Below are 72089 nucleotides of genomic sequence, written 5' to 3'. Positions count from 1 at the left end.
TTTTAATGGAAAAATACCCTTTTCACTAACTCAATAACTAAAACATATTTTACTATTCTATGTGGTTATTAATTTTTTATTGTAATGTGATTTTTCAGTGTATAGGTGCACATTTTTAATTTTTTTTTTAATGACTCTTAGGCCATCACCGAAGCCTTAGCCAAAGAGGGCATTCAAACTCAATACATCAGAAACCTCTGTGAGCTGTATTACAGATTCACTACCAGGATCTCACCATTCTACAAGGAAGTGATCATCCATGTCAAGAGAGGGGTTCAGCAGGGTGATACCATTTCATCTAAACTCTTCAGTGCCACCCTCAAGAACGTCATGCAATGACTGTAATGGGAAGGAATGGGAGTGAAGATAGACGGTCAGCAACTACACCACCTCCCCTTTGCTGATGACATTGTTCTAATAACACCAAACATTAGCCAAGCAGCACAAATGCTGGCCGACATGGACCGTGAGTGTGGAAAGGTCGACTGCAGCTGAATCTCATGAAGAAAATGTTTATGAGAAATGGTCTCATTCCTGACATTCCATTTGCTCTCAATGGAACAAACATCTCCAAATGCAACAGTTATGTGTTCCTAGGTCGAGAACTCAACATGATGAATGACCCGGCACCTGAGTTATGCAGGAGAAAGAAAGCGGCTTGGAACGCCTTCAAGAACATCAAAGAAATAGCTCAGAGGATGAAGAACCTCCGGCTCCAGGCACATCTCTTCGATTCCACTGAGACCTGGGCCTATGAAAATAGGATGAGAATGCTATTCAAGTCTCCCAAGAGGAATCGAAAGAGCTATGCTTGAAGTAACCCGCTTCACTCGGGTGAGAGAAGGAATCTGGAGTTCCGACCTCCATCGATGATTTAGAATCAGGGATACTGTCTCATTTGCCAAGATGTCGAAAATCAGATGCATTGGACTTGTAATGTGATTTGGAGACGACTGCTAGACTAGAGCCGTTACTGACTGGATTCCAAGGGATGTGAAAAGATCCCATGTCCTCCCACCAACGAGATGGTCAGACTTCCCTGTCAAGAGCCTGAATGATCGGTTTGAGGCTCTTTGTGTTCCTGGAGCAAGCAGACATCATTGGGCTACACTAGTACGCCACAGGGATGAATGGAGACGTTACTGGCACCTACTTTAGCAAATCGGTGAGTAAGGGATGTCAACTGATCAAGTGACCAAGTAATCAAGTTCTGTTTTCTTGTTATGTTTTCCTTCTCTAAGTAACGGTGTAATCTGCATGTAAATACTACCTGCCTAATTCTTTTAATCTCCATTATAATTTTTAATTATGACTATAAAATCCCGTTTATTTACTTATATTTTGGGGTTTTTGTTCACACTCAGCAATGCCCAGGGACTACTTATGACTCTTTGCTCAGGGATCACTCCTGGTAGGACTCGGGACCGTCTCATATGCTGAGTATTAAACACTGCTAGACCAAATCCAAGGGTTACCTACTACACTATCTTCCCAGGCCTTTAAAGCTTCACTTATCGTAAGTTATTTGTCATGTTTAATTGTCTGTGTTTTTCGTCTAATTTAGTCAGTATGCCTGTAATGATTGTCTTTTTTTCATAATTTTTTCTGGAGTTCTTATATTTCGCCTTTTTCTCATAATTTTAATATATGAGTATGTATCAGTTCTGTTCTGGGATTTGTCTTCTCAGTTATCTTGCTTTAAGATGTTGTTATAAGTTGTCTTATTGGCAGTTTTTCTCAGGCACATGCTTCTTGTAAAAAAAGACAATCTTTAAAAAATATTGATACTGTATGAATTTTGTCTTCATCATTTTTTTGTCATTGTTATGTGAACTTATTTTCCAAGAAATTTTTAAAAATGCATTTTCAATACCTTGGCTGGAGCAATAGCACAGCGGTAGGGCATTCGCCTTACAAGTGGCCAACATGGCCGACCCGAGTTCAATTCCTCCGCCCCTCTCGGAGAGCCCGGCAAGCTACCGAGAGTATTCGATATGCTAGACACAGTAACAACAAAGTCTCCAATAGAGACGTTACTGGGCCCGCTCGAGCAAATCGACGATCAACGGGAGGGCCTTTACCTTTACCTTTACCTTTTCTAAAGTTGTTAAGGTATCCATACCCTTTTGTGCCTTTTATTACATAATACACAAAATTTTTTTGAGACTTCCTGAATATTTTAATATAACAAGTTTTAATTAATATAACAAGTTTTAATTCAGACCAATTGTTTATTTTGTCTTTATTTTTTCTGTGTCTTGTGTTAGTTCTGATCTTGCTTAGTTGTTATTCTTCACTCAGCAGATTTTCCTCCCAGTGGGATGATCTCCTAGGAAGAAGCCACAACTGACATATTTTTGTGATTGTATTAAAGCTAGGTATTTGGTATTTACTTGCTACTTAAAAGATGCAAACCTTTTTCAGTTTTACCTGCTGTTCTCAAATTGTCTGCTAAATTCTCTAATAAATATTGAACTCATTGCTTTTTAGGCCATCTTCCCAGCATCTGCATAAACAAAACAAAATGTTTACTTAATAACTGTATTGAAGTATACTTGATATGAAGTAAAGGTGTTGTTTGTTTTTTTAAGTATCTGATTGAAAACTTTTGATAAAGAGGCACAACTGTGAAATCATTACAGGCATCAAATCCAAGTAGCATACTTATTATCTCTGCTTTCTTAGTTTCCTTTAGAAAACGTTCTTTCTCTTTCTTCCCTGATACTATGTTTCCAAGAAACTGTAATTTCCCTGCAGGTCATTTTCAAATATTATGATACAACATGCGTAATATATAATTTACAATGGTATTCATTTAAGCATGATTAAGTGGCTTTAAGTGTGTTCACATTGTTGAAGGAGCCATTCACACCTACATCTCTAAAACTTTTCACCATGCTAAACGTAAATTCTGTTCTCATTCATCATTGACCCTCTATTTACAGAGTCCAAGAACTGACTGCTTGTCACTCGAAAACTATAGTGTGGGGGTCAAAACCTGGTGTGACAAAAAGACACTTATTCAGGTGTTAAAAACTTTGAAAGATTAGAGGATTTGTTAAAAAAAAATCTAACGCTCAAGAGGGGTTTGAATATTAAATAGAGTTGGTTAAGGAAATAAGATAAATATCAAACTTGAAAACAAGACTTTAGGATGAAGAAGCAGGTAGTTTTTCAGTTGTCCATCTGTTACTCCTGGTGTGTAGTGGTGACTTATTTCTGATTTAAACTTTGAAATAACAACCTCTGCTCCCAGGGGCCTATGTAACAGCCTTTAAAGATTTCTCCCTAGAAGATCCGGTGATTGTTTTCTCTCATTCGTCCATGAGTGACTCCCAGTTTAAGAACATTAAGCACCTGATGCATGAACAATCCTCTGTGTTAAATACCTGGGCCAAGACTGCAGCAGGGAGTAAGACATTTTGAGGAGAACAAGGAAAGTTTCCAGTGTTTGTTCTCTTAGACGGTGTCTAGTTCCTTTCCATCTTGGAAACCACTGTTCTCATTCACGTCTTAATGAACTGGAGTGGGCTAGATTCCCCAGAGCCAGGCAGGATTTATACTTTGGTGTCTGATTTATTTCACAGTGGAATGTTCCAACGTTCATCCAGGATGTATCACATCTGATCAATTTCACTTCTTTTTTAGGTTTGAATAATATGTCTTTGTATGTTTATACCATATTTTCGTCCTTCATTTACCAAGGAGCACTCACTTTTTCCTCAGATTCTATTATAAATAATGAAAAACATCAGTGTGCTAATCACAGAGTCCTGATTTAAAGTTTAGCTATGTCTATAAGGCGGAAGTGCTAGATCATACGATCGATAATACTACATTCAATAGTTGAGAGCTCTAAACTTTTTTTCATAGCAGCAGAACTTTTTATTTTCTACCATCCATGCCCTTGGCATCTGATTTCTTTAGATACAAATAGCACTTGCTATTTTCTTATTTTGAGGGGTAAATGAAGGAATCTTGCTTTATTTGGTAATAGCTATCCTAACAATGGTTTGAATGCTTCTGGTTGGCATTTTATAATAGTTAGTGATGTTTGGCAACTTGATAGTTTTATTTTAGGAACACAAAAATATTACTTGTAGGTTTTCATAGATTAAACATTCCAGCAACACACCCTTCACTGAAGTGTACATTTTTTGATGACCTTAATTGAACACTTTTGATGACTTATTGAACATTTTTGATGATCTTATTGAAAGATGTAAAGATCCTTGCAGATTTTTTTATAAAGTAGATCTATTTTTGGATTTAAATCAAGATAAGGTAGAGAAATGATGTTTTCTGCATGCTCTGGGAAAGTATACATTTCCTGGGCTTATCTAGACTCCATATACAACCTATCTTCCTATGCATGCTTATACTGCTACCAATATCCATAGTCTTACCTCTAGTCCCTGTGTTCAGCTATGTAGAATGGTGGGCCCTGCTCTATCCTCGTATCTTTCTTCCTTTAAACAGTCAGCTCAATCTCCCTGCCATTAAAACTGTGTGTGATTAGATTGGATTTATCTGTGGTAACGCATGAAAACTTTTCCCTTACCTTTAACCAAGTCAGGTAAAAAAAAGTCACTAGTTTAGGACATTAACACATTATATTTAGAAAAGATTCAGCCTTTATTATTATGTAACACTTATTTTCAATGTGGTTTGAGGGAAAATCAGAGGGACAGTTTGAGAACGAACATTATTGGCAAGAAGTTAACAGTTTGGATTATGGAAAAACAATGTCCTTAAGGCACTTTAAATATTAGTGCAAGTTACTCATTTTTTCCTTATATTCTTTAGGTATGTAGATAAGATTGTGTGCTCCAGTGGGCCATTCCACAAGAAAGTACAGACAAAATGGCTGTTTTGAGGACCTTATTCTGCCATTTTTCTATCTACCCACATATGCTAACAAAGCTCTATCAACCCACCACCACTTACATCATTTATTTAATCTTGGAGCAAAATAGTAGCAGGAACTTTTTGGTTCCATCCTTATCTTAAGGATTTGCTTCAAGGACAACTGTCCTTCTCTAGCAGTAATCTTCTGCATTAATTTAAGTAATGCACACTTTCTTATTTCTTTTTATATGACTGAATGCTCATTTTTAAAATACAGATATATCTTAGATCTCAGAGGCTTTTCTTTTACTTACTACTTTTTAAATCATCTGATTAGATAAATTCTATTTACTATAAAATTAAATTATACTATTTTCACCATTCTGCTGGGCCAATATATTTTTGCATATTATTTTTAACTCTAGAAATTGTACTGTCTTCTATATAATAGTTATCATTTTTCTATCTTTATTCTATGTGTTATTTAAAATGTTGTTATGGAGAGATAGCACAGTGGGTAGGGCATTTGTCTTGCACGACGCCAACCAGGATTCGATTCCTCCACCCCTCTCAGAGAGCCTGGCAAGCTAGCGAGAGTATCCTGCCAGCATGGCAGAGCCTGGCAAGCTACCCATGATGTATTCGTATAGTCTCTGGATGGCCATTGATGGGGTTACATGGCAGTTGGTGGGTGTAACTGTCTAGCTACTGGAAGGTGGAGAGAACTGGGTGGAGGAGGCCCAGTCCCGAACCGAGTAGGTGTGGAGATCTCAGTCCAGGTCCCGCACACCTGGGTTACTCTGCTGGTTCCTCATCCAAGTGTGTTGAGAGTGGTCTCAGCATGGCTTTGGCTGGGTGCCAGAGGTCTTCAGCTGTCGGGGCTCTGCTCGGGGCGGCGAGGGAAGCTCAACGCACCCTCCTCCAAGGGGACCCTGTTAGGACAGCCAGGCATGGGGGCAGAAGACTCTGCTTTGTTCTTTTCTGGGAGCTTGGTTTTATAGTATTCATTATTTATATATTATTTATGTATTTATAATTATAAATATATTATTTATTTGAATAAATAAATAAATAACGAAACAGAACAAAACCCAACACCTCCATTTCATATTTTACAATGAGCAAATAAATACTTTGAATAATAAACCTAACACACATTTTTTATATTTACTTCTTTTCACCCATGGGAGATCTTTTGAATGTTTAAATTTGCATTTAGTCAAAAATTGGTGGTGGAAAATGGGCACTGGTGGAGGGATGGGTATTTGATCATTGTATAATCGAAACCCAAGCACAAAACTTTGTAAGTCTACAACTGTACCTCATGGTGTTTCACTAATAAAAATATAAAAAAAATTTTAAAAATGGTGCTAATATTCTCTTATTTTATGATGTATTAAAATATTGAGTTCATGTATATTTTTGCTTTCTCAATGGTACCGAATCTCTGTAGGCTGCAGATAAAATAGGATTTTGTTTCTTAAGGTCTCAGTTGACTCCTTTCATTGGACTATACAAATTTTGTTATAAGATAGCATATCATGATATTAAACAGCATCGGCATTAAATATTTCTGTACTGATTTTGGTATTTTTCATATTTCTAGTTTTCTTTTTTTATATAACAATTAAAACACTGGGATGGAATGATTGAACCACAGGTAAGGCATTTGCTTGCATACAGACAACCTTGGTTCAATCCCAAGAATACTATGTGGTCCCTGAGCACTTTCAGGAATAATCACTGAGCACACACCAGGAGTAAGCCCTGAGTACTACCAGATGTGGTCCTTAATCAAAAAGTAAATAAATAAACATTAAAAAGCTTAAAAGTCTTTGTCTTTTTACAGACTAATTTAAAATGGGAGTCTAAATATTTTTTATAAAATTACTACAACATTAGCATATAATACAACCATTAAATTCTGGCAGCAATAAGTGCCTATAGAGAAAAGTATAAAAATATGTCTCATAAATTATATACAAATTGATCAGAATACCTTCATATAACTTCCCAAAGATCAATAACTCTCTGTGATCTTTAAGAAATATTCTATGCAGAGTTTAAACTATCTCCTTTTATTATCACTGTTATCTCAATGAGATTATTATGAAGTGAAATTTGAAGTACCATTCATATATTAGGTAAATGTACTGTTTGATGTATTTTGATCTTAATTTCAGAATTTTTCCTTAGAGGTATTTTTATTTGGTTATTTGAAAAGTGTCATTGTCCCTTCTTCCTGCCCTGTCTCATTACAACACACACACATACACATCATAATAGAAAAAACAGTAAATTGATATCTGACATATATGAATTCCATTTTTTACATCACTTTATTCACACAAAATTATATGTTGTTAAACCCATTGTCATTATGTTCTATTTTTCTTTATTCTAAAATCCTCGTTATTGCTCTTAACTTTGATTTTTTTACTTAACATTTTATCGAGAAGTCTATCATCTTCATAAACCTAATTCTCACTCTATCCCAATATTTATCTTGTTTTTAAACTTTTTTCTCTAAAAAGTATACTTATTAAAAACTTTATTTCAAATTATAGTCTATTTTATTCTTCCATCATTTATTGAACTTTATTAAGCATAAATCCATGATCTAATAAAATACATGCATTAATTATAACTACTTTTAATATAAGTATACTCAAAAGTAATATTCAAGTTACCTCATGAACTATACATTATCTTATGTCCAAAATAATAACAGTATGAGGTTCGGGTCACCCTGGAGGGGGTTGGGTGAGGCCCCTCCCACCCCAAGGGACCAAGCCTCAGCAAGTGAAAACCTCCAGAACTCAACCACCACCGTGCTCACAGCCAATCTCCACACACTTGGGTTGAACCTCACCCACAAGTATACCTATCCCTGGATTGTGCGATATCTTATACCTCATACCACTCTCACTTCAAGAGTAGTGCACCACATTTTATGGGGTTTAAAGTAGAAGGTAACAAATCTTAGAGGGAAATATATTTCTTCATATATACATATTCTGACACTTATTACTGTGTTTGGCATATATAATACATCATGGGTAGCTTGCCAGGCTTTGCTATGATATATATATATATATATATATATATGCAGAGCCTGGATATATATATATATATATATATATATATAAACACAAGGCTCAATCCTTAAGAACATATTAATAATCTCTTATAGAAGGGCTTAATGCCCCTGGGTTGAAATATAACAATCTTCATACACTCTCCTCTAAGGAAAGTTTTTTGGAACATTTTCAGCAGTTTATTCATAACAAACAATATAAAATAAATTCTCTTGGTTCTGCTTTGGCACAGGGGTTGGGGTTCTGGTGGTGAAAAGGTGTAATGGCAGTGGGATTACTATTCAAATATTAAACGCAATCAAATACCATGAACAACTTTATAAAAATAAAATAAATTAAAATTTTAAAAGCAGTATGAGGTTACAAATAGGACATAGTAAGGTAAAAGGTTGCAATTTTAATCCACTTCAGGTACAATCAAACATTAATTTACATTCTTTCATATTTTTTTAATTTTTATTATTATTTTTTATTGAATCACAATAGATATACAGTTACAAGGATGTTCATGATTGGGTTTTAGTTAGATAATATTACAACACCCATCCCTTCACCAGTGTACATTTCCCACCACCAATGTCCCAGTTCCCAGTTTCCCTCAACCCCACCACTACATTCTTTCTCTCTCTCTCTCTCGCTCGCTCGCTCTCGCTCTCATTCTCGCTCTCGCACTCTCTCTATCTCTCCTTTTGGGCATTATGGCTTGCAATATAGATACTGAAGGATTACCATGTACATCACTTTACCTACTTTCAACACTCAGTTCTCCCCCTATTCCTTTTTTTTTTTAAAGGAGTGAGGTGTGAGGCTGGAGCGATAGCAAAGCAGGTAGTGCATTTCCCTTACACTTGGCCAACCCGGGTTTGATTCCCAGCATCCCATATGTTCCCCCGAGCACCGCCAGGAGTAATTCCTGAGTGCAGAGCCAGGAGTAACCCCTGTGCATCGCCGGATGTGACCCAAAAAGCAAAAACAAGAAGGAGTGAGGTGTTCATAAAACGTGTTTCAAGAAGAATAGAGGTTATCAAGAGGAAGATCCTGTGCTCCAGCTTTCAGAGTTTACTATTGTACGTTTTTGATGAATCTTTCGGATACTGTTTCTTAACGTATGCCTTTAGACATTAGGGAGCTAGATGTGTTGAAAAACCTGCTGCCGTCCTGGGATGAAGTGGTTCATATTGCTTATCAACTAGAACATCTGGAAGCTCTTAATCTCAGGTAGGCACCCTGGTTGGACACGGTCACGAAGATATAACCCCTAAACTCTCCTGGCTCCCTTGCAGCGTCTCTGTGGGAATGAGGAGGAAAAGACGACTGGTTCAATTTACCTGAGCTCTAAGTCTTTCTGTGCTATTATTGGATTATAACAGTTTTTCAAATGGCCTCATGAAGTGAGTCGGTTTTTTTTTATATTTTCTTAGACACTATTTTTAAGGCTGAGGATCTAACAAATACTTATTTTATCAATCAGTTAATATTTATTTAATTTATTAGTTTGTTTCATGTCTTCTTTGTGCCAATCTGCTCTAGGTTGTAACATTACAATTTAACAAAGACAGAATATCTGTCTTTTGTGAAATTTAAATTATATTGTTCTACACACAGAACAACAGATTCACAATAAACACTAGTAATAACACTTATAAATCTGAACGAATAATACAGCAGATATGGTACTTGCCTGAATGCAGTTGATCTAAATTAGATCCCCAGTACCTTATATGGTTTCCTAAGTGCAACAAGGTGTTATTCCTAAACACAGAGCAGAGGTAAAATGATTACCACTGGGCGAGGGCCACCAAATCTATTCTAATATTACATATATATTTTTTCTAGTAGCTTCATAGGTACACCCACAAACTGCCCCCGGTCCATGTAATCCCATCAATGGCCAACATCCAGAGATCTGGATCTTGTTTTATAAAAACAAAGCTCCAGAAAGCACGTGGGTGCTCAACCTCTTATAGTCTAGCCCACTGATGTACCTAAAGCAGCACACATGTGTTTGGTTTTAAGACACTTGCTTGTATTCTCTTATATGCCTTCTCCATTCCTCTTGGAGAGCCCGGCAAGTTGCTGAGAGTATTCTGCCTGCATGGCCCTGGCAAGCTCCCGTAGCATATTTGATATGCCAAAAATAGTAACATTAATGGGCTTCATTCCTCTGACCCTGAAAGAGCCTCCAGTGCATCACCATTGGGAAGGGCGAGTAAGGGGAGGCTTCTAAAATCTCAGGGCTGAGACAAATAGAGACGTTACTGGCACCTGCTCGAGCAAATCAATGAACAATGGGATGACAGTGATACAGTGATATATATATATGTATATATATGTATTATATACACATATGTAATTAATGTTGAATTTATTATTTATAAAAATGAATAAGCAATGTTTTCTTACAACTCAGATTATAAAAATAATCTCATAGAATCCAATATTTTAAAATTGCCATTTTCTTAAACTTAAAATATCAGTTCCATATAAATAAATATTTGCCTATATAATATAAAGCACTTTTACACTTTTTAGAGTAAATATAACTCTTTCTGGCATCTACCTCAAGAGTCCCCAAACACTAATATACAGGATACCTATGTTCCAGGCCTTTAGAAATAATGTTTACATTAGTCATTATTTGAAAATAGCCCGAGTGCCAGAAACAAATGACTTTTCCCAATGATTGGAGGCTCTTTCAAGGTCAGGGGAATGAGACCTGTAGTCGTTACTGTTTTTTTGGCATATCAAGTACGCCACGGGGAGCTTGCCAGGCTCTGCCTGTGCGGGCGGGATATTCTCAGTATCTTGCTGGGCTCTCCGAGAGGCATATATTTATATATTTCTCTCTATGATTTGTTGTCTACCTTTGAACCCCATAAAATACTGCTTTTTAAATTTTAATATAATTTAATTTTTATGAAGTAGTTCACAATATTTAGGAAACCATATAAGGTACTGGGGATCTAAACTAGGTCAATTGCATTCAGGCAAGTACCCTATCTGCTGTATTATGGTAATTTATTTTGGTAATTATGGAAAATAAGTAGAAAGTGTCTTATAATGTGTTGCGTGGCCTGGAGAGTGGCAGCAGTTGGGTAGTGGAGGTCAGCTGCTGGGGATGGGTCCCTTGGGGTGGGAAGGGCTCTCACCCGCCCCTCTCTGGGGTGCCCCAGGTGAAAACAGCCTGGCGCAGAGTCCTTAAAGAATCATAGTAAGGGAGAAACAAAAGGACAACAGCAATAGGATCTGAGAGTAGGTATGCAGAACTGAGTTTACAAAAGTGGTATGCCAAGGAACAGAGAGCAAGGGACCTTCAGACACTCGAAGACAGAAAGGAACATTCTTGTGGTGGACATGGTGTTGCAAAGACCTATTCACAAAACATTATCATCAACAATATTGTAAATCATGATGCCTCAATAAAAATTAAAAAACAAATAAGAGGTTCAATATGTATGACATGATATAGTGTGAAATTACACTCATAGAACAAATTCTTTAGAACAGGGGTAGGGAAATTTTTCTGTCAAGGGCATTAATATATTTATGGTATAATTATGGCACATATAACACAGGCAATCTGCGGACTGTCTATGAGACGTATATGAGACTGTCTCATCATTTTCCAGGGCCAGACCACATAAATATGCGACCTTATATATACATAGTGTGCTGGATGTTTGCTACTCATGTCCTAGGAATGGAGTATACCTAGATTCAAAAGAACTTAATCACAGAAAAATAGCTGTGAAAAATTCTGGTCAATGTAGCAGTGTTGATTTTGGATTTTGGTATTGAAAAATCAATGAATAATTGGTTTCTGTAGAAGTTTTATGAATGTTAAATGTGAAGACATGAGTTTTATAGCTTTAATTTCATGAAACTTCATAAGCCTTTCCATTTTCATGAAATGAGAAGGAGAGTAATAAGGTAGAGAAATCATAACAAATACTAAACTGCTTGATCAGAGAGATTATAGACAATGCCCGGAAATTACTAAGGGGAATGGATAAGTGATAGGTATACTATGCTTAATTCAAGAAGATCTCTCTGCCAAGTCCATTATAGTATTATGCAGAATGGAAAATCCCCTGAATCAATTTACTTAGTTCAAAAACCTGTGTTGTAGGGTTTTGGTATTTGTCACTATGTCTCCATTTTTTTTAATTAGCACAATGTGAGTTCATTACATAGATCAAAAATAAATCAAGAAAATAGAAGTTTTTCTCTTATCTTCATTATTGATTAGAACTTATCAGCCTTTAATTTGCAGTGCAATTAACTCTTTTCTCTTAGAATAGACACAATGCATAAATGAGAAATGATTTAGTTGATTTCTCCTGGGAAATTAAAGTTGCTAACAGACATAAGCACAAAATTGTTTATTTTTAACAAAGGTGTGTGGGTCAGTTGACTGAAAATAAACCTAGCTTCTCCCAAGTAGGAAAATAACATCATCTGATTAGTCTAACAGCACCATCATTATATTAACTTTCAGTTTCACAAACATCTTTACATAAGTGTGTGATAGATATCTTGTTATTTATATAGTGACTTAGCAAGTATTATTACCTTATTGATTATCCTTTTTGCTTTTTTATTAAGGAATGTTTACAGAAACTATTAGGCAGGGTTCCCATTTATTCAATATTTTGGATGAACTTTCAGATTTTAGGTAATATGTCCTTCTTAAAGTTTTGGTAGAACTAACAAGTGAACTTATGTGGACTTGAGCATTTTTTCTTTGGGAGATTTTCAAGAACAGTTTCAATTACCTTATTCATATAATAAGTGTAATTAAATTTTATACTTCCAATTATTTAGTCCTGAGAGGTCATATGAATTTTAAAATGTGTTAATTTCTTCCAGCATTATTTTATAAGATTGTTCCTAGGAACCTCTTATCATCTATCCTATTTTGAAGTAATAGTTTCAATTTCTTCACTTTGATCTTGTTTACTTTGTTTTCCCTTTCCTTGTGAGTCTGGTTAAGTGTTATTCATAGTTACTCTTTTGTAAAGCTAGCTTCTGGAATTATGTCAAAAATCAATAGTAAAGAAGGTTGAGACAATTGGTTCTTTGCACAAAGCTTGCTACAACAGGGCTGAGGAACTATACCCAGATGGAACCACTATGACAACGACAAAGGGAAGTGGTCACTCTTCAAAAAAATTGGGTATTGAGGAAGGTAAGGATATATATCCATGCTACTCTTTCAGTAACAGTTGTAAACCACAGTAAGTAAAGTAAAAAGTAAGAAGGAGGAAAAATGCATTTGCCATAGAGTCAGGCTGGGAGCCAGGAGAGATAAGTTTGTGTCCATTGCAACTGCCCAATAAACAAAAGAAAAAAGTTTACTTTTGTTTCCTATTTCATCCAGCCAACCTGTGGCTTTTGTTGAGATATACAAATACATTGACATTTAGGGAAATGATTAATATAAAGGAATTTGTTGTCATTTATCTATCAGGTTTATGATTGATTTTACCATATAAATGTTGCTTTATATATAAGGCAATTTAATATCCCTTGCACAGCTAGTTTAGAGACAACAGATTTACTCAGTTCTTTTCTTATTATTTTTTATAATACCATCAAATCTGAGTGATAATCTTGTAGGACAGAGAATTTTTCCTTGTGATTTTTTTTCTTTTTCCATCACTTGAAAATATTTCATTCTCCTATGTGGAGTTGTGTTTTAAAAATATGGTATGTCTTATATGACTATCATTGTATGTAAGTCTTTGCTTCTTTCTTTTCACTTTAAAGGAACCTCATGCCCATCTATCCTTCTTGTTCCCGCCAGTTCTAGTACAGTATGACATAGTTCTTATTATGTTTATATTTATTTTTATTGGTATTCTTTGGATTTTCTGGATAAGCACACTGTCTCTTCTCAGGTTTGAGAAATTCTCAGCTATTTCTTCATCCACAAGACCATTCTTCTCTTTTCTTTTTCCTTTCATTCTGAGATTCTCTGTATTCTACTCTCCACATTGTTGTATGTATCTATTAATTCTCTTGATATTTTTTCTCTCATTCTTTTGTATGATACCTTCTTTGTTGAGGTATTATTTATGCTGTCTTTGATATTAGTGATTCAGTTTTTAGCTTCATACATTCTGCTTCTGAAATTTGCTATTGTGTTCTTCAGCTCTTCATTTCTGCTTGAATTGGTTCTTTCATTTTTTCCCATCAAACTCTCATTGAACTTATTGATTCTCTGTTCAAATGGTCTTCTCAGATCATTTAGTTTTGAAAGGCTTGTTCACCATGTTCACTGGGCAATTAAGAAATATTTGATATAGTTGGAGACCTTTTTGTGCACTGGTATCATCTGTTGATGCAACTGTATTCCCTCATTTTCATTGTTACTGGTGTTGTGTGGGAGTTAAGGATGGATGTCCAAGCTGTCTGATCAGCAATTCAGTTTTCTTGTCCTCATGACCAGACTGATGTTCATGAGTCTACTGGTTCCTTGCACTCTTGAATGTTCTGTTTTTACCAATTTGGAATGAGTCAGATGGTTATAGTAGGTGAATGTAGACATGCTGTACCTTATTGTGTCTTAATTTTCATTGCCTACTCATTTAGTTAAGGCTTTAAACACTTCAAATTATTCTTCTCTCTAGTGGTCCTAGCATAAATTGTTAATTTTCTTAATTTAAAACTTTTCTATAGTCAGGATATTGTAGGCATTTTGATTTAAAAAAGACTAAAAGGTGAGAAAATAAATTTTATAGCTTTCTTTCTTTCTCTTTCTTACTTTCTCTTTCTTTTTTCTTTCTTTACTCTTTCTTTCTTCCTTTCTTCTTTTTTTTTTTTGGAGGCCATCCCTGATGATATTCAGGGATAATTCCTGGCTCTGGAATCTCTCCTGATGGTGCTCAGAGATCCATACAAAGTACCAGGTATCAAAATCAGGTCAGAGTGTGTAAGGCAAACACCTTACCCATTGTATTATTGTACCCAGCCCAGGCTCTTTATTTTTTCTTATAATTCCTTAGAGATCTTCAAATACTTGGAGATATCTAGATATTGAATATAAATTCTAAGTTAGGAAAAGTAAATGTTAAAAATAGACATTATCATTCCTCTTTAAATTTTAATCAAGTTAAAATTTTTTAATTGGGAGAAACTTTTGCCTTTAATTGGAAAAATTGATGGATTGTATGGATGAAACACAGCAGGCTACCGAAAGTATCCTGCCCACACAGCAGAGTCTGGCAAGCTTCCTGTGTCGTACTCAATATGCCAAATACCAGTGACAATGTTAGGTCTCATTGTCCTAGCCCTGAAAGAGCATTGAGTATGGCTCTTTTAAAATCTCTGGGCTAGGAAGAAGGAGACATTACTGGTGCCTGATCAAGGCAATCAACGAACAACAGGGTGATCGTGATCGTGATCGTTATGGATGAAACTAAGTTTAAAATTTCAAAGATATACTATTTTTTCCTGATAATATTATATAATATAACTCAAAGTTTCAGAAGACCGAATCTAAATGTTGGACATGGGAGTCTCCAAGTGGATGGTTCCACAACAAAATTGACCACATCATATACAATTGATGGTTTTGCCTGATGGATGACACTGTTGTCCCAAAACTTCAAAAAGGATTGGGCCACCATCACCTTTGTGCAAAATCCTACTTCACAGAGCGGGAAAAAAGGGCTGCAAAGTTTAAGAAGAGAACTCCCAGAACGACCACCAACTGGGAGCTCTTTGGCACTATTGCTGCAACATGGGAAGATATCCTCATTGACAACATTGATGAGGAATAGCATCGACTGGTTCAGCACCTCCATGATTGTGTGAAAAACGCCAAGAGAGAGATAGCCACACACACACACACACACACACACACACACACACGAAATAAAACACCTGTCTTTGAAAACCCTTGAGCTTATTCGCCAACGTGGTTTGACATATGCCTCAGGCAACCACAAGCAAACATCCGGGCTCGCAAAGCAGTGCAGAGATGAGATCAAGGAAGACCTCAAAGAGAGAAGAGCAGCAGTGTTGGTAGATGCGGCAGAAGCCAGGAAAAGCATTCGTAATGCCTGCCTGTCCTTCACCAACTACAAGATCAAGATGACTGCCTTCCGACATACTGATGGATCTATCACATCTTCCAGAAGGGCAATGGAGAAAATTATCCATGACTTCTACTCAGATCTCTTTGTTAGCCACATCCACCTGCCCACATATCAAACTCCACAGGATGGATAGGTCGTTCCCAATGTTGTCCCTTCAGAAATCTGACACGCCATTTCTTTGGTAAAGAAACGAACAGCAGGAAAGAAAGATGGCGGTCGCATAGGAGCCTTGTGGACAGCAGGTATGAGCCGGAGGTTGGGAGCGACAAAAACCTCATGGGAAGGGGGGCGTTCCGGCCTGTCCTTCACGCCCTACCGAGGTCACCAGTTGCCCCCCACGAGTGGCTCTCCGGCACAGCCACAACTCCAGAGCACAGAAACCAATCTCTTAATTACCTATCTTTTAGTAGAAATACTTCCAGGGTTAATAAGTAAAACAGCAGAAATCCAAAACCGCGTGGCCGCGACAACATTTAATTCTTGAACCCAGCTGTAGAAAGCAAATCATTTCACAATGCTTCTTCAGCAAGTCTGATTGGGTGTGGGGGGGGGGTAAACTCTAAATAATGGTGGTGCATCTTTTATTGAAACAATGAATCTAATCAAAGCAGATAGAGTGTTAACTAGAACTCATCTGCCTCACAGGAAATTGGGAGGGGTGGGAGGTGGGGTTCTATTGGGGTTCGTGGTAAAAAATAAGTATTGGTAAAGGTAAATGTGTTTGATATTTACATGACTGAGACCTAAACCTGAAAGCTCTGTAACTTTTCCCACAATGATTCAATAAATAAATAAATTATTTTAAAAATATCGAATATAGCCTGCCCACAGGGCAGAGTCTGGCAAACTCCCCGTGGCGCACCAAATATGCCAAATACCAGTAACAATGATGGGTCTCATTCTCCTAAAGAGCCTTGAATATAATCTCAGGGCTAGGATGAAAGAGACGTTACTGGGGCCTGCTCGAGCCAATCGACGATGATGAAAAATTTTTAAAAAATTTAAAAAAAAGAAACGAACAGCACCTGGCCCAGATAAGGTCAGACCTGAATACCTGAAGAACCTGCCGTCAGTACTCACAATACACTGGCTCAGCTCTTCACACGATATCTGTCTGAATACAAAGTTTTGTCCCAATAGAAAACCAGAAGGACTGTACTAATGTACAATAAGGGAGACATCCACAACACTGGCAACTATCGCACAATCTGCCTATTATCTGTCATCTACAAGCTGTTCACTCAAGTCATCCTGAATAGGATTGGCAGAACACTAGATGAAGGATAAGCATGTGAGCAAGCCGGTTTCAGCAAAGGATTCAGCACCATCGACCATATCCACACGATAACCAAGCTCATTGAGGTTTCTTGGGAGTTTAAGATGCAGCTCTATCTAACATTCATTTATTTAAAGGCCTTTGATTCTGTTGAGACAGAAGTGGTCATTGAAACCTGAGCTAATCAGGGCATTCAAACTCAATACATCAGGATCCTCCATGAGCTATATTATGGATTCACTACTATGATCTTACCATTCTACAAAGAAGTGACCATTGATGTCAAGAGAGGGGTTCAGCAGGGTGATACCATTTCACCAAAACTCTTCAGTGCCTTCTTGAGAACGTCATGCGACGACTGGAATAGGAAGGAATGGCAGTGAAGACAGATAGTTGGCAAATACACCAGCTCCACTTTGCTGATGACATCATTCTAATAAGACAAAACATTAGCCAAGCAGCATAAATGATGGCCAACTTGGACCGTGAGTGTGGAAAGTTCAAATTCCAGCTGAATCTCACAAAGACCATCTTTATGAGAAACAGTCTTGTTCCTGACGTTCTATTCACTCTCAAAAGAACAACCATATCCGAAAGCAACAGTTATGTGTACTTAGGTCGAGAAGTCAACATAATGTATGACCTGGCACCTGAGTTGTGCAGAAGGAACAGAGAGGCTTGGAATGCCTTCAAGAGCATCGAAGAAATAGCTAAGAGGATGAAGAAACACCGGCTCCAGGCACATCTCTTTGACTCCACTGTTCTTCCTGCATTAACATGCACCTCAGAGACCCGGTCCCTATGAAAACAGGATGAGAATGCTATTCGGGTCTCCCAAAGAGGAATCAAAAGAGCTATGCTTGGAGTATCACACTTCACTCAAATGAAAGAAAGAATCTGGAGTTCTGACCTCCGTTGAAGGTCAAGAATCCAGGGATACTGTCTAGTTTGCCAAGGCGTGAAAATTAGATGGGCTGGACATGTACTGAGATTTGGAGATGACCACTGAACTAGAGCCGTTACCAACTGGATTCCACGGGACGTCAAAAGACCTCGTGGCCACCCACCTGCAAGATGGTCAGACTTCTTTGTCAAGACCCTGAATGATCGGTTTGAGGCCCGTCATTTTCCTAGAATGAACAGACAGCATTGGCCTACACTAGCACACAACAGGGACAAATTGAGACGTTACTGGCGCCTGCTGGAGCAAATCAATGATTATTGGGAAGTCAAGTGATCAATATTAGGAAGTGATCAAAGAGGTTTTATTCCCTAAAAAGATATTAGCCATCTTGTGTATATATCTTTTTAGTAATACTAATCATCAAAGACATACAGGAAGTTATAGATTTGTTCTGATTTTCTGATATTATAAGGTTCTTGAAATTTCAATAGATATTTGTGGGACTTCACATCTTATTAAGTATGTCCAATCTAACTATTCAGTTGTTTTAAACAAGTGATCAATAAATATAATTACATATGTAAAAGAATTAATTTTCTAATAATTACCCTTCTCAGCATTAGTATAATTTTTGTTTTCATATGGTAAAATCCCTAGCAAAATAATATATAAAAAGAACATAGTAATAAACGTACAAATAAAATTAATTACAAACTTAGTAATAATTACAAACATATTAATAAAAATTTGTAGTATAATGTGTAAAATGAAAAGAGTTGTGAAAATAAAATGACATAAAATAATGCTTTTTTGTATTTGGAACATTATTTTCCAATAACTTTATATCAACTAATTTATTTGAAAAATATAATATTGTCAGATAAGATACAACTTTAGTTCTAAGAAATCTCCAATTTATAACGTTTTTAAATTGATTGAGTTAGTGTGATTTGCAATATTGTTAATTATATTTCTTTTCACATAATCCCAACACCACACCAGTCACTACTGTGCCCTTTTCCTTCCAGCGTGGATCCCAGAGCCCCTCCTTTCAACCCACCGACCCCTCACAAACTAGGGTCAATTGTGGATCAGTTCTCTTGTGTTGTCTTTGGCTTTTTGTTGCTACTTCACTGTGGATCCCACACATATAAGTGAGCTTATTCTACATTTATTCCTTTCCTTCTAACTTCACTCATCATGATGTTTCAACCATATCAAAATAAATTGCATAATCTACTTCTTTTTTTAAAGCTTCAAGCATTGCATTTTGTATATGTACCACACCTTATTGATTAAATCATCTATAATCATCTATAATAGTGTATTTGGGTTGTTTCCATAATTGGCTATTAATTTAAGTGCTTCAATGAGCATGTTCATATTTTCATTCAATACCAAGAACTGATATCACTGGGGCACATGGACATTTTATTTTGTTCTTTCTTTATTTTTTATTTGAATCTCCACATTTCTTTCTATAGAGGCTGAACCAGATGACAGTTCCACCTACAATGGATGGTTGTTCCTTTTTCATTACAACCTTGCCAAGACAGGTTGTTTACAGACTTTACTATGTGCCAACCCACTAGCATAAGATGATATTTCAATATGGTTTTGTTATGCATTTTTCTAATTATGAGTGATAATGAGAACTTTTTCATATGCTTTTTGGCCATCTGTATGTCTTTAGGAACATATCTGTTTATCTCCTCTCCCTATTCTGGAATCGCTGGATTTTTTTGTTGCAGTTTTTGTGAGTGCTTGGCTATTAGCTATTATCTGATATATTGTATGCAAACACTTTAACTATTTAGTGGGATGTTTGTTCAGTATCACTTGAATTTCTTTTACTGAGCAGAAGCATTTTAATTCAATATGATAAAATTTGGGCTGGAATGATAGCACAGTGGTTAGGGCGTTTGCCTTTCACACAGGTTACCCAGGTGACCCGGGTTCGATTCCTCCACCCCTCTCGGAGAAACCAGCAAGCTACCGAAAGTATCTTGCCTTCACGGCAAAGCCTGGCAAGCTACCCGTGTTGTATTCAATATGTCAAACACAGTAATAACGAGTCTCATAATGGAGACGTTACCGGTGCCCTTTCAAGCGAACTGATGAACAACAGGAGAACAGTGCTATAGGAAAGTGCTATGATAAATTTTAAACTATCACATCTTAATGTTTTAAATAATAGCTATAATTAATAATAATATTGATAAATATATACAAAGTTAATAAATAGAATATAGCTAAGAATTTGTCCTAAATAGATGTCCATCTATTATTATAATAAACATCCATCTATTATAACAAAGACCTCAATCAACTTGAGTGGGGGAATAATGAACCTTTAATTGGACTCTACAAGGCTGCGGCAAACGCCAGAGTTGGTGGACAAACAGCATCGCTCAGCGTTTTAAACAATCATCAGTGTCATATAATTTCTGCGTGAGTGAATGTGGGTTTTCCGTGGATATTTTATCTCAGGGAGAGCACCATTAAACCAAAATGGAAGCTTGTCCACTGCAGAGTGCCTGCCTGGAGTGGAACTAGTGAGGATGGCAGTGATGCGCTTGCCAACTGGTGAAGCTAACACAGTTCTCAGCACTATGGGCAATGGCAGAGTTTTAATGTGTCTGATTAAGGCTCTTTCAGTCCAACTTATCACCACTGTGGAGCACGGGTCCCAGCACTGAGGGGGCACCCTGGGTTCTCACAATGGGGCCCTGGCAATTCGCTGCCAGCCAGGCAAACCCACCACCTTTACTTTCTCAGACAAGCCTGTGCCACCTACAGCGTATTATGGAGGAAAACCTCCCTGATAACCAACTGTTTCTAGACCCAGCATCGAGTCATGTGCCTCTGGTCAGGTTCTGCTGGATTGGTAGCTGTGGATTGCCCAGAGTATCCAAACTGTGAGTGGTAACAGTCCTGGCCGATGCTAGGTCTGTTGCAGCTGTCATCATGGGATGCAGCGCCACTGGCCGGTCAACCTGGACCCTGGAGTGGGGGGCAAGTGCATCAGCAACCAGATGGTGCCTTCAGGCTTCCTAATACCTCAAAAAATTCACTGTTGCATCAATAGCCAGACTCCAACAACTCAGGACCAAATTCCCCAGAAATTAAACCTCCACAAGTTAAGTATGTGGGAGGCATGTCGACAAACCACCTCTAGCTCAGCCTTACAAGCTCATTTATCAGCCTTGCTTTAGAGATCATAAATAAATCTCAAAAGAGATCAAAAGCCGCAGTGAAGTTCTGATCCATGTATGGCTGAACAGACGAGAGTAAATCAGAGGGGTCAGGTTAGCTCAGTGTGCAACCAAATGGAGCCCCTGGCAGCCAGTTGCTCCCACAATCCAAAATCCATGTCCCCAGTTGGACTTTACCGTTTAAGGGACAGACTTTGCCAAGATGATAATCTGCTGAAAATTCCAGTATGTGAAGTTTGTGACTAAAATCTCCATGCTTTCTTGGCTTCTGAATGGGCTACCACACCCCACTCCCACTTCCCTGTACTTCTCGAAGCACTGGCAGTCACATCAACTCCCCAAAGCTACCATCCACTCAAATTAAAAAGCTACTCTGGCTGTACCTTTGCAATAGCATTATAGCACTACAGCACTGTTGTCCTGTTATGCATAGATTTGCTCGAGAGGGCACCGGTAATGTCTCCATTGTGAGACTTGTTGTTACTGTTTTTGGCATATCAAATACACCACGAGGATATTTCCAGGCTCCCTGAGAGTGATGGAGGAATCAAACCCGGGTCAGCCACATGTACCTTCCCAATAAAAATATTAAATGCTCTGAACAAACACAGTGACCTCTTAATAACTATATTGCAAACCATAATGCACAAAAGGAGAGAGAGAGAGAAAAAAAGAAAGTTTCCTGACATAGAGGCAGGTAAGGAGGCAGTGTGGGCAGGGGACAGGGGGATGTTGGGAGGTAAATGGAACATTGGTGGTGGGAAACGTATACTGGTGGAGGGATGGGTGTTAGAACACGTTCTGATTGAAATGCAGTCATGACTAGCTTTGGGATAGTCTACTTCATGGTGATTGAATAAAATTTTTTTAAGAAAGCAAAAAGTACAATAAATGAACAGAGATAGAATAATTATAAAAGTAAAATAAATGAACAGAGATAGAACAATTATATAAATGTTGATTATACTGATTCATGTTATTGCCACATTCCATATACTAAAATTTATTTTATACATAATATAAATATATCTGTATGACAAAACAATCAACCTGTAATTGGAAAGTATGAAAATGTACCTACAAGCCATATATACTTAAATGAGATGTAAGAAAACTCTAATTACTAAATAATGATAAATTTGAATTAACAGATTCTATTGAATTATGAGTGTGTGTCATTAAGTGGTCTTGGTAAATAAACATTTAGATAGATTATACATGCAAATAAAAACTTTTATGGAAACGCATGTGAAAGAAAATTGGGAGGCAACCAGGAGAAGCTGTTAGTCCATAATTGTTATTTTACTCAAAATAAATTAGAAAGGACTGAGAGAAAATTGCCTGGAAGTTTCTTGGAGTGTAGCATGAGTTTAATAAAATTTCATTAGGATGCCAAGATTATCTTGAAGTTAAAGTAGTGTATCAAAGGAGACAAACCTCCCAGAAATCAGCCTGTACTTGTATCCCCCAAATTGGTTAGGAACAAACAATAGTGACTTCACTGCAAATATGGTAATGAATTCATATTGCTAGAAGCTGGCAGTTTCATACAATGATGTTCCAGAGAGTTTATATCTGAAAGGATATCTTTATATACATTATTGATATGACAAATAACAGAATTAAGGTAGTTAGCTAGCTAATTTGATACAGTAATTTAAGCCATAATAGTTGACTTTCCGTTTTGCAGTGCAAGTGCCTGACTAAAGTTTTGATGTCAAGGATCCACTTCAAGTAGGGTTAATTTAAATAAAAACACTGCCAGCTACTCTACTAGATACAAGTCAAATTACCTCCTTCAATAGGGATCTTTCTATGAAAGGTCCTCATTGATCAGATAAGAGATCAATAGGTACTGACTTAAGTTTATTCCCTTTGCTATTCATTTTTATATTGTACTTTTCTTACCCAGCAATTGACTTTCAACCTTTGAAACTCTAGAACTCTCAACCATTAGAAAGTAAAGCAAAGCACCAGACCTGTGAGTACTGTGTGTGTCTCCCTTGTTTCTCCTTCCCTTCCCTCCCCTCCTTTGCCTCCTTTGTTATCAAGTATATTGTGATCCAGATGTGCTGTGCAATTTATAGTTTTTTTAAGTAAAAAATTTCTAATTGTCAAACATTCTGTATGGGGTCTGGAGAGATAATAGAAGAGATTAGGTGCTTGCCTTGCACACTGCCTGCCTAATCAATCCACAGCACCACATATGATCCCAGAGCACAGAATAAGGAGTAGGCACTAAGCACAGCATGGGGTGGTCCAACATCAAAAACCAACAATGAAACAAAATTAAACAAACATTACCTGTGTTGATGTCAAATGGCATATTCAAATTAGCATAAGAATCTTATCAGCTACTCTAATAAAATTTACATGACCCAGAAATGATACCCAGGATCTACTCCACGTTGTTTTCTGACCAATAGCCTGAGACTAGAAGAAAACAAAAGATGAATAGCCAGCTAAACAGATACATGTGCATAATTATGAAAACAATTGACAAATCTTTTGGAAAAATGTGTCTCAAAAATAAATGAATGAATCATAAGTCTTTAGATTTTGAAGGAAATCTACACTCGAGTATTAAAAATTAAATCCAATTATGCTTTTCCAGAAATTTGAAGAACAGAAACTCTCTTAAACAGTTTCTACGAAGCAAACATTACCCTGATAGCAAAATCAGAGGTACCACAAATAAGAGAACTACAGGCCAATATCCCTGATAAACGCAGATTCAAAGGTCTTCAACAAAATTCTAGAAAATAGAATCCAACAATGCATTTAAAGATTATGCACCATGACCAAGTAGGATCCATCTGGGGGATGCAAAGATTATTTAACATATGCAAGCTAGATAATGTAATGCACCATATCAATAAAGAAAAACCAAAACCATATGATAATATAAATAAATTCAAAGAAAGTATTTGGCAAGATTCAGTATGCATTCATGATGAAAACTCTCACAAAATGGGAACTGAAGGAACCTGCCTCAATATAGTCAAAACCAGCTACCACAAACCTACAGCAAACATTATTCCTAATGGGGAAATATTAAAAGCCTTCCCTCTAAGATTAGGCATAACACAAAGTGCCCCTCTTGTCACTTCTATTCAGTACAGTTGAAAATGCTTGCCAGAGCAGGTAGGCAAGGAAAAGAGATTAAGAGCATAAAGGAAGAAGTCAAGCTCTCACTATTTACAGATGACATGATCCTTACCATATCAATGTCATCCTGTTGTTCATCGATTTCCTCGAGCAGGCACCAGTAATATCCCCATGCATCCTAGACCTGAGATTTTAATAAATGCTGCATTGAAGGCTCCTTCAGGGTCACGGTAATGAGACCCATCATTGTTAGTGGGTTTTTACATATTGAATAAGCCACAGGGAGCTGGTCAGACTCTGCCATGCAGGCAGGATACACTCGGTAGCCTGTCGGTTTCTCCAAGAGTGAGAACTAGACAGTAAGAGGAAACACAGCTGTAAATGGAGCCGCACACTTCCAGGATCTGGGTTTTATAGTCCCTGGGTCTTGGTCGTTGATGGTATAACATGGAGCTAGGGCAGTTGGTGGGTGTAACGCCTAGCTACTGGAAGATGGGGGATCTGGGTGGAGAAGGCCCAGTCCCAATCTGAGCAGGCTTGGAGATCTCAGCCCCAGTCCCGCACACCTGAGTTCCTCTGCCAGTTTCTTCATGCATGAGTCTCATCTGAATGTGTGGAGAATGGTCTTAAGCATGGCTGTGGCTAGTTGGAGTGGGGTGGGTTGAATTTCCCTCCCCACCCGAGCAGAGCCCCAGCAGCTGAAGACCTCCGGAACCAGCCACAGCTGTGCTTAAGACCACTCTCCACATGCTCAGACAAGCCTCACGCAGACCTTTAGATCAATATAATATAATTGATTATCCTAACAGACCCTCTAATATATGACCATTTATTTATTTATTTTTATTGAATCACAGATAGATACATAATTACAGAATTTTTTATATTGGGTTTCAGTCATATAATGCTCCAACACTGTCCGTTCACTGGTGATATATGGTAGTTTATTTTTTGACAAAGGAATAAGAAATATGAATTGGGGCAAGTAAACCCTCTTCAACAAGTGGTGCTGAATAAACTGAGCGGCTACATGCATACATATGAATTCAGGCACGTTTCTGATGCATGAGAAAAAGTCAAATCAAAATGGATTAGAAACCTAAATATCAGGTCTGAATTTATAAATATATAGAGAAAAATCTAGGCAGATCCTGTAAGATTGAAGCTAAAGGTATTTTCAAGGATGAAACATCACTGACCAAGAAAGTTGAAGATAAACAAATACAATAAACTAAGAAACTTCTGTACCTCAAAGGCAGTGGAGACCAGGATACAAAGACCAAGATACAGAATAAAAATTTATTTGACACCCATCTGATTGGGGTTAATGATTAAAGATATATGAGTGCTGGTAGATATATATATAAGTGCTGGTAGAACTTTAAAAGAAAAAAAATCCAAATCCATCAAAAAAGAGGGAGATAAGATGAACAGAAACCTCCTCAAGGAAGAAATACCAATGTCAAAAGGCACATAAAACTTGCTCTACATCACTATTTATCAGGGAGATACAAATCCAAACAGTTAGATATCATATCACACCACAGAAACTGGCACAGATCAAAAAATAAAAGAAAACAGGTGCTGGCACAGATGTGGGGAGAAAGGGACTCTTCTTCACTGCTGGTGAAAATGCCAACTATCCCAACCCTTTAAAAAATAGATATTCCACTTTCATATGACCCAGCATATTACTCCTAGAACTATACCCTGGGGGTCAGAAAAAACAACGCAGAAAAGTCATCTGCACTTCTATGTTCATTGCCACATTATTCACAATAGCCAGAATCACAAAACAACCCAAGTGCTCAAGAACAGAAAACTGGAAAAAGATGCTATGGTACATTGACACAATTGCATAATACCAAGCTTCTAGGAAAAATGAAGTCATGAAATGTGCTTATACATGGATAGACGTAGAGAATGTCATGCTGAATAAAATGAGTCAGAGGGAGAGGAACAATCATAGAATGATTGTGCTCATTTATGCCATATAAACAAGCACACTACGAGACTGATAGTCAAAGGCAGTTAAAACAAGAGTCAGGAGAGCTGATCCATAATTGGAAACTTTCCACAAGTGAGGAGAAGTAGGGTAGGGATCAGTATAGTTAGGAAAGAGAAGGGGCCACTATGAACAGGAGAGTTGGAAATTATCACTCGGGATAAGAACTGAGTGCTAAAAGGAGATAAAGTGAAGCGCATGATAATCTACCCATAAAATTATTGCAAACCACAGTGCCTAAAATGAAAATGAAAGAGAGAAACAGAGACAGAGAGAGAAGAGAGAGAAAAAGGAAAAGAGACAAAAAGAGAAAGAGACGGAGAGAGACCGAGAGAAAGTGTTTACCATAAGGGCAGACCTGGGGGGGGGGGGTCATGTGATGGGTGGGGAAATCTGAAAACAACCCATGTGCCAAGAAAAGATGGCAAGATTTTAGGAAAAGTGATATACATACACTGGAATACTTCTCAAAGTAAGCAAAGTTAAAATGGTGCTATTTTCCACTATATGGATCAGAGTACATGGATGGAAGTTCACAGATCACAGATCACAGATCATCCTGTTATTCGTCGATTGCCTCCAGCAGGCCCCAGTAACGTCTCCTTCATCCTAGCCCTGAGATTATATTCAAGGCTCTTTAGGAGAATGAGACCCATCGTTGTTACTGGTATTTGGCATGTTGAGTACACCACGGGGAGTTTGCCAGACTCTGCCGTGTGGGCAGGCTACATTCGGTAGCCTGCCAGATTGTCAAAGTAGGAATGAGATATCATAATAAGATGTTCCGGTTTCAGGAGCTGGTTTTTATAGTCTCAGAGTCTTGGCCGCTGATAGGATTACATGGCGCCAGGGAGCCAGTTGGTGGGTGTGACCCCCTGTGTGATCCCCGCCTACTGGAATTTGGAGGATCTGGGTGGAGGATGCTCGACTCCAATCCGAGTAGGCTTGGAGATCTCGGCCCCGGAACCCATGTGGCTTTGTCCCTCTGCTGGTACCTTCAGGTGTGCAGAGAGTGGTCTCAGCATGGTGGTGGCTGGTCCTGGAGGTCTTCGGCTGCCAGGGCCCTGGCCAGGGCGGGGAGGAAAGCTCAACCTGCTCCCCTCCAAGGGGCCCTGGCGAGGAATAGCCAGGCGCGGGGGCAGGAGTCTGCGCTCTTCTCCTCCGGGAGCTGGTTTTTATAGTCTGAGAGTCTTGGCCGCTGAAGTTCATGCTGAGTGAAATCACCCAAGAGACAGAGACAGACACAAAATAATCTCTTTTATATGTTTGATATAAAGAAACATGGACATGTTATATATATATATCTTGCATATATAAATCTTATACATGCAATATATATGCATGTGTGTATATATATGTATATATATATGAAATATTTTGTAGAATAACAGGACCAAAAGCAACAGAATATATGAATGGTCTGTATGATTGAGCCTACCCCGTGGCACTAAAGTGTGTGTATGTGTGTGTGTGTGTGTGTGTGTGTGCGCGCGCGCGCAGCGGGGTGCAAAGGTGAGTTCTTGAGACGGGAAGCGGAATGTAGAGTGAGATTGGAAACAAAAGAGGAGGAAAATAAACACTTTGGTAAGGGGTGGGCTGTTGGTATGTTGCTTTAATGAAACCCCATCGATGTCATAAAATTGTAGGTGATGGCAACTAAAATAGCAATAATTTTTCCCATTAATGATCTTTTTGTGTTTCTTTAAAATCCTTACATCTTCTTTGGTGAAATGACTAGTCTAATATTTAGTTCTGTCTTTTATATTGGATAGCTATTTTTTATTGTCTTTATTTTATTTTATATTGGATAGTTACATTTATTGCTATCTTTACATTGTGAATATAAATTATAAATCAGAAATGTGATGTGCAGGTATTTGTGCTCTATTGCTGTCTATAATGTAGCTTTAGTAAAATTCTTAATTTTGATAGAGGAAAAATGTCCAATAATCATTATTTTCGTAGAGATTTTGCATCTTAGATATGATACTCATGTGACTATTATCGGATGCAAAGTTATTGGAAAAAGTGGTATTTGTTAGAAAGTGTCTACACCAGTGAGATAATATTATTATTATCTCATTCTTACTTTGGACAAACTGGCAGGCTACCGAATGTAACCTGCCCACACGGCAGAGTCTGGCAAACTCCCCATGGTGTACTCAATATGCCAAATACCAGTAACAATGATGGGTCTCATTCTTCTAACTCTGAAAGAGCCTTGAATATGGCACTTTTTAAAAAATCTCAGGGCTAGGTCTAAGGAGACGTTACTGGGGCCTGCTCGAGGCAATCGATGACTAACAGTATGGTCGTGATCGTGATCGTCTACACCAGTGAGCAGTTACAGTCCTCTTTATTCCACTGTGAAAATTCTCCTCTTTCTAAATCACAAACTAAGTATTTTACTGTCACTGCAAGGTTTTAAGCAAATGGCAAAACTCTGAATATTCAGAAAATAGAGAGATAGTACAGTAATTAATGCACCTACCCTGCAGGTAGACGGACTAGTTTTGATCCCCGGTACCCCATGTGGTCACCTGAGTCCCCAGGAGTAATCCCTGAGCACAGATCCTGAGCAACCCCAGAGAGTCTAATGGCATAGCTCAAAAACAAACTTAAAAAACTGTTTAGTAAACCTAGACAGGGCATTCAATTTCTATAGTCATCAATAAAAGTAAAGAAGTATACAAAAATGGATGATCTAAAACTACCTATATATACACACATTAATACATGTGATCATTTAAAATCAAAAGCCTAAAATTGAAAATTAGGAAAAAACTCAGTAAATTATCATACATATAAATTCTAAATTATCCTAGTAATAATAACAGAAAAGGAGATATTCTCCTAAATATGCATATTTATATAAATACATAATAGAATGGGCTGGAGAGATACTACAGCGGGTAAGGCGTTTACCTTGCATGTGGATGACCTGGGTTCAATTCCTCTGGTTCAATTACTCTCAGGGAGCCCAGCAAGCTCCCAAGAGTATCTTGCCCACATGGCAAAGCCTAGAAAGCTCCCAGTGACATATTCGATATGCCAAACACAGTAACAAGTCTCACAATTTGTTGTGAGACGTTACTGGTGCCCGCTCAAGCAAACGGATGAACAATGGGAAGACAGTGCAGTGCTACAGACATAATAGAATTAATTTTTATGAATATTTAACTGTTATGGCCATATCCAGTAGAGTTTTGGAGTCAAGCAGTGATCAGGATTATATCTGGCTGGAGCGATATCACAGTGGTAGGGCGTTTGCCTTGCACGTGGCCAACTTGGCCAACCTGAGTTCAATTCCTCTGCCCCTCTACTGAGAGTATCCTGCCCACACGGCAAAGCCTGGAAAGTTACCTGTGATGTACTTGATATGCCAACCACAGTAACAACAAGTCTCAAAACGGAGACGTTTCTGGGCCCGCTCGAGCAAATCGATGAACAATGGGAGGACAGTGCTATATCAGTGCAATTTCAGGATTATATCTGTGGATCAAGCATCGCTGGGGATCAAACCCAGGACCTTATATATACAACACATGCACTGCATCAGGAGGAGTATATTTGGTCCCAATGACCAGTACTTCTTCTAGGTGCAAACTAAAATTCTTACCTAGGTTCATGAAAGACTCTCTCATATTATAAATAATAAAAACTCTATGCAATCCAGTGTCCTATAACTTTAAAGATGGACAATGAATTTGTTTTCCTAAAGCCTGACTTAGAGATGTCAATCAAAATAAAGTGGCAAAGGTTTATTTTCCCAAGAAGAAAAGTTACTTTTGCTTATATTAAACTTATTTTTGCTACTTATTGAGTGACTACAGTTGTTTTCATAAAAATGGCAGTCTGCAGGAGATGTGGAGGCGAGAAGGGAGGCAGTTGGATAATAAAGTTAGTCTTTTATTTTGTGCCAGCACCTAGCTGTGCTAGACAACTACAAAGTAAGTGCCATTTTTATTTCGTGACTTAAAATATAAATTTTAAAATGTATATCTTTATTGCCTAGACAACTCTCCAGGGTGTTTTGATATACAAACTGTTCCTTTACCTGTAGGTACATTCTTTTTGACTTTAAAAACTTTTCCAGGGTAGTACCTATATTTCATTGTGTTGTGAAACATAAGAGTTGAATTAGATCTGAAAATTTTACCTTCTCTTTAAAATATGAATATCCACAAGGAAATTTCAAAGCAAATGGCTTAAAATTACATGAATGCACACAAATACCTCAGCACTGTTCTTACCACTTCAATCTCAGATATACATTTTAGGAGTTTTTACAATAGACCCTAAGGTAGTATTTAGAGCTAGGAAATGTATTAGTAATGTTCATAAGGTATTTTGGAGCCACAGTACGTTATGATTTATCCAATGGCTCCCAAGGTCTAAATAAAACCCAAACATACAATCGATGACAATTAATTACCAAGAATAACTAATATTTAGTTTTTTGAAAGTCACAAGTGAAACTTTGGAAATATCCAATTTACATATGACACTGTACACTTTGTAAAAGAAAGATGATATTTTACTTAGCATTTGAAGCACATTAGAATAGATTATGTATTCAATTATCTTTAGTGATAAGGACAAGCAAATACTACTTTATGCCTCTTCCTGCATATCAATGATTGTTTCGGGAGCTAATGAATAATGAGTCTCATTTTCTTATGTACTTTCAACCTTTGAGGAGCTCCTTCAAGATTTTTGATTATGCTTTTTCCTTCAGAGAGGAAAATTAAACCTTCCTTCTCATACTCTTTCATGAGAAGTGCCACTTTAATGGGAGAAGAGGCAGATTAGGGAAGGGGGAGTTGCAAGAATTAAACTTAAAGTTAGTGCTCAGTGAAAACACTAATCAACTTCAGTAATTTCTGGATTTTGTTAAAATAGGTATAAATTTTTGGAGCTGTGATCTATTGTGGGTCGTTTTGCATGATATGTAATAGTAGCATTGTATAGGAGACCGCTGACAGGCAGGCGTCAGAAACTCCGTATCTTTTGACTCTTACTTCATTATGAACACTTCCGCTGCTTGCATTCTTCAAAAGCAGAAGTTGAAAAGGAATTTGGCTTCCCAGGAATTCATTAAGAGGCAGACACTATGGAAAGACAGGGACAAGGAGAAGGAAATTTGGGAGAAAAAAAAAATCTTGAGGTCTCTTCATAATTTCAGGCTAAAAAATGTCTTCATCTAAGCTGCGGGGGGGGGGCCCGCAAAACCACTCTCCAGCCCGCGGAGGTGGCCCTAGGATCCGTAGGTGCAGGGAAGGACCGACCAAATGAACACAAGACACAAGGGATAGAGTACAGTTTAGAAATAGAGAGAAAAGGGGACAGGCTTTATTGAGGGACAGAGGCTGTTTATATAAGGTCTGGGATAGCCCAGTCACAAGCAGAGCAATATAACCATACATGATAAAGTCAGCAACAAGAGCTTTACCTAACATTCAAGGTAAACATTTGTACATCAAAGGGTCTTATGGCAGTAGGTGCATCCTGAGCTTTACATTTGTATATCAAAGGGTCTTAGGGCAGTAGATGCATCCTGGAGGTTACTATTAATAAGGCCAGATAAGATAACTGTCAGCCTGATGTTATGTGGGTATAGATCAGGTATCCGCTGAGATCAGGAAGTCCTGGGAGACTGTCACCAATGTCTGTCCCAAGCAGTTCTTAACATGGGAACCACGGCCAGGGTCTATGAGAGGGCTCTTGGCTTCCCACACTAAGCATACAGAAAAATTAGAATTATGTGTGGATCACTGCAGAAAAGTAGACTTTTATGACACTTCTAAATTCATTAGATATAGGCAGCTCTAGAAGGAAAAGATGAGGCAATTCTATCTTTAAATTTAATTTTATTCTTATAAAGCAGTTTGCAATATTTGATAGCACCAATCCCACCACCATTATACCTTCCCACCACCATATTTCAGATGCTGCCAAGATGAAGCAATTATTTTTTTTAAAGTGAATCACCATGAGAAACAGTTAATAATCTTTCATGTTTGAGTTTCAGTCATATAAAGATCTAGCATCCATCCCTCCACCAGTGCAAATTTTCCACCACAAATGTCTCCAGTATCACCCCCTTCCCAAACCCTTCCCCTGCCTCTATGGCAGACAATTTACCCATTCTCTTTCTCTCTCTCTCTCCCTCTCTCTCTCTCTCTCTCTCTCTCTCTCTCTCTCTCTCTCTCTCTTTCTCTCTCTCTCTCCCTTTCCCTCTCTCCCTCTCTCTCCTCCTTTTGGGCATTATGGTTTGCAATATAGATACTTAGGGGCTATCACATTTGGTACTTTATCTACTTTCATCACACATCTCCCATCTCAAATGATTCCTCAAGCCATCATTGACTTAGTGATCCCTTCACTATTCCAGCTGCCTTCTCCCCCAGCTAATGAGGCTGGCTTCCACTATGGGGCATTATTCCTGCACTTGTGTCTACTATCCTTGGGTGTCAGTCTCATACTACGTTATTTATATGCCACAAATAAGTGCAGTCATTCTATGTCTGTCCCTTTCTTTCTGACTCATTTCACGTTACATGATCCTCTCCATGTCCATTCAATTTTAAGCAAATTTCATGACTTCATCTTTTCTAACAGCTGTCTAGTATTCCATTGTGTAGATGGACCAAAGTTTCTTTAACCAGTTGTCTGTCCTCGGCCATTCGGGTTGTTTCCAGATGTTGGTTTTTTTGAACAGTGCTGCAATGAACATACAGGTGCATATGTCATTTCTACTGTGCTCTTTTTTTCACTCTAGATGAGACAATTTTTGATAAGATTGAAAAAACTGTTATTTTTTCCCTCAGAAGGAATGTTACAAATTATTCCCCGAAATAGATTTTAGTTAACAGACATTGGGATTTATGGAAGTCTATTCCATGCTGATCTCTGTTCACCACTCTTTGCTCTAAATTATCTCCAACTCAGTCTACACATTTGCCAGTATCACTGTTTGTCACTGATCTAGAGAGCAGAATGCCCTAGAGTTCTGTGTCTCAACTCATCATTTCTTCCCTGGATTTGGGTTGATAAAGAGGTTCATTTACAATCAAAAGATTAAAAAATAGGCACTGCTTAGCACCAAGTGGTGCTACACATATTCCTTCCTGTCCCACTACATAACAGAAAGCTTCTTCTGAGAGGATTCAAATCAGTTAGTCTTGCCAAATGCTGAATTTGGTCTTTGTTTACTGGCACTGGGACACAATGACCTAAAGTTCCTGAGTTGCAACCATAATTTATAGTTCAATAGTATGGAGTTTGTGATCCCTGGTGAAAGTTTGTCTCTTTGGAGAATAGGAACTATAACTTTCTAGAATACACAAAGCAGGAAGGCAAAACTATGAAAGTGGGTAAATGCAACTTACATCTTCAATTATCACTTGTTAGGCATTCAATAAAATACAAAGGTATTTAATTCACAGTGTATCCTAGAATATAGTGTGAAATCAATATAAAAGCATGCTTTAACTATATCTTTACAATATAGTTCAAACTTTGTAGCAGTAAGACATTTCAGGGTGGTTTAGTGTGTTGTGTCATGATCGGTTGTAAGCTAATGGAATAAATTCTTAACACAGTTGTTTTATTTGTTTGTTTTTGTTTTGATGCCACACCAAAAAGACTACTCCTGGTTCCTCTCAGGAATCACTCATGGAGGGGACAGGGGACCATATAGAATATTTGGGCTCAAACCTGGTTTAGACACATAATAGACAGAATTTTTACTCTCTGCACTGTCCTTTTAGCCCCTCAATACAGTTTTTATACAATGATTTCCATGTTACGATCTGATAAGTGTGCATGAAATATTCTACTTATGATGGTTGTGTATACTGAAATCCTGTGGCTAGGCAAAGCATACCCTGACAAGGTGTCCAAAAAAATCAATGGAATAATTAACAATAAAGAAAAATAAAGAAAATGACAACCAAATATCACAATAAAGCTTCAGAAACCCAAAAGAATAAATTATAAAAATCATCTCTCTTATGGTAATTACTCTCTAAAGATAATTTTAAAGTATGTTAAATAATACTTTTTGGTGGGGAAGTATGTTAGGTATTTGACAAAATAGCTTTGAGCTTTGTAAATAATAACTGTGTTTTTCTTTCTAAATGAACTCACTAAAAAATGTTGGAGAGTGATATTGTCCATGGAGGGATCATTGCATTCAAAAATTTAGGCTAAACATGCTAGTTTATAGCTTATGTGAAAAGAAAGAACATCTGTAGGGTTATAATTAATTAATAATACAGTGTTTGCAAAAATCCCAATGTATTTGCATAGATCTCAGTTGACCTGTATTTTGTATTTGTACACAATTTGCATTAATTGCAAGAGTTGTTTTTGTACTTGTGGTTATATATTATTTATCACATGACAGTTTCTTTATCATAAAACAAGTTACATTTATCTAATCTATTCTTCAACAAAAGATAATCATGTATTCAGAAAGTATACAAAGAACAGATACTTTGGAATTGTTTTCAGGATTTTATTAGAATCAAGGATAAAACTAACTGGAAATGGTGTTAATTTTCTCAGTTAGAAGATTCTTAGTAGATATTGGAATATGACCAATATTTTTGCTATTAAATATTTAATATATACATTTGATGAATTAAAACATCATGAGATTAACAATAATAACAGGCAACAATTACTGTAGGTTACAGAAGCATGAGAAAATGTAATATTTTCTGTAATCAATAATCTATAGCTCAACAAAACCATTTGTGGGTAATTTGTCTATAATTTGGTTAAAGAAGTAATACTTGGATTTGAATCTTTCAACACTGAAACGATTCAATGTGTGGAACAAAATTAATTCTGGGTATGATATTTATTTTACAGCATTTGGAAATTAGTGAAATTACTTATTTGTCATTATATATTATTTATTTCCTTGTTTTCTTATTCCCATAAAGTACTTTTAATAATCTCAAATTACTTTGGTGATGAAATATTTAATTCATTCACTTGATCACTTGACATTCCCTTACTCATCGATTTGCTCGATGGGGGCACCAGTAATGTCTCCATTTGTGCCTGCCCCATGCTAGTGTAGCCCAAAGCCATCTGCTTGTTCTAGGAACACGAAGAGCTTCAAACCGAATGTCCAGGGTCTTTATGAAGAAGTCTGACCATCTCGTAGGAGAGCAGCCACGTGATCTTTTGAGGTCCCGTGGAATCTAGTTGGTAATGGCTCTAGTACAGTGGTCATCTCCAAATCTCATTACTTATCCAGCCCATCTGATGTTCAATGCCTTGGCAAATGAGACAGCATCCCTAATTCTTGATTGTCAGTGGAGATTGGAACTCCGGATTCTTTCTCTCATTTGAGTGAAGCGTGATACCCCAAGCATTGCTCTTTCAATTCCTCTAGGGCAGACCTGAATAACGGCCTCATCCTGTTTTCCTAAGGCCTAGATCTCTTAGGCATATGTTAATGCAGGAAGAATAGTGGAATCGAGCAGATGTGCCTTGAGCTGGAGGTTCTTCATCCTTGTAGCTATTTCTTTGGTGCTCTTGAAGGCATTCCAAGCCGCTCTCTTCTTCCTGCGCAACTCAGGTACCAGGTCATTTGTCATGTTGACTTCACAACCTAGGTACACATAACTGTTGCATTCGGAGATGTTTATTCCATTGAGAGTGAATGGAATGTCAAAAATGAGATTGTTTCTTATAAACATTGTCTTTGTGAGATTCAGCTAGAGTCCAACCTTTCCACACTCACGGTCGAAGTCAGTCAGCATTTGTGTCAGTTGGCTAATGTTTGGTGTTACTAGAACGATGTCATCAGCAAAGCAGATTTGGTGTAGTTGCTGACCTTCTATCTTGACTCTCACTCCTTCCCATTACAGTTGTCGCATGATGTTCTTGAGGGTGGCATTGAAGAGTTCCAGTGAACTGGTATCACCCTGTCAAACCCCTCTCTTGACTTGGGTGATACTTCCTTGTAGAATGGTGAGATCCTGGTGGTGAATCCATATACAGTTCACAGAAAATCCTGATATATTGAGTTTGAAGTCCTGGGTTTCGATGACCACTTCCATGTCCTCCAGTCTCAACAGAATCAAAGACCTTTTTTAAATCAATGTATGTTAGTTAGAGTGGCATCTTGAATTCCTGAGAAAACTCAATGAGCTTGGTTATCATGTGAATATGGTCGATGATACTGAATCCTTTAGGGAACCCGGCTTGCCCACATGGTTGTCCATCATCTAGTGTTCTGCAAATACTATTCAGGATGACTCAAGTGAACAGCTTGTAGACAACAGACAACAGGCAGATTGGGTGATAGTTGCCAATATCATGGATGTCTCCCTTCTTGTACAGGAGTATAGTACTGCTGGTTTTCCATTGGGACGGAACCTTACATTCAGACAGGTTGTGTGTGAAAAACCAAGTCTGTGTATTGATGAGTACTGACGGCAGGTTCTTCAGGTGTTTGGGTCTGACCTTGTCTGTACCAGGTGCAGTGCACTTCTTTACCGATGAAATGGTGTGTTGGATTTCTGAAGGGAGAATGTTAGGAATGACATAACCGTTCTGCGGAATTTGGTATTTGGGCAGATAGACATGGCTATCAAAGAGATCCGAGTAGAAGTCATGAATAATGTTCTACATTGTCCTTCTGGAAGATTTGATAGGTCTATCAGGATGTTAGAGAGCAGTCATCTTGGTCTTGTAGTTGGCGAAGGACAGGTGGGCATTGTGAATGCTTTCTCTGGCTTCTGCAGCACCTGCCACCAATGCTGCTCTTCTCTCTTTGAGGTGTTCCTTTATCACTTCTCTGCACTGCTTTATGAGCTCGGACATTCACTTGTGGTTGCCTGAGAGTTATGCCAAGCCACATTGGCAAAAGAGCACAAGAGCTTTCAAAGATAGGCATCTTTTTGTGGCTCGCTCTCTCTCTCTACATTCCTTGCACAATCATGGAGGTGTTGAACCAGTCAATTGTTTTCCTTGTCAATGTTTTCAATGACGGCATCTTCCCATGTTGCCACAATAGTGCCAAAGAGCTCCCAGTTGGTGGTTATTCTGGGAGTTTTCTTCTTAAACTTTACACTCCTTTCTTCCCACTCTGAGAAGTAGAATCATCATAAGACACTTAATACCCGACACATCATAAGACACTTAGTACCCATCTTCCAAGATTACCACACCATATTTGATAGGGTTCAAATATGGTTTGAACCATGGGAACACCTACAATATTGATTAGTGGCAACCCTAAAATCCTTTATCCCTCTCAGAGAGCTTGGCAAGCTACTGAGAGTATCATGCCTGGTAGAGCCTGTCAAGCTATCATGTATTAGATATGCCAAAACCAGTAAATACAATGGTTCTAATTCCCCTGACCAATACAAAAGTGTTAAGAAGTATGAGGTAGGAGAGGCTGATAAAATCTCAAAGCCAAACTAGGCTGCCAAAACGAAGGAAAAAATGACTGTATTTTCAATGCATGTACACTGGCATCGGATGCATCCATTGAGGATCTTGTGGTACAAGCACGAAAGATCAAGTACAACATCATTGGTCTGATTGAAATGAGAAAGCATCAATCATGTCATGCTCTTTTCATCATTGGAGAAACGTTGTTTCAGTCTTAACCTCGTTGTATCCTGCCCCTGAATCAACTGTCCTTCCCCTGTCCTTCTAGAAGGTTTACCATCTTCTGGACATCTGCCTGACAGAAACATCCATAGTACCTGGATGAACCACTTAGTTGTTCCTTTCTCAGGTGACTATGGATAATCATTGTTTGAAAAATCTGATAAGATTAGAACTCGACTAAAGCTGACAGAAACTTTACAGCTGGAGACTTCTAAAAATTTCTAGAAAGAATCTCCATTGAGTTGTTCATAACAAGACAGAGGGGATGAGTTTCTGGATCACTCTCGACAGGGAGCAGAATTAGTGCTTCAGATTCTCAGGAGCAACTGAATACCACGCAACATAACAATGTAGGATTGGTGGCAATAGAAAACCTGACTATTCCATAGTTACCTTGTTCTGCACAGAACCAGAACCTTACCTATATCCCTGACTATGTGGTGGGAACAATGGTACTGTACAGTGGTTAGTACACTAAGTTGCTGGCTTTGCACTCTTGCCTTGCAGGAGATTGACCTGGTTTTGATCACTGGAATTTCAGATGCCCCGCAAGATCCCCAAATGTGGTCCCTGAACAAAAAGCTATGGCTAAGTCCTGAAAACCATGAGGTGTGACCAAGAAGAACGAAACAAATAGAAAAAAAATATAGAAGTTCCTGATCAGGAAGGAGAGATGAATGAAGTAATACTGGTCAAAAAATTATAAATAAAAATTCCCTGAATTAAAAATTGGATCATTCACCCAAACTGTAGAAACTCAAAAAAAATTCCTGTTAAGGGGTCAAAGAAATAGACAAGTAAGTAAGGAACTATGCCTTGGAATTTGCCTTGTACATGTCCCACATGAGCTCAATCCACAACACCACTTAAGGAGCTCTGGGCACTTCTAGCAGTGGTCCCAGACATAGAGCCAGGAGTAAGCACTGAGTATATTTGGGTGTACCACTCACAAAAAGCAAACAAATAAACAAATAAAGAATTTGCAGTTAAAATAAAGCCCAATTAGAAAAACCTGCAAGGCACATTGTAGTTAAAACTGCAAAAGTCAAAAATAGAATCCTTAGAGCAGCAAGATTTTTTAATCTTGAATACATAGAACATCCACAAAACTCACAAAGCATTTATAAAATTAAGCTGTGTGAGCTAAAAAAATAGAAATAATAAATAAAAGATAAAATACATAATCGTTGAGTGTGATGTGAACAGTAAAGGTAAGGTAAAGGTAAAGGCCCTCCCGTTGTTCGTTGATTTGCTCGAGCAGGTCCAGTGACGTCTCCATTGGAGACTTTGTTGTTACTGTGTTTGGCATATTGAATATGTCACGGGGAGCTTGCCAGGCTCTGCTGTGTGGGCGAGATACTCTCGGTAGCTTGCCGGGGTCTCCGAGAGGGGCGGAGGAATCGAACTTGGGTCGGCCATGTTGGCTGCGTGCAAGGCAAACGCCCTTCCACTGTGCTATCGCATATAATCTTAATTGTGCTCTGAATATTCTTTTTCTAAATATTTTCTTAAAAGTTTTTAATAAACATTCGTTGTTTAATTTCGCAAATAGCTTTCTATGCATCTAGGGACACGATCATATATTTATCTTTCATTTATTTATTTATTTATTTATTTTTCTTTTTTTATTAGTGAAAAACCATGAGGTACAGTTATAGGCTTACAAATTTTATGCTTGGGTTTCAGTTATACAATGATCAAGTGCCCATCCCTCCACCAGTGCCCGTCATCCATCCCCACGGGTCCCAGCATCCCCCCCCCACTCATCTCCCCCCCCCCCCGTCCCATCCTGCCTCTGTGGCAGGGTATTCCCCCTTGTTCATTCTCTCTTCTTCTGGGTACTGTGTTTTGCAAGAGAGGCTTTGAGTGGCAATCATGTTTGGTCTATCGACTACTTTTAGCATGCTTCTCCCACCCTGGGAGGGCCCTCACAACACCCTTCATTTGGTACTCTCTTCTCTATCTGAGCTTCCTTTTCACCTAGAGCCTGTGGCTGGCCTTCTTTCATGGAGCAAAATTCCTGGTACTAATCTCAGCCATTCCTGGGTGTTAATCTCCCTTTTTGTTGCTTTATGTTCCCCAGATGATTGCAATCTTTCTGTGTCTATCCCGCTCTTTCTGACTCATTTCGCTTAACATAATACTTTCCATGTAATACCACTTGTATGTAAATTTCATAACTTCATCTTTTCTAACAGCTACATAGTACTCCATTGTGTAAATGTACCAAAGTTTCTTTAACCAGTCATCTGTTCTTGGGCACTCAGGTTTTTTCCAGATTCTGGCTATTGTAAAGAGTGCTGCAATGAACAAACAATTGCAGATGTCACTTCAACTATACCTTTTTGCCTTTCTGGGATATATTCCCAGGAGTGCTATAGCTGGGTCAAATGGCAGATCAAATTCTAATTGTTTGAGAGTCGTCCATACTGTTTTCCAAAAGGGTTGGACCAGCCGGCATTCCCACCAGCAGTGAAGGAGGGTCCCTTTCTCGCCACATCCGCGCCAGCACCAGTTGCTTTTGTTCTTGTGGATGTGGGCCAGTCTCTGTGGTGTGAAATGATATCTCATTGTGGTTTTGATCTGCATCTCTCTGATTATTAGTGATGTAGAGCATTTTCTCATGTGCCTTTTTGCCATTCGAATTTCTTCTTTGCAAAAGTTTCTGTTCATTTCCTCACCCCATTTTTTGATGGGATTGGGTGATTTCTTCTTGTGGAGTTTAACCAATACCTTGTATATCCTTGATATCACCCCTTGTCAGATGTGAATATTGGTGAATATTCTTTCCCATTCTGTAGGCTGTCTTTGTATTTTGGTCAATGTTTCTTTTGAGGTGCAGAAGCTTCTTAGTTTAAGATAGTCCCATTTGTCTATCTCTGTTTTCACTTGCTCGGCCAGTGGCGTGACATCGTTGAAGATACCATTAGCTTCAATATCATGGAGAGTTTTGCCGACTTTGTCTTCAATAAACATTATGGATTCTGGTCTGATGTTGAGGTCATAAATCCATTTTGATCTTACTTTTGTGCATGGTGTTAGGCAGAGATCTGAGCCCACTTTTTTGCATGTAGCCATCCAGTTTTGCCAGCACAGTTTATTGAAGAGGCTTTCCCTGCTCCATTTCACTTTTCTTGCCACCTTATCAAAAATTAGATGATTATATGTTTGGGAGGAAATGTCAGTATATTCAACTCTGTTCCATTGGTCTGCAGCTCTGCTTTTGTTCCAGTACCATGCTGTTTTAATTATTACTGCCTTGTAGTAGAATTTGAAGTTCGGGAGGTTGATTCCTCCCATTTTCTTTTTCCCAAGAACTACTTTAGCTATTCGTGGGGGCTTATTGTTCCATATAAATTTCAGGAGTGTTTGCTCCATTTCTTTGAAGAATGTCATGGGTATCCTTATAGGGATTGCATTGAATTTGTACAGTGCTTTGGGAAGTATTGCCATTTTGATGATGTTGCTTCTCCCCATCCATGAACAGGGGATATTTTTCCATTTCCTCGTGTCCTCTTTTATTTCCTGTAGTAGCATTTTGTAGTTTTCTTTGTAAAGGTCCTTTACTTCCTTAGTTAAGCTAATTCCTAGATACTTGATTTTCTGGGGCACAATTGTGAAAGGGATTGTTTTCTCGATGTCACTTTCTTCTCTTTCACTATTTGCGTATGGGAATGCCATGGATTTTTGGGTATTGATTTTATAGCCTGCCACTTTACTATACAAGCCTATTGTTTCTAGGAGTTTCTTGGTAGAGGTTTTAGGGTTCTCTAAGTATAGTATCATGTCATCTGCGAATAGTGAGAGCTTAATTTCTTCTTTCCCTATCTGGATGCCCTTAATATCTTTTTCTTGCCTAATCGCTATTGCAAGTACTTCCAGTACTATATTGAACAGTAGTGGAGAGAGTGGGCATCCTTGTCTCGTCCGTGACCTTAGGGGGAAGGGTCTCAGTTTTTCCCCATTGAGGATAATGTTTGCTGTAGGTTTGTGGTAGATGGCTTTAACTATATTGAGGAAAGTCCCCTCTATCCCCATTTTGGCAAGGGTTTTCATCATGAATGGGTGCCGGATCTTGTCAAAAGCTTTCTCTGCGTCTATTGATATGATCATATGATTTTTATCTTTTCTTTTGTTGATATGATGGATTATGTTGATTGATTTCCGAATGTTGAACCATCCTTGCATCCCTGGGATGAATCCCACTTGGTCATGATGTATGATCTTTTTGATGAGTTGTTGTATTCTATTGGCTAGTATTTTGTTGAGAATCTTCGCATCCGTGTTCATCAGGGATATTGGCCTGTAGTTTTCTTTTCTTGTGGTGTCTTTGTTTCCTTTTGGTATTAGAGAGATATGGGCTTCATAGAAGCTGTTTGGGAGAGTTTCTGTTTTTTCAATTTCCTGGAAAAGCTTGAGAAGAATTGGCAATAGGTCCTCTTTAAATGTTTGGAAAAATTCGCTAGTAAATCCGTCTGGGCCTGGGCTTTTGTTTTTGGGAAGACTTTTGATTACAGTTTCAATTTCCTTGATGTGAATAGGTCTATTCAGGTACTCTATATCTTCTTGATTCAGCTTTGGGAGATGGTAGGAATCCAGGAATTTATACATTTCTTCCAGGTTCTCGTGTTTCGTGGCATAGAGAATTTCAAAGTAGTCTCTGATGATCTCTTGAATTTCTTTAGTTTCTGTTGTGATATCCCCATTCTTATTTCTGATTCGATTTATTAGGGTTCTCTCTCTCTGTTTCTTTGTGAGTGTTGCTAGTGGTTTATCTATCTTATTTATTTTCTCGAAGAACCAGCTCTTGGTTTCATTGATCTTTCGGATTGTTTCTTTGTTTTCCATGTCGTTGATTTCTGCTCTAAGTTTTATGTTCTCTTTCCTTCTGCCTGATTTAGGCTCTTTCTGTTGATCCTTTTCTAAGGTCTTGAGCTGTGATGTCAAGTTGTTTATGTGCATCATTTCTACAGTCCTAAGATATGCTTGCAGAGCTATAAATTTTCCCCTTAATAAAGCTTTCGCTGCATCCCATAAGTTCTGGTAATTTGTGTCTTCATTCTCATTTGTTTCCAGGTATCTTTTGATTTCATCCTTGACTTCGTTCCTGACCCACTCATTGTTCAGCATCGAGTTGTTTAATTTCCAGGTGTTTGATTTGGTTCTCCGTGTCTGTGTGTGATTCACTTCTATCCTCAGTGCATCATGGTCTGAAAAGATGGCTGATACTATTTCTATCTTCTTGATTCTGTTGAGGTATGTTTTGTGTCCTAGCACATGGTCTATTTTGGAAAATGTTCCGTGCGCGCTGGAGAAGAATGTGTATTCTTTCTTTTTGGGGTGTAAAGCCCTGTATAAGTCCATATGCCCTTTCTCTTCTATTACGTCTTTCAAAGCCAATAATTCCTTGCTGGGTTTTGTTCTTATTGATCTATCCAGAGGTGATAAGGCGATGTTGAAGTCTCCAAGTACTATTGTGTTGGTAGTGATGTCCTTCTTAAAATCTGTTAGCAGTTGTTTTAAATATTTAGCTGTTTCCTCATTAGGTGCGTATACATTTAAGAGTGTGATTTCTTCCTGTTGTACATATCCCTTGATGAAGAGAAAATAGCCTTCACTGTCCCTTCTAATCTTTTTCAAGGTGAAATTAATTTTGTCGGATACTAGTATGGTCACCCCAGCTTTTTTGAGGGAGTTGTGTGCTTGCAGGATTGTTTTCCATCCTTTGACTTTGAGTCTGTGTTTGCTCTGGCTGTTGAGGTGAGTTTCTTGTAGGCAGCAGAATGTTGGTTTCTGTCTCTGTATCCATTTTGCCACTCTGTGTCTCTTAACTGGTGAATTTAGACCGTTGACATTGAGAGAGAGAATGGTTATGGGGTTTTGTGTCATGTTTCTGTGCGGGTGTGTTGTGGTTGTAGGGTTTGTCTTTTCTTATAGTAGCCCCTTTAGGCCTTGCTTTAGGTTTGGTTTTGAGTCTATGAAGTTCCTGAGCTGCTGTTTATCTATAAAATAGTGTGCTGTTCCTTCGATTTTGAGGGAGAGTTTAGCCGGGTAGAGTATTCTTGGGGAAGCATTCATTTCCGTGAGTTTTTTGACTATATCTTGCCACTATCTTCGGGCTTGTAGGGTTTCCTGTGATAGGTCTGCTGTGAATCTAAGGGATGCTCCTTTGTATGTGATTTCCTTCTTTGCTCTTGCTGCTTGCAGTATTGTGTCTCTATTGGCAGTATCGATCATTCTAACTATGATATGTCTTGGAGTGTTTTTGTTGGGGTCTCTTTTAGCTGGCACCCTTCGGGCTCCTTGAACCAGAATGGCTGCCTTGTGCAGCTCTGGGAAGTTTTCAGCAATGATTTGTTTGACAGTGTTTTTTTCGTTGGGATTGTTTCCCTGAGGTTCAGGTAGTCCCATGATTCTAATATTGTTCCTCTTGGAATTATCTGCTAGGACTCTGATTCTCTGTAGAGCCATTTTGAGGTCCCTTGCCACTGTTTGTTGTTGTGTGTTGGCTTGTTGCAGCTGATCTTCCAGGTCACTGATTCTCTCTTCAGCTGTGGTCATTCTATTTTTAAGAGAAGAAACTGAGTTTCTCATTTCATCTATGGAATCTTTTAATCGTGATATTTCTGCCCTCATTTCTTCTCATAATTTGTCTATTTTTTCTGTGGTGTTACTGGCTGTCTGTCTGACTGTTTCATTGAGTTGATTGAACATCTTGATGACTTCGTATCTGAATTCTATGTCAGAGAGGTCCCTTAGGTGAGGTGTATTGACAGAATGGTCTAGATTGTTTTCGTTGTTCTCCCCTTGTGTTGGAGATTTTCTTTGTTTCTTCATATTGCTGAGTAGGTTGGGAATTAGATTCCTTGGGGACTAGGTTCCTTAGTATGGGAAAACAACCTGCGGCCGCGTGAGCGTTGGCCCGCCGGAAATTAAGCCAAGCCCACTTTTGAGGCCACGCCCACTTTTGAGGAGGCCACGCCTCTACAGAACCCTGGGTTTGGGATGAGATGGGCGCCGCGGTCAGAAGTGAAGAGGGCAGGGCAGACGCTCAAAACTGCTTCTCTTCAGGCATCTCGGGGGACACCTGGGGTCCTGCAGGGAAAGATGGAGGTCCCAGGGTCGCAAGCCGGCAGCTGTGCTGACCTGGATCTAAGTTGAGATGGGCGCCGTCGTCAGTAGTCTCTTTCATTTTGTTGATAGAGAATATTACATTAATTGATTTGCATATTCAGAAAAATTCTTGTATTTCCGGAATAAAACCCATTTATTTATCATTTACAATTTCTTCAGTATATTGTTGAACTTCTCTCACTAATATTTTGTTGGGGATTGAAAGAAAAAATACATTTGATTAATACTTCACAGCATGCATAAAAATGGGTTTTGCATAAGCTTGATGTTAGTTTCAAATCTATAAAATATATTAAAGAGACATAGGGAAAATGATCTGTTATTTTAGCTTCAGTTTTTGGTATTTTGATTCCATTGCATTCACAGGGAAAATAAAATCAAAATTAAACAAATGGGATTAGAGCAAATTGAAAAGTTTCCTCTCAGCCAGCAAAAGTATTGTCATTTTTTTTGTAAGTGAGAAAAATATTCACAAACTGTGTAATATTCAGGATATAATATATATGGAACTCATAAAACTCAACAAACCCAATTAAAATTGTGGAAAAATCTAAACTGTTTACAAAATTAGAATACATATGGTCAACAAGCACATTAAAATGTTCATTATCACTGTTTATCTTGAGCAGGAAATATAACTCAAAGTATCAATGAGATGTCACTTTAAAAAAAGTATCAAAGTATCGGTGAGATGTCATCCTTTGAGATTGTGCTGTATCAGAAGAGCAAATAGCAAAATGCATTGGCAGTAATGAAGTAAAAAGGAAACTCTCCTCAGATACTTTGGTAAGAATGTCAGTTGATCCAACCTCTATGGAAGACTATAGCAATAATTCACAAAATATTAAAAATAGGTCTACTAAATAACACAAAACTTTACTTCTTCATATCTATCTAAAGAACACAAAAACACTAATGCATAAAAGAGGTGTATAAATCTGTATTTATTGCAGTGCTCTTTACTCTGAACAAGATATGGAAATAACCCAATGCCCATCATAGACAGGTGAATAAAGAAAATGGAGTAAAACTCAGTTATAAGAAAATACAATTAGTCTCTGCAACAGTCTAGATATGACATAAAGGTGCCAGACTAAGAAAACTAAATCAGAAGAATACCACATGATCTTATTCATATGTGAAATGTAGAGAAGCAAAAATCAGAGAATGAAGTAAAATGAGGACAGATCTCCAGCAAAACTGACATTACACAAAGAGAAGGTAAATGTTTCTTATAAGGGGACTAATAGACTGTGATGAACAAATATTGAAACATGATTGTACAATTGCAATATATATTTGGAAAAACTATGATATTATACCCAAATAACATATACTCTGTTTTTGTTAACATTACCTAAACAATAAAAATAATGAAAATGTGTGCATACATTTCTTATATTAACATGTTTTAAAGTCATTGCATTTGATTCTTTTCTTATTTTTTGCGGGGGGGGGGGGGTCACACCAAGCTATGATCAGGGCTAACTCCTTGCTCTACACTCAGATCACTCCTGGCAGCGCTGAAGGGACCATAAGAGAAGCTGAGGAATAAGCCCGAGTCTGCCTTGTTGGGGGCAAGCACCTTACCCATTTTCGTATTTCTCGATATTATTGTTAAACTAGTTGCTTATGTATGCCAATAAAGCTATGGATGATGGTTAAAAATATTGAAATTTTATAGAATATTGAATTTACTATGTATTAGAAAATGAAAAACTATATACTTCCCATTGAAATGGAGAGAACTTATTTATTTTAATGCAAATTAGACTTAGTGCTAGTTATGACTGTTAAAGATCACTGTCACTGTCCTCCTGTTGTTCATCGATTTGCTCGAGTGGGCCCAGTAACATCTCTATTTTTTTGAGATTTGTTGTTACTGTGTTTGACATATTGAGTACGTCGTGGGTAGCTTGTCAGGCTTTGCTGTGCGGGCGAGATACTCTCCATAGCTTGCCGGGCTCTCTGAGAGGGGCAGAGGAATCGAAACCGGCTCGGCCGGACTGGCTGCGCACAAGGCAAATGCCGTACAGCAGTGCTATCGCTGCAGCCTATTAAAGATCAATTGTTATAAAAATATTGCTAACTATGTAAGGTCATATGTGAAACTACAAGAAAAGGATTTGCTTGAAATATGCAGCTTTTGCTTGAAGTAATATCCCATTTTCCCTGAGTGAACAGCAAAACTTGCATTAATAAGATGCAGACATTTATATTTTAAAGAATGCTTTAGTCAATACAAAGCAATAACTTGTGAATAGTTTTGTAAAATTGGCTCTGCATTGCTTGGCATAATGTTAAGAGGGATTTGTAAGTTAAAATTGCATAATATCACATCTGCATTCTCTCCGATAAATTTTTTCTTGAATAATCTAAATTATATAAATAATAGGTACTAGAAAGATAGGTATTAATAGTTTTCTTAATTTTCTCAGATATCTAGGATATCTATGGTTATCATCATTTGTTTCTATAAAGTACATTATTATAACAAAAACGACCCAAATCAAAAATAATTTTTCCCTCACTGTGAAATGTTGAGATATTTGACATTAGCTGCTCATTACCTTCTTTGTTTATTCCAAAATTATACACTTCATGCCAGAGCGATAGCACCCCAGTTAGATTCCTAGCACCCTCAGGATGCTGAGAACAGTCATATGCTCCCCACACCCCACACACTAATTATAAATTCACACTTCAGTAAAACAGAAAAATATATTTGTGAATTCTCTATGGTTTTGTTTAATCACATTATCAAATAAAATGAAATTATGGCTTCCTTTTATCATATGATTTGGCAATTGAGCAAAGAAGTAATAAACAATTAGTTGTTTTGAAATGTCTAGTACCTGAAATTATTGTTCAGACTTGCTAGAGGGGGTCTTACAATTGCAAAGCTTTGTTCATCATATTATAATAAGGAGCTTTCTATAAATTATTAAATTTCTTTGATATGCTTCACATTTCTTAATTGGATTCTGCTACTTTAAATGCTGCATGGAAAACATTTTAAATCAAAGGGTAATTTGTGAAAAACATAATAGAAATGTTTTGCAGATTGAACGACTCTTTAAAGAACATATTAACTCTCTAGACATTTTGTCTTCTATATTTTTCATCATAATGTAAAAAAGAAATAAATCTAAGTATAGGTAAGGACAAATTTTTTTTCATTGATATTATTGAAACAGGGAGAATATCTAAAGAATTACAAGTGGCCTTGAAATAAAACAGTGCCTCTCCACCAAGTTGGGATACCTGAGATTCAGGAGAAAAAAATGTTCAAATAGAAAAATTGTACAAGACATTATTTTTTAGGACTCTTCTGTATGTTGTGATTTTTTAAATTAATTTTTATTAAATACGCTGTGATTTACAAAGCTGTTCATCATAGAGTTGTTTTAAGCATTTAATGTTCCAATACCAACAGTGTGACTTTGCCTCCACCAATATCCACAGTTTTCCTCCTAATTCCAACCTCCCAGTTTAGGCACATAACACTTTTAATTTATCTGCTTATTCCAACTAAACTTTACGTAACGATAAATTTATAAATGATTAGAAAATAAATCAGTAAAAGCCAATTTGTGATTTCTGCATGATTTTGACCTATTTAAATAGAAAATTAGAAACAATACTGTAGCACTATAACACTGTCCTCCTGTTGTTCATCAATTTGCTCCAGCGGGCCCAGTAATGTCTCCATTGTGAAACTTGTGGTTACTGTGTTTGGCATATTGAATACATCATGGGGAGCTCGCCAGGCTTTTCTATGTGGGCGAGATACTCTCTGTAGCTTGTTGGGCTCTCCAAGAAGCGTGGAGGAATCGAACCCTGGTCGGCCAGGCTGGCCGCATGAAGGCAAATGCCCTATGGCTAATGCTATTGCTCCAGCCCTAAAAAAAATAAATTATAATAAAACGCTTATTCTGATTTACATATATGTTTTAAACTCTGGAATTTAAAGCATATTATATTAAATTTCATTTTATACTTGAATCTCATTATGGTAATAATCATACCTTAACTGCAATTAATAAAACTTTAAAAGAAATTTTGTGTTAATATATTGTGGAGTTTACATGAAATAGGTAAGGCTCACATATGTAAATTTCCCTGATACACTTTATATAAAAATACTGTGAGTTTCCATGAAATAGGTAAAGCCTCACATATGTAAATTTCCCTGATTCACTTTATATAAAAATACTGTGGTTGGCAAATTTCTCCATGATGATTTATTACAGGCATTCTATATTACAGCACAAATCTCACCATGATTATATCTCTCCTTGACTATTGTCTCTAATTTTTCCAACCTCCCCTTAAGCATGCCCCCATAGCAGGTCTTCAGTAACTTCATTTTGCTTGTTATCAATAATTTGCTTGCGGCATGATAAAAAAAAAGTTTCTATAGAAGAAAATTAGTGTGAATTGTTGTATCTCACCATGAAACCTTTAAGTCCTTATTTAAGAAATCACTAAGATGCCACTACAATTTAAGCCTTCTGTGTTTATATGTTAATTGAGATTGATTGCCTTCTGCATTACATCCCATTCAATCTGATGTGCTATGACTGGTTTGATTCTGTGGCCGCAAATGCAGCTGTACATTCTGAAGTTCAGAATTATTAATGGTGTAGTACAGCTGGAGATAATTTTTTATCTGGGTGACAGCTCTAAGGTGCAGTCTGCTGGGGCTTCCTGGGGGCACAGGCAGGTGAGGGTAAATAGGCCTTTCCAACTCTGAAAACGTCAGGAAATATCAGTCACAAAACTCACATACCTGAATTTTTAGCAGGTTAGTTTCTTGGGGAGATTTGTCTGGGGTTATGGCAGCGATTTTGAGGTGTGGGAGAAAGCTGCTGTCAGGGTGACTCACTCCCATTCGGGTGCCCAGGATGTCTGAGCCATGCACAGGTATCCAAAAATATTTTCTATGGTTTGGTTGATCTCTTTTGAAATTTATTTATGAATCTCTGGAGCAAGGCTAGTACATTGATAAGCTTAGATAGCTGTGCCAGAGGTGGTTTGTGGGCTTGACTGCTGGGGTTTTGGAAGTACAAGGAGGTGGGGGGAGGTAGCCTATCCAGACTCTGAGAATGTTAGAGATTGCAATCAAAAAATGCTCATATTTGAAATTTCAAGAGGTTAATTTCTCAGTGAGGTATTTCCTGACATGATGAAGCATGGCAATATCATTCTAATCTGGAGAATGGCAGCTATTTTGGAGTATGGGAGTGCATGACATTATTAAGATAGACAATTAGCAAAAACATATGTCTCCATTCATTGTTTCTTGTAAGAAATGTATGTTTTGATTCCAGTGTTCACCTCAACTTGAGGTTAGCCACAATTGAGGAACTGTGGAAATCAATAAGCCTGACTAGTTTTTGATCAAAGCAAGTCAATGGTCAAAGTAATAAATTGTCTCCTCTGCCATTTAAGAGACAATTTTCTATTCAAAAGCAATTAGAAAGAAATGAGTCAATTTAAAATTGAGTTTCTCAAAACAGTTTTCAAAGTAGTTGAGTTTTCTCACGGACTTTAAAAGAGTAGCTAAGCCATCTTAGCATGTTCTCAAAATGACAGTTGTGGATGTTAGAGGTACTTGAATATAATTTAAAAAGACAACTAATGAGGGATGAATAAGAGAACAAGACCAAGATTTTAGTGTGAAAGACAGCAAGTTAAGATAATTGACATAAATAGATCTTAGGTGACTGAATAAGAATAGTAGTGGCAGTATGATAAATCACTGAGTTTATATTCCAAAGATTTTTTGCTGGTGGCTTAGCCATCAGAAAGGTTTGGAGAACATATGTGAGGCAGTTGGTTCCACTCACTGCCTAAGAGCTTCCCTAACAGCACAATCATATCCAGAGATATTTTAAAAGATATTTTATGTTCAGAACAATAATGCTGCTTTGGGTAAAACCAATTATTGTCTTGTTTATACGAATGTAGAATTCAAGAAAAATGGAGGCACTCTAAAAAACTCTTCAATGATATTTAGATAGTATAAGTCTGCACTTACATGGTCTTCTCTATGGAAAGAATATATTTTTATTTTATCACTTATTACTTAGACTTTCATTTGAAAACTTTTAGATAATCTAGTATAAAAATAAAATCACAGTGCCCTGTCATAACTAGATTTTTGGACCCAAATTTCTACCTGGTACATGGTTTTGACTACATATGGTCTGGAAATCTTAAATTAAAGATTATGGCTTAGTTACAAAAAGAAGACATCTGAGAGATAATGCAGTGCATAGGGCACTTTCCTTCCACGCGGCTGACCCATATTTGATTCCTGTACCACATATGGTTCCCTGAGTGCAGAGTCAGAAGTCCTGGGTACCCCTGGCTGTGACTGCAAAACATAAACAAAAAGCAAACAAACAATAAAACCCAGGCTATCGAATATCTGATAAAGGCAAGCAGAATTCTTTACATAAGGTGGCCAAACCAGGAACAGAGAGGAACTGTTAAACATTGTTTGCCCTAAGTGTTCTGCATGTTTGTGTCCTTTTACTTTCTTGTTTGGTTTTGTATTGAGTCACACTGGTGGGGTGCTCAGGGTTTACTCCTTGTTCTTCACACAGGAACCATTCCTGGAGAACTCCAGGGACCATATGGAGTGCCAGGGATAGATCCCTGGTTCATCATGTGGAAGTCAAATGCCCTACTCACTCTATTATCACTCTGGCTCCCCAAACTACTCCCTTCTTTCTTGATATGACCGAGTCAGTTTCTATGATAAAGAAAGGAAAGACTCCGTGCAAGGCTGTTTCACTTGGGATGCCCCAGAGGGGTGGCGGGTGAGAGCCCTCCCCAACCCAAGGGACCCAGCTCCAACAGCCAAAAACCTCCACAACCCAACCACTGCCATGCTCAAGGCCACACCCCACACACTCGGGCTGAGCCTCACATATAAGTAAATGTAGTCCTGGACTGTGAATCCACAATACCTTTTAAGACACTCCCTACCCATCCTCCATATGTACCATGCCACATTTGATGTGGTTCAAATAGTAGGCAACAAATTATAGAGGAAATTATATATATATGTATTCATATATACATATTTTCAGATACTTATATATCTATCTATCTATCTATATCTATCTATCTATCTATCTATCTATCTATCTATACACACACACACAAAAGTCAAAAGCTCACATCACTCAACCTTTAACAACATGTTAGTGTTATCCTAAAGATGTCTTAATGGCCCCTGCTAAAATAGAACAATCTTCACACTGTTTCCTCTATGGATACTTTTTGGAGCATTTTCAGTGGTTTTTCATAACAGACAATACAAAATATATTAATTCTGTTTTGTTTGGGACAGGGATTGGGGCTTAGGATGGAAATATCCCAAATATGGTGGTAGGAAGGTGTAATGGTAGTGTGATTGGGGGTTGAATATTAAATGTAAGCAACTATTATGAACTATGTCATAAAATAAAAAATATATAAAAATAAAAAAATAAAGAAAAGAAAGAAAATACTTCTAAGATCATGCAAATATTACTCAGACACTGTGACAATTATAACCTGAAATTCATTTGATTTTACACTGATTGAACCAAGAAACATTTCTGCCCTGCTAAAACTCCAGAGCCCAAACCGACAGTTCTCTATTCCTGCTTCACCACAACAAAAGGCAGACTGTTAATGACCATGAAATTTCTCTTCCATTTTCTACACTCGCATAGAGGATTGCATTTGTCTGTTGCATACATACCCACTTTTCCCACTCATAAATTGGCAGGAATTATTTATTTATTACCCTAGAAACTGAATATGTAGAGGCACTACTCCAATGCTGCTATTCCTTACCCACTGTACTATTTTTCTCTAGCCTATTTACCCTTTTTTGAAGTTTGCTTTACAGTCTTGTCACCCAGACTAATGTCTTGAAACTGCAATCACAAATGACATTTTTTCTAATTATTTCTCCCTTTATTTTTTTTCTTCCTTGATCTTGGGCCTCAGTTAGCAATGCTAAAGGTCTACTCATGGCTCTGTGCTCCAAGATAATTCCTGATGAGGCTTACAGGGCCCTATGTGGTGCCAAGGTTTGAGCTAGTTGGTCTAGTTCAATTCAAGAAACTTACCTGCTGTACTACAGCTTCAGTGAATTCTTGTGATATTTTTCATGCTTTCGCAAACAAAAAGACTCATTAGAAACTACTCAGGATTTTTGAAAATGGTTGTCTAAGACATTTTTATTTTGGCATTTGGAAAAGCCCTTTTGATTGGACGTTGTCTCGGGTGGCTAGGAAGAAGGAAGTAAGTCAAACTGAAGTGTCTGACTACTACAAGATAAATATCCTGAAGTCTAACTGTCAGAATTATAATTTTCAGGATTCTATAGTTTACTGGAAGCATGCACCAAGACAAAGATGTGTTCTTAGAAGACATTGCCCCATTTTGCTTTCTTATAATCAAAGAGCTGACTCTTGTTTCTCTTCTATCTTTTTATTTCTTCCCTTTTTTGAAATTGTGTGTGTTTGTATGTATGTGTGTGTGTGTTTCTGGAGGTAGGGAGTGTGAAGGTATGGGACACATCTACTTGTGCTCATGCATCACTCCGGGCAATGGTCAGGAGATTCTGTGAGGTTCGGGAGGGATTCTAATATGGTCAAATGTGTGCAGACAAGCACCTTCCCTCTGTACTACTTTTCCATCTCCTCCATATATACTTGGAATCTAATCTTTGTCAGGAGTGTATTTATGTCAGATCTGACCATTCAGCTATCTGCTCGCCATGGTGTATTACTATCAATACTTGGGAAAGAAATCGTCAAGATGATCTTTTTCTTGAAATCTTGAGAAAACAATCAGCTGCTGTAAGGACTCAGACGACGGCAGCTCTATGAATCCTGAACACTCCAATAACATAAAACACTCCTATATGAGAGCTTTATTTTAAATAGCCAGCCTGTCAATTTATGCTTTTCAGTCCCAAGTGTTTAGTCTTTAAATTCCTAGGTTCTCCATCTGCCTTCGACAGATGACAGACCATCTTGAGTTACCATAGAAAGAAAAAAATGCAGGAGTGAGTATTGAAAGGTTGCTGTAAGTGTAAAGGATTTGAGGTTTGAAAGTAAAAATTTGAAGATTTCAAATGAGCTGAAGGATAGATTGAAAATATTTACAAATGGAAGGAGGCAAGAACGGGGAGTGAGAGACTTCATGGGGAACTCTATCATGAGGAAATCTCGACTTTCCCAAAGAATTTATGACATTGCAGTTAATCTTTTTTTCAAATAATAGGTTTTTGAGAGATACCCCAAATTTGCGACATTGAAAACCATCATTTTTATACCATCAATTCATATAACTAACTAAAGGTTCAACATACACTTAGCAGAAAGGGGAAAGAACTATATAGGTGGTATGATTTAACTAAGGATTAGTCCAGAATTTAAATCAAACAAACAAGTCTCACAAAGGAGTTGAACAGAATTCTACTCAACAAAAATAGGTGAGTATTGAGTTGTACTTCAATACAAGTGAAGAAAATACTCATCCAAGAAAACACTTGCTGGCAGAGAAATGAGCAGGACAGATTTTCACACACCAGGGTCAGAGATCAAATAGCCACCGAAAAAAAGAGCTCTGTTACTCAGGCAAATTCACCATCACCCAGAAAAGAGCCAGGAAAAATTTGATTCTAAATTTGTCTTGAAAATGAGTCTCTAATCTCTGTTCTCTAATTGCTACTCATTTTATTGGTTTTGCTGCAATTCTAAATTTTGGTGAAACCAATTTAAAGTAATACATTTAGAAATAAAATGAAAATAACTATAGTTTATAACAAAAGAAACATATATAGAAAGTTTAACTATCTAATTAAGAAAGTTAAGGTTTCTGCAACTTCCTGAATTTGCTAGAATGACCTATATCTGTTTTGAATACATTAACACCCAAATATTGTGTTAAGTTTATGAAAAATATTTAGTTATATGAATTGATGGTATAAAAATGATGGTTTTCAATAATGATATGTCCTATTTTCTAAAACCTGCAAAGGAAATGAAAACAATAAAATAATATAGCCATTTTATTGAATAATTGCTAACTCTCTAGAAAGGCTTAACTTTGATATGATATTTTTATTTTCTGAAGATAAAATAGACTATTTCTTCTCTCTACTTAAAGCATGATAAAATTTTAACCAATTTTTATAACAAATACCAACTTTTTCAGCACACAAATTTGAAAAAAAAATCTATTTATTTAGTTTTTCTTTAGGGTGGAGAGGGATATCCCTAATGATGTTCAGGAAACCTAGGCTCCACTTCCCTGATCTTTTGCTGCTGGACATGATGTATGAATGCTTAGGTCCAAGGCTGCCTGAACCCTCCATGCCTAGGGCCACCAGAGGCGTATGAAAAGTACTCAGGGGAAAGTTCTTTTTGTAAACTATGGTGTTTATAACCTGTAGTATTGGGTGGCGGAGAGGGTACTTGAGAGCTAACTTTGACAATACTCTGGGGACCATGTGACTCCAGGGATCTAACCAGAGTCAGATTAGCCTTCTATGTGGCTAATCTGGGTTCTATGCCTGGCAATATATATGGTCTTCTGAGCTTACCAGATGTGATCCCTGAGCACAGAGCCAGGGGAAAGCCCTGAGCAGTTCCAGATATGGCGAAAAAACAAAAATAAAACTATTTCCATAACCTAGTAAAAATGTGTTATTTGACAAATTATTTTAAATAGTGACATTAGAACTTTGATTTATTATTTCAATCCCCCTCTTATTTTTAGTATCACAGTGATGTTGATAAATACCATAATTGTTAAGAAAAACAATGGGTTTCAATTTTCTATAAATGTTCAATATTTATACTGTTTAGCACAGCAGCAGATATATATTCTAATGTGCAATGACACTAGGGAAATAAATAGATTTTCAACAAAAACATTGGTAGAGTTACTAATTGAAAAACTATCATCGGTAGAATTATTCTTTACCCCATGACTTTTGATTTTGTAGGAATATCGCAAATGCAAGTAGTCAATCTTCATATAACACATTGCAATTTCATCTACTTAAATGGAAATTTGCTTCACTGCACCTCATTACACAGCTGATTTTCAACATTTTTGCTATTACATTAATTCTTCATGAATCCGTATCATTGACCAATGGAATGGAATAAATTATTTCATTTAGATTTCTTTTCATCACCATACTCATAATGTAACACCATACTCATAACATCAAGTAAAATGAATTATTCTCAAGTATTATGGGTTTATGGTCATTTATAATCATTTATATTATTCAACAAAAAATGACATAGTACAGTAAGAACACTATCTGATTCAAAACGTTTTTTATCATAGTAGAGAGAATAATATTCATTCCACATTTCTAAAATTAAAAAAATTATATATAATGCATATACTATGCACTTGCATTATCATATTATTGTGTTTGTTGTAAAATATCTGCTTAATCTTCATTAAATTAATTTTAATACTGCAAAAGATATGTATCTCAAAGTAGTGTATATCTGTCTAGTCAAAGGGGTTTTTTTTTCTGTTTTTAGTAAGATTCAGATATGAAGCATATGAGTGACTCAATGATAATATCACAATCCTACTTTTATAAATGAAAAGAGATGCAATTATGTTTGTTGGATATTTATATGCCACAAGTGACCTTGCTATATACAGTTATCTTTCAAAATAGCCTATGGTTCTTAGTGAAAATAAATTTAAGCAACTTAATATATCCTTTCCTTAAATGAAATAGAACTTATAAAATTACAAAGCATGTTAATCCACATATTGTGAAACAATGCTTAACATAAAATATATAAAATGAATTTAATTTCTAGTCACAGAAAAATCTTTGCATTTATTTTTATCAAAAAGGGTCTGAAATATACTCATTACAGTACAATATTCAGATAATTTTTTCACCAAGTCCACTGCTCAGGAAGACCATTTTAGAACACCATTGTTTAGAGCTACATCATTTTAAAATCTAAATTTAAATGTATTTCCTTCTTTGTGGGGGGTACCAGCCATCTGACACTTTTTTTGATGCTGGAATCAGTAACGGCAGGTTTGCTATTATTATATTTGTTACACATGGGACGATTTCTGGGGACTGAACTAAGAACATCATGCGTGCAGATTAGATGATTTGCTGTTAAGTGATCTCTGGGCTTTCAAAAAATATTTTTTATGATAAAATATGACACCCTGTGTGATTGATGATATAATCATGTCCTACAACAGCACTCTAAATTACTGCAGTATTATTCATACTGCAGTAATAAGGAAGATTTAAATTGTATCCCCCATATTCATATTCTATACATTCTACCTTGGTCATATTAAAACTTAACAGATTTCATTGTTATCTGGATCACCTTAACACATTTTTCAGAAAAATAATTTTTTATTTGGCAATCAGCTCTCAAGACAAAAAAATCTTCTTCCTTGTTAATTTTTTTGTATGTGCATTTTCTCAAAAGCTCTATTTTACCAGTAACAATTTTAAAATGCAAAATATGCAGAAATGTATATTTATATGTACATACAGATAGGCATAGAGATCAAGTTATGAAAAATAGGAAGTTAATAACATAAACAAATATCACACACATATACCCCAAATACCTCTTTACTTCTTAATCTCTGATGAATTTTAATAACTTTATAGCACAGCGGTAGGGCGTTCGCCTTACAAGCGGCCAACATGGCCAACCCGAGTTTGATTCCTCTGCCCCTCTCAGAGAGCCCGGCAAGCTACCGAGAGTATTCGATATGCCAAACACAGTAACAACAAAGTCTCCAATGGAGACGTTACTGGATCCGCTCGAGCAAAATCGATGATCAACGGGAGGGCCTTTACCTTACCTTTACCTTTATATATAGTAAACTGCACATATTTAAAACGTGAAATCTTATAAATGCTGATGTATGTAACCTCTCAAAATCATAAGGAGAATCAGATAATGCATATTCTGTTTTCCCTCCTAGAGCAATAGCATAGTGGGTAGGGCATTTGCCCTTCGCACTGCCGACCTGTGTTCCATTCCTTCGCCTCTCTCAGAGAGCCCAGCAAGCTACCAAGAATATTTCGCCCACAAGGCAAACCCTGGCAAGCTCTCTGTATGTAATCGATATGCCAATAAGAGTAACAAGTCTCACAATGGAGATGTCACTGGTGCCCACTTGAGCAAATGATGAACAACGGGAGGACAGTACTACAATATTCTTATCCCCTTTTAAATCACTTCCTCCACTTCACATCCCTTTGGGATAAATAATTCAGTAGGTAAATCTTTTGGTGTTAGATCTTTCACTTGAAGCTGTTATTAGAGATTTTTATTAGGTATTTATTTTTCATTAATTTGTGAAGATCTTTCAGTTTGCATAAAATTTAGTATGTTTTTCCACAATCATTTATTCATGTATTTTTTTTACATCAAACTAATCTTTCTTCTCCTTTATTAACTCCAGTTACTGAAAGGGCAGATAACTTTGGATTGTTTCCAAAACTACTGATGCTCAGTTCAGTAGTATTGGTTTATTCTACTGTTCTCTTTTCTTTTCTTTCTTTCTTTCTTTCTTTCTTTCTTTCTTTCTTTTTTAATTTTTATTAGTGAAACACCATGAGGTAGGTACAGTTGTAGACTTACAAATTTTTGTGCTTGGATTTCAGTTATACAATGATCTATAGACCAAATATGATTGCCACTCAACACCTCTTTTGCAAATCTACTGTTCTCTTTTTTAATTTATAAAATTTTGTGCAATATTTACTCATATGAATCTTACAGTTTATACTTTTAATTTGAGGTATTGCTAATTTTATCTCTAATTTCTTAGCTTGGAGATTTAAAAATATCATTCTTACCTAAACATCTCGTTCGTTATCGGAATTAACCAGACAAATCACTCCACCAACTAAGAACCGCCATGCACCACCACCCACGGAATCGAGAAAGAGCTATCAATCTGGAGCGATAGCACAGCGGTAGGGAGTTTGCCTTGCATGCAGCCAACATGGCCGACCCAAGTTCGATTCCTCCGCCCCTCTCGGACAGCCCAGCAAGCTACCGAGAGTATCTCGCCCACACGGAAGAACCTGGCAAGCTCCCCATGACGTATTTGATATGCCAAACACAGTAACAACAAAATGTCCAATGGAGACGTTACTGGGCCTGCTCGAGCAAATTGATGAACAACGGGAGGGCCTTTACCTTTACCTTTACCTAAACTTAGCATGTTTCATAAAGTTTCGTGAACAAATGTGAAATAAAGTTAATCACTACCAAATATTATTATTTGTGTATGTGTGTGCGTGTGTCACTCCAACAGTGTTCAGAGATTACTTCTGGCTCTGTGATTAGGGATCACTCCTGGATGTGCTGGGGGAGTGTCAAAATGAGGAACAAAATTAGAGCCAGATACTAAACCAGGTTAGCTGCATACAAGTTAACTGCTTGTACTATCTCTCTGGCCTGAAATTCTGTTTTTTAATCCCCTTGTATAAAAATTACATTGTCCCATATCCTCCAGGTTGCTCTTGGATAATAATTCTTGTTACCATTGGTATATTTTCTGGTTTGTTTGGATGCCCACTACTTTATTATTGACATTGTGTCAATTTTAAAATATTTTTGCATTGTAGGTCTTTGTGTTCCATTAAAATATTCTCTGAGTTTTAATTTTGTTAAATTATTTATAAAAAGATTGATCTGTGCACATTTCAGAATGCAATTGGAATTAAAAAAATATTTATATCTAATTCCCCTCATCACTGTGGTGGAACTATTTTGTGTTCTCAATCAGATATATTCTGGCTTATGGTAACAATTATTACTTGAGCACTTGGTATTGTATAATAACTTAGATGGATTTTTTTTTATTAGTTTTCGCTTCTTGATTCAAACTAACTTTTATTTAAAAACACAGTGTGTGCTAATTTTTCAGCACAAAATGACTTCAGAGATTTCTAGTTGTTTTTTCTCTCCTTACAATCCATTCTATCTTATTTAGCCCTGGACTTTAGAACCACCCTAACCTCCATAAATGCCCAGTTTCTTCTCTTCAACTAAGGTTTCAACATTCCTGTTGAAGACTTTGAAACACTCTACTTAGCTAACCCTGGCCAGTAGGACTCATTTTATTTGTTTCCTTCTTGTCAGAGATTATTCTTCTTTGCTTCTAGATTTTTATAAATTTATTTTGATTTCAGAAATATTTCCTGAAAATCTTTTCAAATCACTAGATGGCACAAAGTATCTTAGCTCATTTTAAAATTAAGTGGGCATTTCAAAATCAAAGTGCATATAATTTCTTCTAATTTACAGTTTAGATATTGACAAACTGAGGAATATATACTTAGTTAACTTTCTAAATCTATTACATAAATCATGATTAATACTACCAACTACTTCTGTGCTTTCTTTAGTCAATGTTTGTTCATTTTGCAAATGGTTTTCATTTCCCTCATTTTATTACTCTATTAATATGTGCCTTTCAAGCGGCCAACATGGCCGACCCGAGTTCGATTTCTTCACCCCTCTCGGAGAGCATGGCAAGCTACCAAGAGTATCTCACCCACACGGCAGAGCCTGACAAGCTACCCGTGACGTATTCGATATGCCAAACACAGTAACAACAAGTCTCAGGATGGAGATGTTACTGGGCCCGCTTGAGCAAATCAATGAACAATGGGAGGACCGTGACCATGATTAATATGTGCAAAAATAATATAGTCTGGATGGACAGAAATTATAGCAGGCAGATCACTTACCTCACATGCACCTAGACTTAATTGATCCTTGGCACCACATGTGATCCCCAGAGCCATTCCAGGAGTGATCCTTGAGTGCACAGAGCCAGAAATAAGCCCTGAGTACAACTGGGTGTGGCCCAACAAATTTTTAAAAACATTTTATAGTCATATTTGTAGGATGACATTGCTTTGTCCTTTCTCCCTTTCTCCACAAGGAGCTTAGGTTTATCAGCTTACACTCATTACAGTGCTCCTGAGGCACTTCCATTCCATTGTGTTTATCTATAAATTCTTCCCTATGCTCTCCTCACTTAATCAGTATTCCCCCTAATCAGACTCTGTTAACTTGCAAAGTTAGATTCCTCAGAAATCTATGATTTTATGTGTATGAGTAAAATATTGCCTTTCTCCTCTCCTTATGCCTTATGAACAGTTTACTTTAAAGCAATGCTCTTTTTGTATAGATACAGGAAGACTGTTAACAGTATGCTTTGTAACTTAGGATTTAATTGGCTTTGAATATTATTCACTCCCGGGCATCTGCTTTCTCGACTTAAGTCTCAGTTGCCCTTAGTTCCTAACACCCCAAAAGCAGGGTCCCGACGAGGGACTGAATGGACCCAGGGCAAGCAGTGAGCTATCCTGGCATCAAAATGGGCCAGGCCAAAGTGCCACGATTCTTAACTATAATTTAAAAGTTTAATCATAGATAAATGCTGTCATGATCCAAAAGTAACAACGAGACTAGGATCCTGCTAGGGGTAGGAAAGACTATCTGGCCTGAGCACTGTAGTCTGAGATCGAGATGGCCGTAGGAGGGCAATTCTATAAGTCTAGGTATTTCTTACTGTATCCATACAAAATGATTTATATTATATATGCTTATATATTTGTTGGATAAGGAGAGGAGAAACACACCCAGGGGGAATCTGCTCTAGGGTTGATTGATCTGAAAATGAAGATCTGTCCTAGGAGAGGATGCCCCTGAGGGAAAGAATTCTACCCCTATTGTTTGTGACCACACCTATGTGTAATTATTACTCCAACCTCTCATGCTTTGCGATTTAAGTAGACTGTAAGAGTGGGCTGGGGGATCAGAAGGAGGAGAAAGGAGATCAGAAGTCAGAATCCAGACTCCAGGGAAAGAGGATGAAGGGGGATTGAGGAGGATAATGAAGTAGCATGGGGGAGGAAGAAGCAGGAGGGAAGGCAGAGGAGGGAGACAGGAGTGGATGGAGAGAGGATTAGAATAAACTGCAACTAAGACCAACCAGCCTGGCGGCCGTCGTTCCTTCCCGTGCCTGCCCATCGGCATCGACCTCCCCGGGGTGGGGAAAGCAGTGTGAAACTACCAAACATGGGCAGCAGGAGAGGTAGAGTCACCACTGTTGTGCTGTGCCCCTTTTTTGAGTTTACACACATATTGACAGATAAAATGTAAAAAAAAAAAAAAGCTCGCACAAAAATACTTGGAACATAACAAACCATGATTTCTTAAGAATTTTATTATTAGTAAACATAAAATAATATTAAGATGATAGTTAATACACACTATTATCAAGAAATTTTGGCTTTTGAAGGTCCACATAGGTGCATAACTTTCCCATGTGCAAACTTTATTGTGAAAATACTTCCAATTGAGTTTTACATCTTAAAGTGTTTACAAAATTTTATCCTGGGTCAGAATTATTGAAAAAGGCTCCATCATTGCCAACTGATAGGGAAAAAAATTGAACTGGGAATTCTATTCTTCCAAATAAAGAGCTTTCTCTTCCTGGAGTATATTCCACATGAACTGTAAAACTACGAGTGATATCTTAAGATAGATGCAGGTGACAGAATAGGTTTTATTGCTAGTATCTCACAAGTGGACAGACGAATGACCAAGAAAAGGAATAAAACACATATTTGGCCACTTTCTGGATTCAGTAAAGAGTATTAGAATAGGAAAACTCTTTTTCCCATGTGCTTCTGTCAGTTTTGAAATTTAGTATTATCTAGAGTTTATATTATATACATATTATATTGCATGTCTTAATTATTACTCATTTATCAACAAAAACCTTGATTAAAAAACTTTACTGCATTAATATTGATATTGATTAAAATAATTACATTTATTTCCTAATGAAATGATTCTGCAGACTTGACATATTATGAACCTTGAATGATTTCCAAAAAAATACAAGTATTTCTGAGGAGAATAGGAAGATTATACTTGAAACATTATCATGAAGAATGTGATTAAATTTAGTGTATTGATATTCTAAAAAAACTGGATTCATTGAGATTCAGATAATCTAAGTCTTAATCTTTCTTGTAACAAATAATTTATTATTATTGTAATTATTACCCTGAAAACATTTAGGTTACTCTAAAGAAAGTGAAGATAAAATCATTTGTTAAATTTAATAATTATGAGAAACTTAGAAAATGAGCATCCATCAATTAACTGTAATAAAGTTTATTTCATTTTAGGCTTAGATAAAATGCTTGGGACAAATTATGAGTAAATATTCTCTTTTTATAAAAAGCATAGCCAAAGCAATGAAAAGTTAGAAAGTTGTAAGTAATTATATAAACTTAAAATATCACTCTATATTGTTGATTTTAAGGCTGAGAGAGGACTCAATTGAAAATGAAATAAATACTGGAGAGTGTCTGTGAATTTCCAAGGAAAATGCTGGGACATGCAGGGGAGTCAAGCAATCAGTAACAGAGAACTGTTCCCATGACTGGCCCATGGCGACAGATGGACAAAGGACCAGGGTAAAGGAGAGACTAGGCCCAGGTCCTAGGCTGGCCTGTCGACAGTATTTCTCTCTCCTCCTCTGCATCAGGGGAATAAGACCTGTTATAGTTACTGTTTTTGGCATATTGAACATGCCACAGGAAGCTTGCCAGGCTCTGTCTGTGCAGGAAGGACACTCTCGGTAGCCTGCCGGGCTCTCCAAAATATATATATTTGTTTCCCAAGTGAAAACAACCTGGCGCGGAGTCCAGTGGCAAGGTTATGGGACCCCTTTTGTGCTCCCTTCCGGGAGAAGCAGCCGTGAGTTCTGGAGGGTGGACAATGAGGAGAGCATCTGGCACCTGGCAGGGAGCATCTGACAGGGAGTGTCATCTGGGTGTGAACCCTGGGTCACCGGAAATGACATCCTTCTAGTTCTCTTTCTAGTTCTAAATTCCCTCTAGTTCTCAAAATCCAAAAGTCATCATTTTTCTACTCTAGACTTTCTTGTCCCCTCTTTCCCCATAGAGCGTATTTATATAGCAATCATGAAGGGTGGGGTACACATAGATGGGGTTGAACATTGCCATTACAACAAACCGAAGTAAAGCCTTCAGGGGAAGTTCTAGGAGATTAATTCAAGGACAAATCTCATCAGAGGGTTCAGCACTCCAGATTACTAGTAGATCCGCTCAAGAGTGGGATTCTATCCAGAGTGTATTGCTTTCCCCTTTCCTCAGCTAGTAATCCATTTAAACAATCATAGTAAATTTACTTCTTATAATATTTCTAGCATTTTTATGAAGGCAGTAAGAGATATATTAAGCTTAAAGGTTGGCTCTTCCTGGGGACATCTCGCTATGTATCCCAGATTACAGTCCTCAGGCCAGGATACTCTTTCCTAACCCCAGCAGGGTCCTTATTAAGTTACTTCTTTTTGTGTCATGGCAGAATTTGTTCCATGACCATGTTGTTAACTTATTATTCTTATGATGCTTACCATGTCCCCTTTCGATGTCAGGGTAGCTTATAGCTTCCCTGAGTCCATCCAGTCCCTTCTCCGGGCCCCTTCTTTTGGGGGTGTTAGAAAGTAAGGGCAACTGAGGTTTAAGTCAGGTAAATATGATGGATGCCCAGGATAATTATTATTTGGAGTCAATTAACTCCCATGTTACAAAGCATAGCATGATTAATGTCTTCCTTTGTTTATGCAAAAAGGACATTGCTAAATAAAACATGCATATGACATATAGGAAAGAGAAAAGCAATATAGGATCAGTACTTGATGGAATTGGGTGTGCTTCAGGGGCACTGTTGTGGGAGTAGTTCAATAAATCTAAGTTCCCTGTGGGAGGAGCGAGGACAGCCCAATGTTATCCAATGAGTACTTGAATTTTTATAAATATATATATATATTTTCTTAGCATATTAATTTACATCTATCTAAGAATGGGTTGGTGTTAGTTATAAGAATTCTTTTCATAAATATACCCTTTTTGAAACAAAGATTTAAAAATAATTTATTTCTTAAAATTTTAATTAAATTTCTCTTATGTTGTTTGTTTAATTTTTGGCATCACTAAACAGAGCTCATTGACTACTCCCGGCTCAGTACTCAAAAGTTATTTCCAGGTATGTTTGCAGTGTCATGGAGTATAAGATTCTGATCTAGGTTCAAAGTATCTCTTCTATCACAATGAGTTTTATTCTTGGCCCAAAATTTGGTTTTTTTTTTGAATGATTGAAAACTAAATTACAGATGACTTTTCTTTTATAACAGTATTTTTCTTCATTATTTAAAATGTTTGTAATTTTATTGTGTAAAATTGAACCTTCAGAAAACAGATAAGTGGCATCTTGTAATCAAAGTAACAATGAATAGAAACTTCTAAAGAGTCAATTTCACAAGTTAATTATACAAATTCATAAGGAAATTTCTCAGGGTGCTAGTGCTGATTCTTAATAAAAACTTTCAGGAAAAGGTAGTCATATTCAAAATTGCATTTAGTTCAGTTTTATTCTGGAACATTACCTAGATTACCTGGTTTTGTTACAGAAAAGGACATAATAAAATTGCTTAACTGAGTTATATGAGTCTCAGCTCTATATTTATTGCTAAGAAGAATTTAGTTGAGGTTTGTACCTTTCCTATGAGTAAGAATGCTGCCCTGAGACAGATGACAAAGGTATGTTTTACAATGGACAGATGGCTCTTACCAAGCTCGATAACTTGCACATCCACAGATGCCTCACTCTTCTGTATTTTTTTTTAAATCTCTATTTCAGTTGGTGAGTATTTGAAATAGAGATATGGGATAATTTCTCTTAATTTTAAATAAATTTCAATATATTTTTTTCACAGTGAAAGAATGATACTCTACTTATTTCATTATTGAGGTAAGTGGTTCCCAAACTGTGCTAAGAGTACCCAGGAGGCCCTCTCGGGGATTTAAGCAATTCAAGTCTGATGATTCATTGACTGGTCCCAAGGATGTGGTACTGCTTGGGCAATACAGTTCCTGGACATTACCGGGTCCGCTAATCTGGGCTTCAGGAACTTCAGTGCCATACCCAGTGTGTTCTGTGGCAACATATGACACTGGGAAGCGATAATTTCTGTATTAGCTCACTGGTCCCTCATTTCATTGTATTCTATCAATATAGAATTAATCATGGGATTTTCTAATTTTCCCAAGTTCAAGTGATACAAAGAAAAAGTATGCTTTTTAAAAAAATGAATAAAGGAAGATCATACTGTACCATTTATTTTACTTTTCTTGTAATATTTGAGACTCATATGTAGTTAGTAAGCAAACTGAAAATGCAATTAAGAGATAGAGCACTTACTTTGCATGTGTGAGGCCCTAAATTCAGAACTTGATACCACACAAACAAATGCTTTATGTATCCTAAATAAATAAAAAAAATTCAAAAATTAAAGTCATTATTTGAATGTGTATAATTTTTATTTAATATATATTGCAAAGGATGATTTTATTTTCTAGAACTACTAAAAGTAGCAAGAAAAAATAATTTCTTATAGACCAAAATAATGCTCACTCATATAAGGAACTTCACAATTTCTAGCCAATCTACACAGAAATCAGTTTTGTGAAAACTTTGGTCATAGTGGTTAATTCAACACAAAATTGTAAAGAACACAGAGATTATCACACTTTTTATTATTTTTAAGAATTCAAATTTTTTGTATTACATTAAAATGGATGTGTGACCAAGAGTTGTTTATGAATGGACAGAAGAGTGTATTACAATTAATATAAAATTAATTTCACTACACTTTACAATGGACCAGTTCCCTAGCAGTTCCAGTGAAAGAACAATGGGGTTATGTATACTTTAAAACCCCTCTGCCTAAGTATAAATTTTGTTGCTGGTAAAAATTTTATGAAGGATATTATATTTATGACTGTGACAATTGTTCAATAGGAAAGAGCCATTTTAAGAATAGCAGTGTAAACTTTTAGAAACAGATTTCATCTAAATTACAATATTGTTTGTACTACTTAATTGATTCCTTGACTAGTGACTCAACCTTATTCTTATTTTGCATAAAACAGTCAAAGAAATTAGATAAGAGGATATTTTCATTTCCTTCATGTGCCTTCTGGAGTTAGTCCAAGGTTCAGAAGTGAATGAAAATAAACTTTTAATTTAATATTATAATTCTTTATTAGGCTTCTTAATGATTACTGGCCCTTCCAGTTTTGACAAGAGGTGTAATTTTTATTGGTCTAGTTGACTAATAGACCTTTGCCTATGGTGATGTTTTTGTCACACTCTCTTGCATGCTTCCTAGAAATTAACAATTAAAGTTAATAGAGTATTTGTCATTATTTCAAGGCCATAACCTTTTTCCCCCCTAATATATAACTGCTAAGATCTGAATGCAACATTTGCATTTAAATTAATCCTAGAGGGATTAAATGGCATTTTGCAAATTACAATGAAATAGGAACAGAGATATGTCTGAATAGATAAAATTGCTATTATTTATTTAGTCCGTTAGGTATTCCAAACATTATGCTAATATCACCTTAGCTTTATTCCATACATAAATGTTAGCTCAATTTAAAAATCAGGAGAGCATACAGAGAATAACATGAATTTGTTTGTCCTTTTTCCCCTCTCCCTTCCTCTCTCTCTCCGTTTCTCCTTTCCTCCCTCCTCGTTCCCTCCCACCCTCCTTCCCTCCCTCCCTTCCTCCCTCTTTTCCTCCCTCCCTCCCTCCCTCCCTCCCTCCCTTTCTCTTCCTTCCTTCCCTCCCTCTTTCCTTCCTTCCTCCTTTCCTTCCTTCCTCCCTTCCTTCCTTCCTTCCTTCCTTCCTTCCTTCCTTCCTTCCTTCCTTCCTTCCTCCTTCTTCCTCTATCTTTAGTTTGCTCCCTCCCTTCTTCTTTTGTTTTTAGTGATCTTTAGAGGGCCATGTTGCTTGCTTACAAATTGTAACTATCAAGAATAAAGCTGCTACCTACATTTATAATAGCTAGAATCTGGAAACAAGGCCCGGTGCCTGGGAACAGAGGACTGGATAAAGAAATTATGGACATTACACAAGAATTACTACAGAGACACCAGAAAATAAAATGAAGTCATGAAATTGCTTTATAAATGGGATGGACCTGGAGAGTATCATGCTGAGTGAAAAGAGTAAGAATTAGAGGGACATAGAATGATCAGATTCATTTTGGAGATATAAGAAAACATAGTATGCGACTAATATTTATGAAGAGTAGAAACAAGGGCCAGGAGGAGTGTTCCACACACAGTTGGAGGCTTACCACAGTAGTAAGGGAGTGGAAGGCAGTTAGGATAGAGATCACTATGACAATGACAGTTGGAAATTAGCACTCAAAAACTGAGTGTTGAAAGTAGGTTAGTCGGTTGAAAGGGACAAATCTGATAACTTTTCAGTACCTGTATTACAAATCATAATGCCAAAAATGGAAGAGAAAAAGAGCAAGAAAGAAGAAAAGCTCCTGCCACAGACGCAGTCTGGGGTGGGGAGTGGATGTCATCAGGAAAATTGGGAACATTTGTGAGGGGAAACGTACACTCGTGAAAGGAAGGGCTTTGGAACATCTTATGACTAAAACCCAATCATGAGCAACTTTGTAACTATGTATCTCACCATGTTTGAATTAAAAAAGTATAAAGCTGAGTCAAATATCTGTGTGGCTTTGTGTGAAGATTTTTAACCCATTTGATGAAGTACTAAACAATGAAAATACTGAAACAAATTTTAAATTGTATGTAGTTTATTAGAAAATTCAAAGCACAATCCAAAATAACTATATATTACTTTTTTTCCTATCTGCAATGGAAAAAATCCTTGCTGCACACAAGCACAACATTTTTTTTCTTAATTTTTGGTGGCAATGGTTTGGGGTTTTGTTATTACTGTTAGGTATAAATCACCTAATCACTTAACTTCCCGTTAGTCATCAATTTGCTTGAGCGGGCGCCAGTAACGTCTCCATTTGTCCCTGTCGCGTGCTAGTGTAGCCCAAAGGCATCTGTTCGCTCCGGGAACATGAAGGGCCTCAAACCGATCATTCATGATATTGACGAAGAAGTCTGACCATCTGGTAGGTGGGCAGCCACGCGGCCTTTTGACATCCCGTGGAATCCAGTCAGTAACAGGTCTAGGTCAGCAGTCGTCTTTAAATCTCATTACGTGACCAGCCCATCTGATTTTCGACACCTTGGCAAATGAGACAGCGTCCCTGATCCTTGATCGTCGACGGATGTCAGAACTCCGGATTCTTTCTCTCATTTGAGTGAAACGTGATATTCCAAGCATAGCTCTTTCTATTCTTCTTTGGGAGACCTGAATAGCGTTCTCATCTTGTTTGCGTAGGGCCCAAGTCTCTGAGGCATATGTTAATGCAGGAAGAACAGTGGAATCAAAGAGATGTGCCTGGAGCCTGAGGTTCTTCGTCCTCTTAGCTATTTCTTCGACATTCTTGAAGGCGTTCCAAGCCGCGCTCTTCCTCCTGCGCAGCTCAGGTGCCAGGTCATTTGTCATGTTGACCTCTCGACCTAGGTACACATAGCTGTTGCATTCGGAGATGGTCGTTCCGTTGAGAGCGAATGGGGCGTCAGGAATGAGGCTGTTTCTCATAAACATTGTCTTCGTAAGATTCAGCTGTAGTCCTACCTTTCCACACTCACGGTCAAAGTCGGCCAGCATTTGTGCCGATTGGCTGATGTTTGGTGTTATTAAAACAATGTCATCAGCAAAGCGGAGGTGGTGTAGTTGCCGACCATCTATCTTCACTCCCATTCCTTCCCATTCCAGTCGTCGCATGATGTTCTCGAGGGTGGCACTGAAGAGTTTCGGTGAAATGGTATCACCCTGCCGCACCCCTCTCTTGACATCAAGGATCACTTCTTTGTAGAATGGTGAGATCCTGGTAGTGAATCCGCAATACAGCTCATGGAGGATCCTGATGTATTGGGCTTGAATGCCCTGATTGGCTAGGGCTTCAATGACTGCTTCCATCTCAACAGAATCAAAGGCCTTCTTTAAATCAATGAACTTTAAACAGAGCGGCATCTTGAACTCCCGAGAAACCTCAATGAGCTTGCTTATCGTGTGGATATGGTCGATGGTGCTGAATCCTTTGCGGAACCCGGCTTGCTCGCATGGTTGTCCTTCATCTAGTGTTCTGCCAATCCTATTTAGGATGACTCGAGTGAACAACTTGTAGATGACAGACAATAGGCAGATCAGGCGATAGTTGTCAATGTCATGGATGTCTCCCTTCTTGAACAGTAGTACGGTCCTGCTGGATTTCCATTGGGACGGAACCTTGCATTCAGACAGGTAGCGAGTGAAGAGCCGAGCCAGTGTATTGATGAGTACTGACAGCAGGTTCTTCAGGTGTTCAGGTCTGACCTTGTCTGGGCCGGGTGCTGTTTGTTTCTTTACTGACGAAATGGCATGTCGGATTTCGGAAGGGAGAACGTTGGGAACGACATATCCATCCTGTGGAATTTGGTATGTCGGCAAGTAGACATGGCTATCGAAGAGATTTGAGTAGAAGTCATGGATAATCTTCTCCATTGCTGTTCTGGAGGATGTGATGGATCCATCAGGACGTCAGAGGACAGTCATCTTTGTCTTGTAGTTGGCGAAAGACAGACGGGCGTTACGAATACTTTTCCTGGCTTCTGCCTCGTCTACCAGTACTTCTGCTCTTCTCTCTTTGAGGTCTTCCTTGATCGCATCTCTGCACTGCTTTGTGAGCTTGGACGGTAGCTTGCGGTTGCCTGAGGCATGTGCCAAACCACGCTGGCGAATTAGCTCAAGAGTTTTTGAAGATAGACGATTTTTTCTGGCTATCTCTCTCTTGGCGTTCCTCGCACATTCATGGAGGTGCTGAACCAGTCGATCATATTCCTCGTCAATGTTGTCAACAATAGCATCTTCCCATGTTGCCGCAAAAGAGTTCCCAGTTGGTGGTCATTCTGGGAGTTCTCTTTTTGAACTTTGCAGCCCTTTCTCCCCGCTCTGTGAAGTAGAATTTTGCACGAAGGAGACGGTGGTCCGATCCCGTTCGAAATTTTGGGACAACAGCGACATCAGTCAGGCAAAACTGTTGATTGAATATGATGTGGTCTATTTAGTTGTGGAATCGTCCACCGGGAGACTCCCATGTCCATCGTTTAGATTCTGCCTTCTGGAACTGTGAGTTACCATGAATGGTCTTGGTCGACATGATGAACTCAGTCTCTCACCCTTTTCATTCCATTCTAGGCCATGGGTCCCGATGTATAGTTCTTCAGCTGATCTTCTCGGTCCTATCTTGGCATTAAAATCACCCACAATGATCTTGTAGAAGGTGTGTTCTTCTTTATAGAACTTCTCTAGCTCCATGTAGAACTTCTCGATTTCTCTTTCATCATAATGAGATGTTGGTGCGTAGACAATGAAGATAGAAACTGCAGGCAGTGAGCCACATCTATTCAAATGTAAATGTCTGGTTCAGGTTGTTAGGCATTCGAATGAATCAATGCTCTTGGCCAAGTTTGTGTTGACAAGGACACTGACGCCTCCAACACCTCTTGGAAGGAAGACAAAAATGATCATCTGTTAGGTATAAAATTATATCATTATTTTATTTACTATGTTTTTGGCTTGGGCCACATCAGACCATGTTCAGGGCCTACTCTTGATTTTTCCCTAAGGGTTGTCTCCAGGTGGAC

Source organism: Sorex fumeus, unplaced genomic scaffold (genome assembly GCF_029834395.1).
Source record: "Sorex fumeus unplaced genomic scaffold, SorFum_2.1 ptg000039l, whole genome shotgun sequence".
NCBI lineage: Eukaryota > Metazoa > Chordata > Mammalia > Eulipotyphla > Soricidae > Sorex > Sorex fumeus.
This window is presented reverse-complemented; position numbering follows the sequence as displayed.